At 37.9% G+C, this 72089-nt stretch overlaps 2 gene segments (V, D, J or C); both read right to left on the bottom strand.

Moving 5' to 3' along the window:
• LOC103265363 overlaps window positions 1-1867 on the bottom strand; it is a 10121-nt gene extending 8254 nt beyond the window's left edge. The window contains 2 exon segments of the V gene segment in view: window positions 1325-1679; window positions 1783-1867. Of these exon segments, the coding sequence occupies window positions 1325-1679; window positions 1783-1849 (422 nt within the window).
• Window positions 1868-42567: 40700 nt separating this feature from the next.
• LOC103265361 lies at window positions 42568-43015 on the bottom strand. The segment is given in 2 exon segments: window positions 42568-42884; window positions 42970-43015. Coding segments are annotated over 2 exon segments (363 nt in total).
• Window positions 43016-72089: the final 29074 nt, after the last annotated feature.

Below are 72089 nucleotides of genomic sequence, written 5' to 3'. Positions count from 1 at the left end.
TTTTTTAAATTGTGTCAGTCTTTTAACATCTAGACTTGTCTGATTACTTTGTATAACTTTTCAGCTTTGTCTCTTATCACATTGAGCTTCCTTAAAACCAATATTTGACTTCTTCATCTGACATATCTAGAGAGTTATTTTTATTTATGTTATTTTTATTATTTTTTTAAATTTATGAATTGGTTATGGTGTCTTCCTTGGGGACCTAGCTCTGAGAGAATACCTCTTGCTGTACCTGGAGTCTTTGCCTTGTACCCACTGTTGGTATCTCCCTTGGTCAGTTCCAGAGCTTGGGAGAAACAGGGGACTCTACAAAACAGGGGGCCTGGGTTGAGCAGGTCTCTAGTTAAATGGCAAGTTTCAAGGGGAAACTTTCTGCCCTGAGTTCTGGTACTTCACTCATTTATCTCTGTTGAACTCTGCCATGAAAACTCTTTTTCCACCTTATATTCTCTGAAATCTAAAGTGCCTGTTGCTGCTCCATTGAACTTTTATTTTCCTTTTGAATTTGAGCTAACTTACTTGGCCTATTCACAGTAATATATTCATTCAGTAGTAATGGCCATTTTCAATTCCCAGGTGATTCTGCACAAAAGTACAAGGAGTGTTAGGGAAATAGTGAGTAAAGAAGATCCCATCAACCTCAGTCATTTGGCTGCAGGAGCAATTGAGTGGGCCACACCTGAGCTCTAGTAAAGGACTTCAGCCCAGAGATTTAGACCAGAGGGATCACATCTTTGCTCTTCAAGGATCAGGAGAAGCAAATTGAAAAGCAAGAACAAGTAAAAAGTAAGAAAATGGGTTATAAGCTAAAAGGGACCCCAGATCTGTGGCAAGTTTGTTTTGCATACTTTGTGTCAGAAGAATGGTAAGATGGGAAACTGTAAGGTTTAAGATGACCCTAACCCTGCCTATACTCTCTCTTGACTTTCATCAGAGTCTCTAGTGACTGTTATAATCAGGCAACTCCACTGAGTTCCGTGACATAGGACTGAATAGAAACTCCCCCCAGGTACCCCTTGTCTTTCTCAGGGCTTTGAACCAGTTGATCATGCTTGAGGACTTTGCATCAATGTACATGACACTGTGCATGTTTCCTGCCTGTGAGAATATGTCCTAATAGTATCATGTTATTTATATATTTAGAGATGTCATCAACAGGCAGACTTCTAAAATTAGGTTTCTTGGGTAACTGACAGATAGGGAGGAAGTTCCACACCCTGAAAATAAACCAACTCTTAACCTCCATCTGCTCAGTACTCTTGAGTTAACTCTAATCAGTGGGTCCTGATCACCCCCTGCAGCAGACTTCTGTCCTGCATACCTGCAGGGAGGTTTTTGTCTGGGCTGACACAAATTTTTCCTCACTGTGTAACTTGCACAGTAATACCGGGCCGTGTCCTCAGTTCTTAGACTGTCCATTTGCAGATACAGCATATTCTTGTTGTTGTCTCTGGAGATGGTGAATCTCCCCTTCACGGAGTCTGCATAATATTTCTGACTTCCATCATACCATATAACTGCCACCCACTCCAATCCATTTTCTGGGACCTGGCGGATCCAGTGCATTCCGTATTGACTGAAAGTGAATCCAGAGGCTGAACAGGAAAGTCTCATTGACCCACCCGGCTGGACCAAGCCTCCCCCAGACTCCACCAGCTGCACCTCACACTGGACACCTGCAAACACAAAGATAACCTTGTCAGACATGACACACATATTCTCTGTTTCTCTTACTCACATCCTCTCACATAATTAATATCTTTAGTCTCTGTGAGCCACCTTTTAAGACAGCAACAAGGAAAACCCAGATGAGGCCAAACTCCATGGTGAGCTGTCTGTGTTCCATCCTGACCTCTGAATGTAAGCACCTGAGAATATCAGGGCTGGGGTTCCTCTCCCAAAGTTTCAGGGTCAGGGCTGGGCTGATTTTCATTAGCAGAGGAAGGACTCTATTTGCATGTTTCCTGCTATATAGCTAGCTCTGAACTGGGAGGACTCAGGAAAGGACAGGACCCATAGTAGGTGGGAGTGTCCTGGAGTAGTTTGGCAATATTGATAGCATTTGGGAAACATGGTTGCTTATTACTATAAATATATGCTTTGTGATGATAATCAAAATCACTAATATTACTATTTTGTTTCTACTTTTTTTGTGTATTTTTAAATTTTCAAATTCAATGGGTACATTTGCAGGTTAGTTACATGAAAAAATGGCATAATTCTGGGTTTGGACTACTAGTGAAGACATCACTGAAATAGTTAACATGGAAACCAATAGGCACATTTTCATCCCTTTGCTCCCTATTTCTCTTTCCCATTTTGAAGTTCCCAATGTGTATTATTTTCATCTTTATGGCTGTGTAGTCATTGTTTTGTTGCAATTTATGGGTGAAAATATATGTCATTCAATTCTCTTTTTCTGAGGTAATTCACTTAGGATATTGGCCTTCAGATGTATCTATGTTGTCACTAAATTTAAGATTACATATTTTTAACAACTACATAGAATTCATTGGCATATATGCACCACCTTTTCATTATTTAATCCACTGTTGATAGGAACTTGGGTTAATTCCATCACTATGCTATTGCTTATTGTGCTGTGAAACCCATACAAATGCAAGTATCATTTTGATTGAATCATTCCCTTTTCCTTTGATAAATACTCAGTAATGAGATGACTGACTTGAAAGTTGGCTCTATTTTTAGTTATTTGAGAAATCTGCAAACAACTTCATGCAAGACTTCATCTCTTGTATATTTTCGCTGCCAGTGTTTAAGAGCTCCATTTTCTTCACAGCTTTGCAAACATCTGTGTTTTAAAAAATTTTTTAAAAGATAGCCATTCTAATTTGTGTGATATAGTACCTCATTGTGAATTTAATCTCCATTTAACTGATGGTTAGTAATAGTGATGATTAGTGATATTGATTAATGATTAGTGATATTTTCACATGCGTTTGGCATACTTGTATGTCTTCATTTGAGAAGTATCATTCATTTATTTTGTCTAATTTTTAATGTACTTTTTTCTGTTGAATTTTTTTATAGATTCTGTTATTAGTTGCTTTTTTTTAGAGCAATAATTTGCAATATTTTTTTTTGTTTGGAAGGTTGTCTATTTACTTTGAGAGCAGTATGACAGATTTATGCATAAACTCTCTAATAGGAGATCAGCAATGGTGGATATTCTCTTCTCTGAAGTTAGTGACAGTACCCACCTTGGGAAATGTATATAACTTATGTGAGCCTTCCTCTTTGTGTGCACAAGGAACTCAGGTCCTGTTCTGACTGGCACCACACACCAATGATACGAAGCAGGACAATGAATCCAAGCCCTGTATTCTTAGACTTCTGTTGACTAATTTAGATTTGTCTTTCCATGCAAGGCTTGTCCTCCATTGATGGCATGAGCAAACTCTTCAATGTAGGGTATTTCAACCTGGGCATTACATTTTGTAAGTCAATTTAATAATAAACAATATACTTCCATGAATATAGATAATAGGTGAGTCACCAAATATTTGGTAAGTTAGATGAACAGAGCAAAACTGAATCCCTTTGTTAGTACCTGAACAAGTTGAGATGACTCCGTTTGAAAGAGAAGAAGAAGCAGACCAAATATTCAGAACCAGGTGAGTTTGTTCCTAACCAGGTAGTCTCTGAACCTTTTGTTCAGCAGTCTGCTGATCCACATCCTTTTTGGAGTTGTGGGATTCCACTTAAAATGATGATGTGAGTGAAGTGTGATATATCCCCAGCAATCCACATCACAATTTCAGACCCTTGCAATATAAGTCAATCTAAGGACATTTTGTAAGCCCATGTGAATCCCTCTGGCCTATAAACGCTGACTATAAACAGTGTCCCTTACCACATGCCTTATCATCCCATCTGTAAAGCTCTTATGTAATAAACACGGGAAAAGCCTAAAATAATTCTATTACTCTCAGACGTTATTAAGGAAGTCTATAGGGAGACCCAGTCAAGAGTATTGACAAAAACAAGAAAATCATAATCTCCATTTATACATTGTCTTATCATCTTCTTTAAGTCTCTTTAGTCTTAACAATGTTTGTTCTTTATTTTAATAAGGATCAAAGTTTTCACACTTCTTTCCTGAATCATTTTTTACATTAACTAATTTTTATTTAATGTGAGACATATATTATTTATCTGAAAGATAATTTAAATCAAATATCTTCCATGTAGGTTAGAAATTTCATCAAAAACTATTTGAAATTTGTTTAATATAATTTTCATGAGGAAAATGTGTTTTTTTAACAATGAAATACAACTGATAACCAATCAGAATGGGTAAAATAGACAACACTGATGATGTCAAATAAGAGTGACGATGTGGAGGAAAAAGTACTATCATGCATTGCTGATGAGAAGGAAATATTCATAAAATGGAAGTTATTTTGACAACTTTTGGTAGAGCTAAAATGGAATCAAGTAGTTTTATAAAATATATATATATATTTTTAAATTTACAAAACTGATTAAAAAACTCAGGTTCACACTGCTATCTTCAAGAGTATTCTCATCCCTACTTCATTCATTCAATTTCTTTCCCACTCTCTGAATGAAAATATAAAACAATATTTCAGAGTAAATGTTGTATATCAAATTTCCCATATAATTGCAGTATTTTCACATTGCTATTGTTCCTTTGCTCCAATAGACTAACTATATGTTCTAAGGAAGCCTTTATCCTCATAATCCGTGTCAATGCCTCATGCACAGAACATAGCTTGCTTTCTCCTTCATGGTTTCTGAAACTCACAGGATGTGGAATTTCACCCTGTGCATCTAACACAATAATACATGTTCCTGTCCTCAGTTTTCAGACTTTTCAACTCCATGTAAACTGTGTTAATAGATTGTTCACCAGTTGTGGAGACTCCGCCTTGGAAATTTGTGTATAGCTTGTGGCACCATCTTCAATGTCAACACATCCCATCCACTCAAGTCCTTGTCCAGAAACCTATTGCCCCAAGTGCATATAGTAACTGGTGAATGTGTATCCAGAAATTTTGCAGGAGACCTCCTCTGAGGCCCCAGACTTTCTCTCCTTATCACCATACTGCACCAACTAGACTTGGAAGTGGGCACCCGTGGAGGATAGACAGAAGTGGATAAAATCCTCCTTGATTGGTCTTGGTTTCCTCCTCAACCCTAGGACTGGGAATCCTCTTACCTGTAGCTATTGCCACCAAGAAGAAGATCCTTCAGGTCCAGTACATGTGAGGAGCTGTGCTTTCAGTGATTTCTGTAGAAGAAGCATGTGTTGTTGCATGATGTTCTCAGGTCACAGATGTATCCATATTTAATTCAGAAGATCTTGGGTCACTTGCACATACATCAGGCAGACAATTTATAGCCCAATCCTGACCTAGTTTGAGAAAGAGAAGCTAGATTTCACATGAAGCATGTAACAGTCTTATGTTGACATCTAATTCCTAATCCTGCTTGAAGATATATGGCCCTTGTCATATCGCAGAACTCTGTGTGGACATAACTCCATTGAAAAACAACTTCCCTAGGGACATGGTTTTTACTGAAACCTACTTGATTAGCATGGGGGCCACCTGGATCATCTGAGACTTGAACAGGTATTGTCACCCAATCTTGGTCCCATCAAGCACCAGCATGGCACTCAGAGAGAGTGACCACTGATTGGCCCTTGTATATGTACTGGAAGTACTGTAGACACCTCTGAGATCCCCTGAGCACTCCTGAGAGTTTCTTCAGCTCATCTCTGTGTGTTTGGCTCTACCAGATTCTTCTTTAGAAAGAATCTTGATTTAAGACTAGCACGATGAGGTAGGATTGGGTGCAGTTTCTGATCCAATTAACAAAAGTAATTGTATGTGGTTTTTGGTAAACTGATGGCTCTAAATATCTTGTCAAAAATTTATGTCTTGAATACGTTTGTGTTTTATTGTCAAATGAAAGTAATGGATTTTCCCACGGTACTTATAAACTTCCAGTTCAAATCTGTAGATTTTCATTTTTACATGTTTACTTCTTTTCCACTTAGTCTACACACTTGCCACATTCTGTGATTACCACAGTGCCCTGTCACACACCCAACCCAGGAAGGGTTACATAGCTCTGGAGTGTGAATGTCTTAGTGGGGGTCAGTTTCTCTCCCACAATTCTGCACTCATTAAGTTGCTAAAATCACCCTTATTCTTCACGTCCTCATTATGACCATATCTACACTCCTAGAAACTTGTCTTTCAATGGAGTTCTTACTGCTTTCTTAAGTAATATAACTTTTCCCAGCAGAACAAAATATGTAAAATCACACCAGAAGCTTGTTGACTCCCTACTTAAGATTGCTACATTGAAAAAGAAAGAGCCAAGCCCTGAGAGGAAACTCCTCCCCAGCCTCAGGTGCACATGCTTCAAGACTGGATGCTGTCTGCGTGTGTCTTGAGCACCCCCTGCAGCTCATTTCCTTCCCTGCAGGGAGGTTCTTTCTGGCTTCAGGGAGCTTGTTCCTCTCATGGTCTGTAGCCCAATATTAAGGGACTGCCAGTCAGAATTCTCCGATAGTGACAGGCTACATTTTGCACACCATCCCCTGAAGTGGGAAATTGGCATTATGAAGCCTATTTAACTCTGCAGGATGATTCAAAAAAGAATTCTTTCAAAACTCCAGAGATGGCCTTTCCTTGGGCTTCAGATGCTCTGAAACTTGGGGATTTCAATGGAGACTCTTTTCTCTGTAGGCACATCCAGTTGAATATTGCACTTGAGAATACCTACAGATGCAGATACCTGTGGTGTAAAACCCATTTCATATCTATCATTCCAACTACACACATACATACAGGTTGATTTTTGCAGCAATGTGATCCAAATTTGCCAGTTTTCCAAGTATTAAATTCATGGGAAGCATCTCCCTCACCTACCTACGCCTATTTGTTTGACTCTCTTTTTGTAGTATTTCTAAATAAAACAAGTTGCAAGTGCAGCCTTGGGAAGTACATGCTAAGTACATCTCCAGACTACTGCACTGGGTTTTAAACTATTCGATAGTTTTACTTATTTCAATTGCAGTGGAAAACTGGTTGTTCAGTTCAAAGTCAAGTAAAAATTTCTTTTTCCACATAGTATAAGGTCTGGAGAAATTCTTCCCCTGTAGATTATCTGGAGATGGTGACTGTGCTTTTCTTAATGATTAGGCCACACAAATTCAGAGAGAGAGAATATGTCTGCAGTACAACTTTTAGAACCTAGACGTTACTGAAGGGGATATCCACGGAAAATAGGATGTCAAGATCTCAAAGCTCTCCCCTTAATTCTTGTTCATACATGTCCTCCGAACATTCACAGTAATTGCCACGTGTGTACAAAGCTCTAGATTGTTCCTCCACCAGTTTCTGCTCCAGATAAACATCACTCAGCTAAGATTATGGAAATGCCTGTCAGTAAACGTGTGTGCCACATCATGGGAGAGAACATATGTAACTCTTAGCAAGAAAACTGAAAATGAGCAGTTTGAGGAAAGAATAAGAACACAATAGATAGAGGAAATCTCCCCATCCAATAAGCAGGTACCCTAAAATAATACCCAGGAGTACTACCCTCTATGCCCTGAATCAGTGGAGCCTAGGATTGGCCTGAGTTTTTGTACTAAGTAGTGGTGAAAAGCAGAGCACATTCCATTCCTACACAATGTGTAATCCAGGATGTGCCCACCTCCCTCTGAGCTTTATTTAATGAGGTGTAAATTTGTGACTGTAGCAGTAAAGTTAACTAACACCACTGAAAATGATATATTAATTACTTGACATAAAATAAATATTATGAACCGGTTCAATGAGCTGATAAAAAATGAGTCAAATACAATGAAAAATGAAGAAGGCTAATAATAAACTAACGGGACTCCACATAGTAAACCAAGACATGCATGTCAGGTGTGTTCCCATCTCATTTATGGGGAAATGAGAGGGGCAGGCTTATCGTTGTTAGAGGGAAGTATTTATTTTTATTTGAAGTACCAGTGACCTGCTTTCTTGAGACATTGTGAGTCTTGAGTTTGTGTCTGAGGTATTATAAGAATGTACTTGTTCATATCTACAATTCTTCTTAATGCGTGACCCTGAGAATGTGGCCTGACCTTTCTATGTTTCTGTATGAAAAGAGGTAGTTGGGGGATTGTGGTGAGAATTTTATTCGTAAATTCTCTAAATGGAAGTCAACATTGGTGAAGATTCTCTTTTACAACATTACTGACATTACCCTCCCTGGACACCTGAAAGGAGTTCTGTTCAGTACTCATGCTGTGTGTACAAAAACCACAAACCCTGCCTTGGAGGTTCCCACTTGGGATAAAGAGGAAATCACTGATGCTCAAACATCATCACATGTTGATCATTTAATGGTCATCTGTGTTTGAATAGTCCTTTCCACTATTAAATCACATGAACAAACCATTGCATGTGGGAAATTACAACTTGGGCATTCAATATTCATTCAGTTAACTAAATACTAAGTGCTTTACTCCTGAATGTGGTACAAGTGTGTCATCCAGTTGGGTGATGCAGAGAAATTGAAAAAACTGGACCCTCTTATTAGAGTAGGTAGGCTTACCTTCTGTGGACATCAAAGGTAAAAGACAAACTCAGTATCCAGAACCAGGTGAGATCACACTCACCATTTACCATCATCGTTACCATGTCATTTATTGAACTTTTTTGAGCAGATACAGAAGGAAAATTTTTGCTTTTAGGGGAATAGTGACCTTGGAGCATGACTAATATGGACCCTCACTCATAGGTAAGGAAATATAATAGGCTGGCAAACATTTTATTTAATTTTTTTGCTAGGGTATGTTCACCCCAAGCAAAGAAATAATTATTCTGGTCAAACAAAAGATCTTGTGACACTTCTGGGTATTATTAGAAGCAAACGTGGCGGGACATTGGATTACGGTAAAATTTTAGTGGAAAAACCTAAATCAAAGTGTCATAGAGACAAAAAGAGCTGGTGTGCATATTTAGTGATGATATCTTCAAATTAAACAAACCAGGAGAAGTCAATCATGATGGCCAGAAAAATAATTAAACGAAGCAGTGAATTTCATGTTCAGATTTAAGTGAAGTTCTGACAGCTCAGTTTCACCTCTGTAAAGAAGTCATGACCACTTGTAAACCAAAAATTGAATTGTACACCATATCTTTAAAATAAAATAAAATAAAATTTTATAAGAGTTAGAGCAGAAACCAAGTACAGAATATGAACCTAGAGAAACTGGAGGAAAGATGTTTGAGGGGAATTGAATGTGCTAAGGTCTTTGTAAACAGTAGAAACATAAAGTATTCAGAGAAAGAGTTATGCTCAGAAAAATATTGGTTCACTTTAATATGGTGATGATGATATGTAGAATTTTACTGCTCTGATTTTGCTTTTGGTGTCTTGGTGCTTTTGGAAGCTCAGTCTTGAACATGGAGAGTAGGGATGAAAATCAATTATCACTAGGAATTATTCAGAGAGGATGTATGTAATGATATGGTCATTGTAATATTAAGGTTATGAAAATTTAATTATTGAAAACTTCCATGTCAGTATTTCTCCATTTTGTAGGATAAAAATGGACGATACCATTGAAACTTTTTTTATCCCTATCAGGCTTGATATCCATGTGAGCATGTGATAAAGCTCTGTTCATGAAGATAGAGAGATAATCTGTTGGGGCATTTCTGGCCCATCTAAGCAAATTTCAGAAGACTCATCTTCTCCTACAAGTTCATTTTCATATCTGTGTGACCCTTAGGAGAAAAGTCACCATATTCACAAACTTGATGGATGTCAACTGGGAATGAAGCTGACATGTTGGGTTTATATGTTTAAAATTAGATCAGGGAGCAACCTGGGTAAATAAGTGGACTTTTGTATTATCCAGACCTGGAAACTCTTATATACAGTCTTATAATTTTGTTAAGTAGTGCTTCTCCCTCTTAATTTATCAATTGAATGTCACTTTTTAAAAAACTGGCCCAAAGCTGAATATCAAGATTATCCGCCAGCCTCGGTGGCTCAGCCTGTAATACCACTTCTTTAGGAGGCTGAGGTGAGTGGATTGCCTGAACCTGCAGGTTTGAGACCCTCCTGGGCAAGTGAGACCTCATCTCTACAATAAATCAAAAAAGTAGCCAGGCGTGGTAGCGCGCTCCTGTAGTTCCAGCTATTCGGAAGGCTGAGGTGGAAGGATCCCCGGAGTCCAGCAGGTCGAGGCTGTGGTGGCCTTCAGTTTGGGTGACAGAGTGAGACTCCAACTCAAAAAAAAAAAAAAAAAGATTACCCTTCAAAATCTTCATATTAAAATAAAATATTCTACTCATATTTTTATACATTTTAAATAGGGCTGCTATTTGTTTTTATTCTTTTTTATTTAATTTTAAAGATGTGTGGTACAATTCAGGGTTAGGTATACAAACGTTGATTATCCAGGTACCCTTGTTGAAGTGATGTGCCCCGCCCCCAGCAGTTTCCCTCAACTGCTAATCCCACCTCCAATCCCTGCAGTTTCCACTATTGCCTATCCTTTAAGATAATTGTTCAACATACGCTTATGGGGAGAGAACATATGGTACTCTGTTCTATGTTTCTGTGATAAATCACTGAGAATAATGGACAATAAATCCTTTCAAGTTGCTGCAAAGTTCACATGTCCGTCCTTCTTTATCACTGCATAATATGCCGTTTTGTATATGTACCACATTTTTTTTTGAGTTGGAGTCTCACTCTGTCACCCAGACTGGAGTGCAGTGGCCGCTCCCGGCCACCGCAGCCTCGTCTGCTGGCTCCGGCGATTCTTCCGCCTCAGCCTTCCGAGTAGCTGGAATTACAGGTGCGCGCTACCACGACTGGCTAATTTTTTGATTTATTGTAGAGATGAGGTCTTGCCAAGTTTCCCAGGCGGGTCTCGAACTCGTGGGCTCAGGCAATCCACTCACCTCAGCCTCCCAAAGGCGCAGGATTACAGGCTGAGCCACCGAGCCCGGCTTATGTACCACATTTTTTAGTCCATTTTGTCATGCTTCAACGGGCAATATGATTGATTCTTTCAGAAATAATCACACTGTCTTCTAAGGAGGTTGCACTAGTTTGCATTCCCACCAGCATTGTAGAAGTATTCCTTCAATCCACATCCTCACCAGCACCTGTTGTTTGTTTTATTATTGATGACCATTCTTACTGAGGTGGTATATCAATGTGATTTTGATTTGCTTTTCTCTGATGATAAGTGAGCCTGAGCATATTTCCCCATGTCTTTTGGCTGCCCTTTTATCTTCTTTTGAGAAGTGTCTATTCATGTCTTTTGCCCACTTTTTGATTGGGCTGTTTGCTTTTATTCTTTTGATACATTTGAGTTCCATGTAGATCCTAGTTTTAGACTTTTGGCAAAAAATTTTTCCTATTCTGTGGGCTGCTCTCTGCTCTCTCTCTCTCTCTCTCTCTCTCTCTCTCTTTTTTGAGTTGGAGTCTCACTCGGTCACCCAGACTAGAGTGCAGTGGCCGCTCCCACCCCCCCAGACTCACCTGCAGGGCTCCGCGATCCTTCTGCCTCAGGTTTCAGAGTAGCCGGAATTACAGGCATGCTACCATGCCCAGCTGTTTTTTTGATTTATTGTAGAGATGAGGTTTCGCTGCCCAGGCGGGTCTCGAATGCGCGGGCTCAGGCAATCCACTCACCTCAGCCTCCCAAAGGTGTGGGATTACACACTGAACCACCGAGCTCGGCTTCTCTGCTCTCTTGATGGTTTCCTTTGCTTTGCAGAAGTTCAGCAGATTGATGAGGTCCCACTTGTCTATCTTTTTTCTTATGGTATGGGCACTTAGGTTTCTGATAAGGAATTGGTTGCTAGTTCCAATCTCCAAAAGGGCGTCTCATGTGTTTTCTAAGATTCTTATAGTTTGAGATTTTATCTTTAGGTTTTTGATCCACATAGAGTCAATTTTTGTATATGATGATACTTAGACGTCCTGTTTCAATCTACTGTATGTGATCAGTCAGTTTTCCCAGCACCATTTACTGAGTAGATTCTCCTCTCCCCATTGGTTGTTTCTAGAGGCTTTGAAAAGATGAACTGGTTGAGAAAATTGACAATTTGCTTTTGGAAACTCTATCCTATTCCATTGGTCTATATGCCTGTTCTTATACCAATATCAGGCTGTTTTGACTACTATAGCCTTAAGTAAAGTTTAAAGTCTGGAGGTGTGATACCTCCCGTTTGCTTCTTTTGCTAAGGATTTTTTTTTTTTTTTATTTTTTTGGCTATTCGTGATCATTTATGTTTCCATATGAATTTCTGTATTGTCATTTCCAGGTCTGACAAGAATGATGTTGGCTATTTAATGGACATTCCATTGAATCTGTAGATTGTCTTTGGTAGGATGAACATTTTAACAAAGTGAATTTGTCCCATGTATGAGCATGGAATATTTTTCCATTTGTTTGTGTCTTCTTGGATTTCTTCGAGCTGTGTTTTGTAGTTCTCACTGTAAAAATCTTTCACTTCTCTCGTTAGGAAGATGCCGAGGTATTTCTTTTTGTGTGTGATTATTGTGACTGGGATTTTGCTTTTAATAAGGGTCTCCGCCTGCTTTCTGTTGGTGTATAGGAATGCAACAATTTGTTGCATTTGTTTTGTATCCTGACACTTTGCCAACGTTTTTTATCAGTGAAAGCAGGCTTTTGACAGGTACCTTTGGTTTTTCATGGTATAGAATTATATCATCAGCAAAGAGGGATAACTTGACTTCCTCTTTTTCTATTTGGATACCACGGATTTCCTTCTCTTGTCTAATTGTCCTAGATAAGACTTCCAACACAATGCTGAACAAGAGGGAAGAGAGTGGGCAGCTTTATCTTATTCAGGTTTCAGGAAAAATGTTTCCAGTTTCTGTGCATTTAACAACATGTTAGCTGCGAGTTTGTCATAGATTGCACTTACTATTTTGAGGTATGATACCTCTATAACTAGGTATTTGAGGGTTTTTATCAAGAAAGGATACTGGATTTTATCAAAAGGTTTTTCTGAATCTGATGAGATTCTTGTTTTTACATGGTTTTACATGGTTCTTGTTTTTACAACTTTTGATGTGTTTAATTACATTTACGGACTTGCAAATGTTGAAACAGCTCTGCATCCTGAAGATGTAGCCTACTTGATCATGGTGGATGATTTTTACGATCTGTTTTTGGATCCAATTTGCTAAAGTCTTGTTGAGGATTTTTGCATCTATATTTATAAGGGATATTGGCCTGTAGTCCTCTATTTTTTTTTAAATTTTACCCGGTTTGGATATCAGTGTGATATTAGCTTCATAAAACGATTTGGGGAGAATTCCATCTTTTTATCTTTTTCAGTATCCAAGAATAGTTTACATAAAATTGGTATCAACCCCTCCTTGTATGTTTTCTAGAATTCTGCTGGAAAACCATCTGTTCAAGGGCTTTTTTTGGTAAGCAGTATTCATATTACAGAGTCAGTTTGCTGGGTGGTTATTTGTCTATTTGTTGTCTCAATGTCTTCTTGTTTCAGCCTGGGGAAGAGGTATGATATCAGAAAGTACTCCATTTAATTTTGGTTATCTTGCGTGCTTCCACACAAGTATACATGGTAATTTCTGACAATGTTTATTATTATTATTATTATTTTAGTATTAGTTGTGATTTGATCTTTTTGTATTTCTGATTGTGTTTATTTGGGCTTTCTCTCTCTTTTTATTGGTCATTCTGACGAGGGGTTCATCAGTCTTATTAATTCTTTCAAAGAACCAGCTTTTTTTTGTTATATGTTTTCTATGATATTTTTGTCTTCCATGTTCAGTATATGGGCTCTTATTTGGGGATTTGGATTCTTATGCTAAAGCTGGTGTTTTGGTGGTCTTCTCTTTTCAGCTCTCTTAGATGATTTTATAGGCTCTGAACTTGTGATCTTTCCTTTTTCTTGATGTGTGCTCCTAGAGTTATAAATGTCCCTCTGATAACTGTTTTCAGGGCATCCCAGAGGATTTGGTAAGATGTTTATACATTTTTCTTTGTCTCCAGGAATATTTTAATTTCTGCTTTGATTTCAGTGTTGACCCAGTAGTTGTTCAGCATCATGTTGTTTACTGTCTATGTCTTTGTAAGCTTTGGGTAAATATTGTTGGTATTGATATTTATTTTTATTCCATAGTGGTCTGAGAATGTGCATGGTAAGATTTCACAATTATGGAATTTATTTATGCTTGATTTATTGCGAAAGATATGATCTATTTGGTGTACATTTCACATGGTGATGAGTACAATGTATACCGTGTAGTTGTTGGGTGAAATAAACTGTAGGTATCTATTAAGTTTATGTGGTCAATTGTCAAGTTTAAATTCTGGATCTCCTTGTTGAATTTTGCTTTGATGATCTATCTAGGGCTGTTAGTGGGGGTATTAAGTCCCCCACTATAATAGTGTTAGAGTCAGTGCCTTTTCACAGTTTACCTTGTAGTTGCTTTCTAAATCCTGCTGCTCCTCTTTGAGTGCATATATATTCAGAATGGATACTCCTTTTTGAAGGACTGAATATTTTATCATTATATAGTGTCCTTTTGCATATTTTTATATTTTTCATAGCTTGAAGGTTGTTTTGACTCAAACTAAGATTGAAAATCCTGCTTTATTTTGTGGTCCATTTGCCGATAAACTCCTTTTCCATCCCTTAACTTTGAATCTGTGTGCATCTCTTATAGCAAGATGAGTCTCCTGAATGCAGCATACAATTTGTTGAGCTGTATTCTCTGTTGATTCTGGGCTCTGCTGTTCTCTAGGGAAGTGTGTAGTCATTCTTTTTTTTTATTTCTTGTTTGCTTAATACCTTTTTAAGTGTCACCTGCAGAAATAGTCTGGAAGCTGCATCATCTCTTAAGAATTGGATGTTTTGGAAGGATTTTAATTATCCATCACTGTTGAAGCTGTACTTACCTGGATAGAAAATTATTGATTGAAACTGTTTGTCTTTGAGGACTTTGAATATAAGACTCCAGACCCATCTTTGTTGTAGTGTTTGTGATGATTGGTCTGCTGCTATTCTGTTTGGTTTTCCCTGGTAGGTAGTCTGGTCTTTCTCGCTTGCTGGCTTTAGGAATTTTTTCTTTTGTGCCTACATTTTGTAGGTGAATTACTGTATATCTAGGGGTAGATCTTCTCATTTGAAGTCTTGTTGAGTACTTTGTATCTCTTGTGCTTCACTGGTTACATCTCTTGTGAAATATGGAAAGTTTTCTTGGATTACCTCCTGGAATATTTACTCCATGTTGTTCTCCATTTTTCTTACTTCTGGGATACAAATCAGGCATAAGTTCAGCCTCTTGATATAACACACATCACTTGTAGACTTTGTTCTTTTTTTCTCAGTCTCCATTCCTTGTTTTTGGCAAATCAGTTAATTCCATGTTTTAGTCTTCAAGTTCTAAAATTCTTTCTTTCTTTTTTAACTTTTGATTATTTTATTTTAATATTGTGTATGTATAATTTGTATATGGATATATACAAATATTCATATAAGCAGTTACCCTTGTTGATCAGGTGTGCCCTTACTTCTCAGGCAGATTCCCACTACTATGAGCCCAAACACCCCCCAAGCCCCCACAGTTTTCTGTTACTGTCAATACTTTTCTTATAGTATTATTATAGTTGTTCAAGGTCCACTTATGTGTGAGAATATATGATATTCACTTCTTTGTTTTTGTGAAAGATCACTCAGTATTATAGACTCTACGCCTAACCAGTATGCTGTGAAGTTTGTGATTTTGTTCTTCTTTCTGGCAGCATAATATTCCATTGTGTATATGTACAACATTTTATTATTCAGTCCTAATTTGATGAGCAACATGGATGCTTCCATGTTCTTGTCATTGTGAACAATACTGCGATAAACATACCTGCACAGTTATCTTTTTTATAGAGTGACTTGAGTTCCTCCAGGTATAATCCCAGTAAGGGAATGGAGGGTTACATGAAAGGTCGAGTTATAAACATTTTAGGAAATGCACACTGTTTCATACAGAGATTGTACTAGTTTATAGTCCCACCAACAGTATAGAAGTATAGAATGGACACCTTAACAATGTTGATTCTTCCAATCCAAAAACATGGAATATTTTTCCACTTGTTTGTGTCATCTTTGAGTTCTTTGAGCAGTGTTTTGCTGTTTTCATTGTAAAGTTCTTTCACATTTCTGGTTAGGAATATGCCTACGTATTTCATTTTTTTGTGTGACTAATATGAATGGAATCATGATTTTTATTTGAGTTTCTGTGTGGTTATTATTGGTGTATCAAAATGCAATTGTTTTTTGCATTTTGTTCGTTTTCTACTTTGAGACTTTGCCAAACTACATTATCAGTACAATGAGGTTTGTGACAGATTCTCTTAGGTTTTCAAGGTATAGAGTCATGTTGCCTGCAAAGAGGTATAACTTGATTTCCTCTTTTCTTATTTGGATTTCCTGATCACCTTGTCTTCTCTGATTGCACTAGCTAGAACTTCCAAAACTATGTTTAACAAGGGGAGTGAGAGTGAGCATCCTTGTCTTCTTCCAGTTTTCAGGGGAAATGTTTCCTATTTCTGTCTGTTTAGCCGTGTGTTGGCTGGAGGATCTTGGCGATGGCTTTTACTATTTAGTGTTATGTTCCATCTATACCTAGATGTTGGAGAGTTTTTATCAAGAAGGAGTGCAGGATTTTATCAAAAGCTTTTTCTGCACATAATGACAAAATCATTTGATTATTGTTTTTACATTTGTTGATGAATTTAATTGTGTTTATGGTCTTACAAATGTTGAACCAGTCTTGAATCCTGAGGATGAAGCCTACTTGGTCATGGTGGATGATTTCTGAGATATGTTGTTTAATCCGGTTTGCTAGCATCTTGTTGAAAATTTTAACATCTATGTTCATAAAGAATGTTGGCCTGTAGTTCTCTTTCATTGTTGGATCTTTACATGACCTGGGTATCAATGTGATGTTAGCTTCATAAAATAATTTGGAGAGAGTTCCATCTTTCTCAATCTCCTGGAGTATTTTCAATAGGATTGGTATCAGTTCCTCCTTGTATGTTTTGTAAAATTCTGCTGGAAAGCCATCTGGGCCAGGGCTTTTTTTTTTGGTAGTTAGATTTCTTATGACATAGTCAATTTTCTGATTGTTATTGGTCTATTTAGGGTCTTGATTTCTTATTGTTTCAACCTGGGGAGGTTGTGTGATGTCTAAAAGTCCTCCATTTTCATTGGTTTTCAAGTCTGATTCTATAAACGTGTACACAGTAGTCTCTGGTAATCTTTTATATTTCTTTAGGATCAGTTTTGACTTCATGTTTTGTGTTTCAGATTGAGTTGATTTGAGCTTTTGTTCCCTTTTTCTTGGTCAATCTAGCTAGGGGACCATCAGTCTTGTTTATCCTTTCAAAGTATCAGCTTTTTGTTTCATCCTTTTTTAAAAAAAAAATGATCATTTTGTCTTTTATGTCCCAGATTTGGGATTTTATTTTGGTGACCTGGATTCTTCTGCTGGAGTTAGGTTTTTAGTGATCTTGCTTTGCCAGCTTTCTTACGTGACTTGTTAGGCATTTAACATGTGATCTTTCCATTTTCTTCATGTGTGTTTCTAGAAATATAAATTCCTCTCTTACTACTGCTTTCATGGCATCCTGAAAGTTTTGATAAGATGTTTTTTCATTTCCATTTGTCCAGATATCTTTTTGTCTCTGTTTTGATTTCCATGCTGACCTAGGAATTGCTTGGCAACATGTTATTTAGTGTCCATATCTTTGTGAGTTATGGGAGAACTTTGTTCTTGATATTTATTTTTATTCCACTGTGTTCTGAGAAAATGCATGGCAGAATTTCAATTTTATGAAATTTGTTTATGCTTGATTTATAACCAAGGATGTGATTAAGTTTAGAGAATGTTCCATGTGATGATGAGTAGAATGTATATTCTGTGGACTTTGAGTGGAGTATTCTGTAGGTATCAATTAAGTACATTTGGTCAAGTGTCACATTGAGTTTCTGGATTTCCTTGATGATTTTTTGTCTTGATTACTTGTCTAGGGTTGTGAATGAGGTATTAAAGACCCGAGCTATGATAGTGTAGAGTTAGTATCTGTTTTATGTATGACTGCAATCTGCTTTATGAAAGTTGGTGCTTCTATGTTGAATGAATATATATTTAGGATGGATATTTCTTATTGATGCATTGAACATTTTATCATTATGTAGTGAAATTCTGTATCATTCTAGTTTTTCATAGCTTACACTGTATTTTGTCTGCTATTAGGATCACAACTCCTACTTTCTTTTGTGTTCTTTTCTCCCAAAATCTTATTTCACATCCTGTTACTATAACAGTGAGAGTGCCCATTCAGGAGACATGACTCACTTGGAGACAATATTTTGTTGCCTCATGATATTTTATCCATTTTGCTATTGTATGTCTTTTCAGTGGTGCATCTACCCCATTCACATTCCGGCTATTTATTGAAATGTGAGAGTTTTTACATGTCATCAGATTCTTATAGAATTGTTTTATTCCTGTTTGTTTGTTGTCTTTCTTTTGATTTTTGGGTTGATTCTTGTGTGTTTTCAATCTTTTTTCTTCACTCTTGTAAAGAACATTGTCATTTCCCCCCCTTTCTTCTGTGTTTAATACTTTCTTAATTGCTACTTGTAGAACTGGTTTAGAGGCAGTGTAAGATTTTAGGGATTGTTTGGGAAAGATTTTAATTCTGCCTCACTAATGAAGCATATCGTAGCTGGGTTGGGTATTCTTGTTTGAAATTGTTTATCTTTGAGATCTTTGAAGGTTGGGCTCCAAGCTCTCCTAGCCTGAAGTGTTTCTATAGATAAATCTGCTACTTTCATAATTGGTCTTCCCTGGTAGGTAGTCTAACCTTTTTCTCTTGCTGCTTTTAGGATTTTTTCTTTATACCTTCTATTTGCACGCAAATTACTATGATCTTCTCATTTGTTGTCTCACAGGAGATCTATGAATCTTTTGTGCTTGAATAGTCGCATAGCTGGTGAGATTAGGGAAGTTTTCTTGAATAATTTCCTGGAATGTTTTTTCCAGGGTGGTCTCTGTCTCTCTTTCTACCTCAGGAAGTTCAATTACTCTTAGGTTCAGGCTCTTGAAAAAATCACTCATGTCTTGAAGCTTTTGTTCTGCCTTTTAAGCTTCCTTTGTATGTTTTTGACTGGGTTAATTTTACATTTTGATCCTCAAGATCTGAGATTCTTTCTTCTTTTTCGTCAATTCTTCTTCTGTCCATGCTTATCAGTTTGCTACTTATTTCAATCACCATATTCCTTACTGCTGTAATCTCAGTTATTAACTCCTTCATTCTTTCCTCTTGTCTATCCTCAATTCTATTTATTCTTTATTAATATCTTGATATCTGGGTTTATAGTTTGAGATCAATTATTCTGGTGTTCTCTTTGGTGTTTGTGTTCTGAAGTCTGTTTTCTCAGTGTCTGACCTCACAAGGTTCTGTGAGAGGCCCATATTCTTCTTTTAGTTTTTCTTCATTCCTGTATATTTCCCTGCCCAACCCACTTTTTTCTCCTCTTATTAAATTCTCTTGTCCAGGCACAGTGGGACTGATTTTAATTCTGTTTGATCAATCTCCAATTGTTCCTTCTGTAAATACTGTTGCTTGTTCAATTTTGAAGCTGTGTTGTACATTGGGGGTTGTACATCTACAGTTTTGAGATTTAATCGAAAGGGGAACTGTGATTCAAAGTGTATCTGCAGATCCAAGTATCCAGTGACAGGTATATGGGCACCCTGAAATGCACTTCCGACTGCATTACAATCTGTCCATGCAGTTGGGGTATAGGTTTGGTCCCTGGAAGCAAAATGAGGAAATAAAAAGAAAGAAATTGGAAAAAGAAAGGAGTGGGTTAAAGAGAAAGGTGTAGAGAGTGAAGGGTAAGAGGAAAAACAGACAGATGTAACAACTAACAAATGAAAAGGAACACAAGACAAAAAAAGAGTAAAAAAAAAAAAACCCTTAAACATATGATCATCCAAACACACAGAGCAACCAAAATCTCCCTATTGTTATACTTTTTCCGTACACAAACAGGAAGTCTAGCAAAAAAAATCAGTATAATAACAAAATCAACACATGTACAAGACCATTATGAAAAACAGAAAGAAAAAAAGAAATTAAAATTAAAAAAATGATCAAAACAAACAGCCAGAAAAATAAAGGAATCAAACTCACTCTGAGGTCATTCTTGTAAATCCAGCAACCTTTCAGCTTTGATCTCTAGGCCCTCCCCTTTACTCTCAGTGCAGGCAGATAAGTTTGCTCACAGCTTGGGTCAGATGCCCGATACCTAAAGTGGATGGAGGATGAATCAGTTCTGGACTCACCAGGCTTGCTGTCTGTCAAATCTGTCACTCAGATCTGACCTATTTGTGTCTGATCCAGCTTGTAGTAAGGGTTTCTGTCTCTCCCAGTTTGATGAGATTGTCTTAGGTCCCAAGGTGGAGACTTGGCAGAGCTGGGTGGAGCTGGGTGGGACAATGCAGGTCTCTCTGTTCCTGGGACAGAGAAAATGGCATCGATTGGTGTTTCTTCACCAAGGATGGGGATCCTTTTTGGCGATCCCCAATCTCTCTCTGTTGATCAAATCCAGGGCTCCAGCTGATTTTTTATAACAGTTGATGGTGGGGGCCAGGTGCCAGGTGATAAGAATCAGCTGGATTCGACTGATTCTTCTCAAAAGAGTCACATGAACATTAGAAGTTCTTGCTTGTGTGTTTCTCCAATCAGTGTGATGGGGTTTGTAGTCAACTTCATGGTGTCCCAGGAGCATGAACTTGAGTTTCCCCTCAAGTGGCTATTCACTCATCCACCAGCACACATCTACTCACACAGAGAGTCTGTATGGACACTTTCTTTTACGATGGCTCTCAAAGTCCGACGTATCCTGTTGCCATCTTGTTTAGAATCCCCCCATTCCAGTTTCATTGGGAAGAATGAATGGTTCCACGTTTTTGCTATTGTGAATACTGCTGCAATAAACATGTATTTGCAGGTATTCTTTTTGTAGAGCTATTTGAATTCCTCCAGGTATATTCCCAGTAGACTTTTTACTGGGTTATAAGGAATGTTAATTTCTTGTTCTCCTGGAAGCTTCCACACTATTTTCTATAGAGGTTGAACAAGTTTGCTTTCCAAACATCAGTGTAGAAGTGTTTCTTTTTCTCCAACATCCGTTTTTTTAAATTTTTTTATTAATTATGGTCATTCTTACTGGATTATGAGGTATATAATTGTGACTTTGATTTACATTTCTCTGATAATTAATGAGGCTGAGAACTTTTTCTTGTGATTAGTCCACCTGTATATCATATTTTGAGAAATGTCTATTCATGTCCCTTGCCTATTTTTATGGGTCTGTTTGTTTGTTTGTTTGTTTCCTTTCAGCACATTTGTCTTCCTTGTATATCTTGGATGTTTGGTCTTTGTCATATAAATAGGCGGCAATTTTTTCCTCATTCTATTTGTTGTCTCTCCACTCTCCTTTGCATTGCAGAAGCTCTTCAGTTCAATGAGGTCTCATTTGTCTGTCTTATCTCTTATAGCATGGATATTTTGGGTTTTAATCAGGAATTGGTCAAAAGGGTGTCTCCTGCATCTTTGAAGATTCTTGTAGTTTGAGGTTTAACATTTAGGTCTTTGATTTTTTAGAGATGATTTTTGTATATGGGGATACATAGGGGTCATGTTTCTTTTTAATTTTTTAAAAATTTTTAAATGTGGGGTACAATTCAGGGTTAGGTATCTAAATCTGTTTCAGTCTTATGCATGTGGTCAGTTTTACCTGAACCATTTACTGAGTATGTTTCTTCTCCACAGTGATTGTAGGTGGAGGCTTTGTTGAAGATGAGTTGGTTGAGAAATTGAGGTTTTGCTTCAGAAATCTCAATCCTATTCCATTGGGCCATATGCCTATTCTTGTACCAATTCCAAGGTGTTTGGATTATTGTAACCTTATAATAAATTTCAAATTCTGGAAACGTGATGCTTTCCACTTTGTTTCTTTTATTACATAATATTTGGCTATTCATGGCCATTTATGCTTTTATGTTAATTTCTGTATTGTCATTTCCAGGACTGAGAAGAATGATGTTGGCAATTTAGTGGGTATTGTGTTGAATCTGTAAGTCATCTTTGGCAGGATGGACATCTTAGCAATGTTGATTCTTCCTATTCATGAGCATGGAGTATTTTTTACATTTGTTTTGTCTTCTTGGATTTCTTTGAGAAGAGTTTTGCAGTTTTTATTGTAAAGGTCTTTCACTTCCCTGGTTAGAATGATGTCAAGGTATTTTTTTGTAGCTATTGTGAATATGACTGTGCTTTTTATTTTGTTCTCTGTCTGTTTGTTGTTTGTGTATGTTCATTTACCTGTCTTTTGCACATTTATTTTGCACCCTGAGACTCTACCAATGTCCTTTAACAATACAAGGAGGTTTTGGCAGATTATCTTGGATTGTTGAGGTATAGGATCATATCATCAACAGAAAAGTATAACTCAACTTCTTATTTTACTATTTGGATACTCTTAACTTCCTTCTCTTGTGTAATTGTTCTACTTAGAACTTTCAGCATAATTTAGAACAGGAAGAGTGAGAGTGGGTAGACTTAACTTGTTCCAGTTTTTAGTAAAAATGCGTCCATTTTCTGTTCATTTACCAGTATGGTGTCTCTGGGTTTATCATAGATGGCGATTGTTATTTTGAGGTATGTTCTTTCTGTGTCCAGGTGTTTGAGGATTTCTGTTACAAGAAGTGATGCTGGATTTAATCAAAAGCTTTTTCTGCATCTAATGATGCAATTATACGCTTCTTATTTTTCCATCTATTGATGTATTTAATTACATTTATGGCCTTGGTGTGTGTCGAATCTGCTCTGCTTCCCAGAGATGAAGCCTACTTGGTTATGGTGGATGATATTTGAAAAGTGTTGGGAAGAACTTAATATGGTGGCCAACAGGTCGCACTGTAAATATCTCCATAGAGACAAGTGACAACAAAGACTTTCCACATGAGAAGGCACGTGCTAATGAGAGTGTGAAAATCCATCTGAGGGGATAATCAGTTGCCTCCACCCGGGTACCTCCTCTGAGGGCTTTTGCAAGCTCCCTCCACGCTTAAATTAGAGTTCAGTTCCCAAGAACACCACAGAAACGTCTGCTGCCAGGACAAGCCTGAGAAAAGCCTGTTGAATTCAGCTGATTTCCAGCACATGGCATAGGGTGCACACCATCACCTGGCATACCTGACCCACTGGAGCACAGGCCTGACTCGGGCAACCTCTTGAGAGTACATACCTGGGGAAGGGAATTCCCTGTATATCCCCACCAGAGATCTCCCTGACCATAGCAGAGTGGGAGGGGAGGACTGCATCCCCACCAACCAGACTGTCAATCCTTCTTCTCTGCTGCACTCCCTGAGCAGAGAGATTTTATTAGAGGAACAACTACAGAGTGTGCCACACTACAAGCAAGAAGGGATTGGAGCCCTATATTCAAAGTCCTCAATGATAAACAATCTAAACCAAAATTTCCTATTCAGCCAAGTTCAGCTTCATCAGCGATGGAGAATTAAAATCCTTCCCAGACATCCAATCCCTAAGAGATTATGCAGCTTCCAGATCAGCTCTCCAGGAGACACTTAAAAATGTATTAAGCACAGAAGAAAGAAAAAAAAGAATCACAACAGAGCACAGAATCAACAGAGAATACAATGCAGCAATAAACTTGAAAACATACACATACACTAACCCACAAGTCAAAAGAAAACAAGCAAGCAAAGAAAAAGCTTTATAAAAACCTCATGACAGAGCTAAGCAATCACATTCCAATAATCAGTCTGAATGTGAATGAACTAAATGCACCACTGGAAAGACACAGAATGGCACACTGGATAGGAAACCATGACCCCATTATTTGCTGCATCCAGGAGACTCATCTCACTACAAAGGACACACACAGATTCAAAGTTAAAGGATAGAAAATGAGTTTCCAGGCAAATGTATCACAAAAGAAGGCAAGAGTTGCAATTGTAATATCAGATAAAACAACCTTTAAGGTATCAAAAATGTCAAAAGATGCAATAAGACACTAAATGATGATAGAAGGTTCAATCTATCAAAAGGAAATATCCATCTTAAACATATATGCACCTAACAAAGGAGCACCAGCATTTATAAAGCAACTACCAAATAAACTAAAAAAATATATTGACTGTAACACTATTATAGCAGGGGACTTGTATACCCCACTGAGAGTCACAGATAGATCATCGAGGCAAAAAAGTCAACAAGGAGATCCAGAACCTAAACTTGACACTAGACCAAATGGACTAAGTAGATATCTACAGATTATTCCACCCAATAACCACAGAATATACATTCTACTCATCACCACATGGGACATACTTCAAAATTAATTACATCCTTGGCCAAAGTCAAGCATAAACAAGTTCCATACGGTTTAAATCTTGCCATGAACATTCTCAGACCACAGTGGAATAAAAATAAATATCAAAAGCGACAACACTTCCCCAAAGCCCACAAAGGTATGGACATGTAACAGCATGATGCTGAACAACAAATGGGTCAAAACTGAAATCAGAAAAGAAATTGAAAGATTCCAGGAAACAAATGGAAATGAAGAAAATCTTCCCAAAACCTCTGGGATACCATGAAATCAATTCTCAGAGGGGAAATTATATATCTACAAGCACACATCAAGAAAATAGAAAGATCACAAGTGGAGAGCCTAACAAATAATGTAATAGACCTGGAATGAGAAGACCAGCAAAAACCCAACTTTTGCAGAAGAATCCAAATCACAAAAATAAGAGCCCAAATATGGGACATAGAAGACAAAAATATTACAGAAAACATCATCAAAACAAAAAGTTGGTTCTTTGAAAGAATTAACAAGATTGATGGGCCTCTAGCCAGAATGACCAAGAAAAAGAGAGAAAAACCCCAAATAAACACAATTACAAATACAAAAGATCAAATCACAATGGACCCCAATAAAATATAAAAGATTACCAGAGATTACCATGTACACCTATATGGAAACAAACTTGATAACTTAGATGAAATCGAGGACTTTCTGACATCAAACTACCTCCCAAGGTGAAAAAAAAGAAGACACTGAGACACTAAATACACAAATAACAACCCAGGAAATTCACTCTGTCATATGAAAGCTACCTAGCAAAAAAAGTCATGGACCAGATGGCTTTGCAGTAGAATTCTACAAAACGTACAAGGAGGAGTTGATTCCAATCCTAGTGAAAGTATTCCAGGTAATTGAGAAAGATGGAAGTCTCCCCAAATTATTTTACAAAGCTTACATCACACTGATACTCAAGCATGTTATACATCCAACAAAGAAAGAGAACTACAGGCCCAATATCCCTTATGAACATAGATTCAAAAATACACAGCAAGATTCTAGCAAATCGAACACAAAAATACATCTCAAAAATCATCCACCGCCAGGCTCGGTGGCTCAGCCTGTAATCCCACACCTTTGGGAGACTGAGGTGAGTGACTCGCCTGGGACCTCGAGTTCAAGACCCTTCTGGGCAGCAAGACCTCATCTCTACAATAAATCAAAACATCAGCCAGGTGTGGTAGCGCATGTCTATAATTCCGGCTGCTTGGAAGGCTGAGGTGAAATGATCGCCGGAGTCCAGCAGGTCGAGGCTGAGGTGGCCGGGAGTGGCCACCGCATTCCAGAGTGAGACTCCAACTCAAAAAAAAAAAATCATCCACCATGACCAAGTAGGCTTCATCCCCAGGATGCAGGGCTGGTTCAACATTCACAAGACCACAAATGTCATTGAATACATCATCAGATGTAAAATCACATGATTATCTCATTAGATGAACAAAAATCTTGTGATAAAATCCATCATCCTTCTTGATAAAAACCCTCAAACACCTAGGTATAGAAGGAACATGCCTCAAAATAGTAAGTGCCATCTATGACAAACCCACAGCTAACATATTGTTAAATGGACAGAAACTAGAAACATTTCCCCTGAAAACTGTAACAAAACAAGGCCGCCCACTCTCACCCCTCTTGTTCAATATTGTGTTGGAAGTCCTAGCTCGAGTAATTAGACAAGGACATCAGGGTATCCAAATAGGAAAAGAGGAAGTCAAGTTATCCCTCTTTGCTGATGATATGATCCTGTACATTGAAAATCGAAGAGAAACTGTCAAAAACCTGCTTGCACTGATAAAGGACTTTGGCAAAGTCTCAAGTTACAAAATAAATGTGCAAAAGACAGTTGCATTCTTATACATCAATAAAATGCAGGCAGAGACCCAAATAAAAAGCACAATCCTATTCACAGTAGCCACCAAAAAAATGAAATATAGTGGCTTCTTCCTAACCAGAGAAGTGAAAGACCTTTACAATGAGAATTACAAAACACTGCTCAAAGAAATCCAAGAAGACACAAACAAATGGAAAAATATCCCATGCTCATGGATAGTAAGAATCAACATTGTTAGTATGTCCATCCTACCAAAGGCAATCTACAAATTCAATGCAATGCCCATTAAGTTACCAACATCATTCTTCTAAGATCTGGAAATGACAATACAGGAATTTATATGGAAACATAAACGACCATGGATAGACAAAAAAGTCCTTATCAAAAGAAACAAATCAGAAGGTAACACACTTCCAGACTTCAAACTTTACTATAAGTCTACAGTAATCAAAACAGCCTGTTGTTGGGACAAGAACAGGCACATAGACCAATGGAACAGGATAGAGATTCTGGAAACAGCCTCAAATCCTCAACCAACTCATTTTTGAAAAAGCCTCCAACAACAACCCCCGGGGAGAGGAGAACCTATTCAATAAATGGTGCTGGATAAACTGGCTGACCACATGCATAAGATTGAAACAGAACCCCTGCCTGTCACAATACAGCAAAATTAACTTTAAATGGATCAAAGACCTAAATGTAAAACCTCAAACTATAAGAGTCTTAGAAAGTGTGGGAGACACCCTTATGGAATTTGGAACTGGAAACAATTCGTAAGGATCAATATTTTAAGGAATCAGATAGACAATTGGGACCTCATCCATAACGAACTTCTGCAAAGCAAAAGAAACAATTAATGGAACAGGAAGGCAGCCCACAGAATGGAAAGAAATATCTGACAAAGGCCTAACATCTAGGATTTATAAGGAACTCAAAATTGCCAAAAGGAAAAACAAACAAACACACAAACAGCCCCTTTAAAAAGTGGGCAAAAGACATGAATAGACACTTCTCAAAAGGAGATATACTGGCAGCCAACAGACACATGAAAAAATGCTCAGCCTCAATCATCATCATGGGAATGCAAATCAAAACCACATTGAGATACCACCTAACCCCTATAAGAATGACCATCATTAATAAAACAAACAACAACAGATGCTGGCAAGGATGTGGATAAAAAGAAACACTTCACACTGCTGCTGAGAATACAGACTAGTACAAGCTCTTTGGAAGATAGTGTGGCGATTTCTGAAAGAACTAGAAATTGCCCTTCCACATGACCCAGCAATCACCCTATGGGAAATATATCTGGAGGAACTCAAATCATTCTACAAAAAAGATGTTTGCACACGTATGTTTGTTGCAGCTCTATTAACAATAGCAACAACAAGCAACCAATCGTGTTGCTCATCGAAGCTCGACTGGACTAAAAAATGTGGTACATATACACAATGAAATGTTATGCATACATAAAGAAGGATAAATACGGACTTTGCAGCAACATGGAAGAATTTGGAGTCTATCATATTCAGTGATTTATCACCGAAATGAAGAACTGAGTTCCATATGTTTGCACTCTTAAGGTGGCCTTGAACAATTATAATACTATAAAAAAGCAATTGGCAGTAGTGGAAAACTGTCAGGGGAAGGGCGGTTGGGACCGGAAGTTGAGGGAAACTGTTAGGCGTGTAAATGGGCATACCTCATCAACAAGGGTAACTTCATGATCAATGTTTGTATATCAAACCCTGTATTGTACCCCACATCTTTATAATAAATAAATAAAATTTTTAAAAAGTGATATTGGATCCCATTTGCTAGAATTTTCTTGAGAGTGTTTGCATCTATGTTCATTAAGGATATTGACTTGTAGTTTTCTCTCTTGTTGACTCTTTGGGCGGTTTGGGTAACAGTGTGATATTAACTTCATAAAATAATTTGAGGAAAATTCTCTTTTTCAATTGCCTGGAATACTTTCAATAGAGTTGGTATCAGCATGTCTTTGTATGTTTTGTAGAAATCCACCTAAAAGCCATCTGGTGCAGACATTTTTTATAGGTAGTTTTCTTATGACAGAACCAATTTCCTGGATTGTTATTGGTCCATTTAGTGTCTTCTTGTTTCAACCTTGAGAGGTTGTTTGATGTTAGAAAGTCTTCCTTTTTATTTAGGTTATCAAGGTATTTAAGTACAAGTATGTATAGTAAGTTACGATAATATTTGTATTTCTTCAGGGTCAATTGTGATTTGATCTTTTGCATTTCTGATTGTTTTTATTTAAACTTTTTAATCTCTCTTTCTCAATCAGTCTGGTTAGGTATTCCATCAATCTTGCTTATTCATTCAAAGAACCATCTTTTATGTTGATTTTTATCTATAATATTGTTATCTTCTATACCCTGTGTTGGGGCTTTTATTTGGTGATGTGGATTCTGCTGAATTTAAGGTTTTGGTTGTCTTGTTTTTCCATCTCCTTTAGGTGATTTGTTATGCTTTTAGCTTGTGAAATTCCTATTTTCTTGTTGGGTGTTCATAGAGATAAAAAATTCCTTTCTTAGAACTGCTGTGATGGCATCCCCAGAGGATTCAATACGATGTTCCTTCAATTTTAATTTGTTTCCAGAAATTTTTTTATATCTATTTTAATTTCTGTGTTGACCTATTAGTTGTTCAACATCATGCTTTTTAGTATCCATGTCTTTGTGGGTTTGGGGGGAATTTTCTTGGTGTTGATATTTATTATTATTCCACTGTGGTCTGAGAAGGTGTATAACGGTATTTCAATCTTATGAAATTTGTTTGTACTTGATTTATGGCTGAGGATGTGATCAATCATGTAATACATGTGAAACAGCTAACTATTTTAAGATAGTCATGCATCATGCCCAAAAATTCAAAAACATGTAAGGGTTGCCTCCTCATCACATATTCCCAAGGTCCTCTTTATGGTCATAAACCTGGATTATTTAAAGAAACATCAGAGACAAGCGACTTTCAAACCTTGTTGAAAGTGCCTTATTCTTTAACTTTTAAAACAAATGCAGGAGAGACTCCAACATATCAATCCTTTTGTGTTTAAAAACTAAATGAAAAAAAAGTGTCTCTTTTTTTTAGAAAACTATTCTAGGCTAGAGAGACTTATAACAAGTGTTTCCTCAGTCCTGGTTTGGGCTGGTAGTGGTTGGGCACATGCACTTGCAGAAGTAACATGTTGTAAGGTTGTTGTGGCCTTTGTGCAAGCCAGTGGTTTTGCAGTCTTTTGGGATAGTTCTGGTTATAAGGGTTATGTATTTGGAAACTTTCTCTAATGGCTTTTTTTTTGTTTCATCTGTCAAGATTTTAACACACATGAATGTATTTTTATTGACAACATGCACAATGTTTTCCTAAGACTACTGGAGAGGAAGGAGACTCTGTTACACTTTGCACAACATAGGATCAATTTGACATCCACACGCTGTTTTGAACAAAGAATCTCTAAAGACTGTCATAATCAACAAATCCTACTGAGGTCCCTGCCCTGAGTTGTTTGGAAGAAACTCTAAGACCCCTCCCCCCATAGGGTTTCCTCTGTTCCTGTCGACTATGGTGGAGTACTTTCCAACTCTCTGGATGACAATTTGCATTTTGAACCTGTGAGAATATGCCCACATATACACTGATTTCTTTTATATTCAGAGATCACTTCAAAAGGCATTGTGTTCTAAATTTAGAGAGGTTACATGAGAAACTGTCAGAAAGGAAGGAAATCCCAAACCCTAGAGGAAACCAACCCTTAACCTCCAACTGCTTCTGCTTTTTGGGTTGTCTTTTATATGTGGTTAATGCCAGCCCCCTGCAGTTGATATCAGACATGTGTCCCTGCAGGGAAGTTAGAGTAAGAGATCACATTGACATTTCTTCACTGTGTGTCTTGCATAGAAATACATGGTTGCACAGTAATACATGACGTGTCCTCGACTCTTAAGCTGTTCATTTGCAGATATGGTACGTTCTCTGGGGAAGGTGAATTGAACCTTCACAAAGTCTGCATAGTCTGGACTGTCCCCATTTCAACTAATATTTTAGATATATTCCAGCCCTTTTTGAGCTGGGGCCTGGTGAATCCATTCCATGTAGAAGTCACTGCAGAGGATACACAGGAGAATCTCAGGGACTCCCTAGGCTGGGCCAAGCCTCCCCCAGTCCCTACCAGCTGCACTTCATACTGAACACCTGCAGACACACAGATGTCCTGTTCAAAAACTGACCACAATTTCTACCACCTTCATATACTGACACACTCAATATCTCCAGTTATCTATGAATCATTTTTTAAACTAGCAACAATGAATAGTCCAATGAGCTCATACTCCACGTTTGGTTGTTTGCGTTTGGTTCTAAACTTCAAATGGGAACACTTGAGAATCCAAGGGTTGGGGTCTCTTACTCAGTGCTACAGAATAAGAGCTGGGCTGGTTACATCAGTAGAAGGAAGGCCCTATTTACATGTCTCCTGCTACATAGCACACTCTGGGTTGGGATGCCTAAGAGAGGAATGGGCCCAGATCAGACAGAACGGTGCTTGGGATATTTGGTGGCAAGAATAGTGTTTGGGAAAATGTGCCTTCTTGCTATGTGTTTTCTTGATAAAATGATTCATACCCATTATTTTAATTTTATATTTACACACAAGACATGTCAGACATTTTTTCAAAGTTACCTACATATTTCAGGTGTAACATTAAAACAGAACATGGAGGAATTGTGTGATGTGTCCAGAAGCACATTCTGAAAATAGTCCAGACCAAAAATGATTTGTATTCTTTAAGGGTACAGAAAAAAAAAGTTTTATCCAATATACTGAAGTGTTTATATGAAATATGAGTTTCTATATGCCATCCCTTGGTAAGGCTTAGACTAATTTGAGGCTCCAATATCTGCACTAGCCTGTATTGAACAGAATACAAGAATTTAAGAAAATTTTGTTGGTAAGTTAGAGTGACAGTGCAGCATTTTTCTTCCTTTGGCAACTCAACAGAAGTTACAAGAATTCTAACAAAATAGACTTCAAACTATTATCAAACTAAATATTTATTTATGAAATAATCAGTACATTAAGCCTAACCTCATTTTTAAATAGGTCAATACAAGTTATTTCAAAAAAGAATTATTATTCTGACATATAAAAGGGATTTATTTCTGTGTCAACCTGAAAATTAGAGACTGCAGAGAAAAACAAACAAACAAACAAACAAACAGGGATTTATAAAATGTAATCATTTATTTCACATTGATATTTGATACTCTTTTCTGTGAAGTTTCCATACAAGCATTGCTTGAAATTTCCTCTGGGCATTTTTATCTTTAATAATTATGTATAAAGCATTTCAAATTTTAAAACCATTAACAATGAAAAATAAAATCTTCAAAAATATCATAATTTGCTCCTTTCCTTTTATGCAGTAGGGAAACTTTTTTTTTTTTTGAGTTGGAGTATCACTCTGTTGCCCAGACTGGAGTGCAGTGTCCGATCCTGGCCACTGCAGCCTTGACCTGCTGGGCTCCAGCGATTCTTCCGTCTCAGCCTTCCAAGTAGCCGGAAACAGAGGCTTACACTACCACGTCCGACTTATTTTTTTTATTTATTGTAGAGATGACGTCTCGCTGCCCAGGCGGGTCTCGAACCCACAGGTTCAGGCAATCCACTCACCTCAGCCTCCCAAAGGTGCGGGATTACAGGCTGAGCCACCGAGCCTGGCTGAAACTTTTTAAGTATTTTATATTTTTAAGGCAATTATCTTTGGATTTTTGGTAAGAAAGAATACACACAGTAAATTATGTCTTATTTTATTCTATATTTCATCTCAAATGTGTATGTTTTTTAATTAAAATTTGATGTTTTAAATGGATATGTATTGGATTTATAAATGTTATATGATTAAATAAATGATTACAGATTTAAAAATAAATACACTATTTTCTATTAATGGGTAACAGGAATACCTCCAAATTTGGATATGAAAATTCATAACAAATATTAAAATTTATATGAAACATAGATATATAAATATCCTTATGACACATCTATCAAAACTTTAATGTGTTATATATACCTAGATATACACAACAATTATATGCTATAGGTAAAAAATTATTAATGATTTTAATATGTGTGAGCATGGGTTAACATTAGTCATTCTTTCCTGGAGCATCTAATTCCATTAGTGAAGTCCTTAGGTTAAAGCAATGATGTATTTGAAATTACAAGCAGGCTATCCTTCCAAAATATTTACCTATTTAATTTTCCAGAAGTATATAAGTATGCTGTTTTCCTAATATGCTGGCACTGGTTATTATTTTTAAATAAAATATTGCTGTAGTTGAAAAAAACCGGAATCATGTAGAGGTATTTGCAGGTGTCTCTGACATTTCATATGTGTTTATATGTATTTTTAACTGCACTGCTCTACCTTCATATGCATTTTATTTATTTGTAATAAACTAAGGCATAACTGTCATGAAATAACCTTCACATATTTATAATTAACACTTTCTCAATATTCATACATGTGTAGTCCTCTGTAACAGGTACAAACATACAGTTAACAAAAGAAATAAATTTTAATTTCCTTGTTCTTAATGCACAGTGCAGTGACTATAGTTCACAATAGTAAACTCATATTTCAAAATGCTAGTAGAGAGATTTTGAAATGTTCTCAGCTCAGATAAATGATAAATGCTTGAGGTGGTATAAATTTTAAGAACCCTGACTTGATGATTTCACATTATACATATGTAATTATCACATATACCGATAAATATGTACAAAGTGTGAGGCAATTGGGACGAGATGATGGAAACATTGGTGATAGGGATTAAACTGCAGGTCAGTAGACTTGTAGGAGAACCGAGCAGAGTAGTGACTGGGAGGAATTCTCCTGAGTTTAAAACAAAAACGAGGCCCTGTTTGTTCAAAGGAGTCATATTTGTTTGGTTTTGTCTGTGGAACAATATAAACCTCAGTGCACTGTTGAAAATATTGGAACTACACTTGGAAGTAATAGAACACAACATCTGGGGATAGTCAGGAAGAAGACAAAGAGAGCTCAGCCCAAACTACTATCATCCCAGGTGACTGTGTCATTCCCATGGCTATATCCCCTTGTGGTCTTGGAGCCTGGCTTCTCTCAGTCATCATCGTGTCTGGAGATTTACCTGTAATGTTGTGTACATTAATAGATTTCCATTTTAATTACTGAACTGTATTCAATTTTCCTCGTTTATATATCCTTTGAACTTTTTAAAGTCTTTGGGGCTGTTTCTAATTTCTAGCATGTATCACATTTTGTAAGTATTTGCATAGAGGTGTGTATGAATATAATATGATGACTCTGTAAGAAAAAGTCAGGAGAATATTTCTAGGTCTTCTGTAATGGGCATGTTTAACCTCATGAGAAACTGTTCATTGTTTTTCAGTGTAGCTGTTTCATTTTTCATTTCTATTAGAAAAGTTGCAGGCTCTACGACCTGGCATCCTCACCGACATTGGTATTGTCAATATTTCTTTTTTATTTGAGCCATTCTAAAAAATTGTTTTGCGGTGTTTTTGGTGTCTTGATATAAATTTTTCTAATGATAAATTGATAAATTTATCAGCATTCTTCTTATAGTACCTGTTTATCATCTTTTATGAAATGTCTGTTCAAATTTTTGCCTGTTTTACAAATAGTTTGTTTCCTTTACTGTTTTCTTTTGAGGATTATTACATATTCTTAATACATGTTTTTGGTGGTTGTATGATTTGCAAATATATGATTAACTCTGAAGCTTGCTATTCATTTTGCTGACAGTCACTTTAGCAGAAAAACTGTTTTAAAGTTTAATTAAGTTTTGTTTTTAATTTCATCAGAGTTTTTTGATAATATTATTTAATTTTTATGATTAATATATGACTGTTCACAATGTAATATTTTACAATGTACATAAAAGCCTTTATTTTTCTTGTGTCCCATAGTACTGACATGCTAACTTCTTGAATCCTGTTGATATAGTGTTGTTTGTTTATTTTAATATAGTTATTCATTGCCATGAGAATGTTTTCCTAAAATCATAGAAAATCCTGTTTTCCTTTCCAGCATGAATTAGATATTTTATAAGATATATGACTTTGGATATTTGTATTTTTAATTGTTTTTGATAAATAAATAGCTCATCTGATCTACAGACATTTGTTTCTGTTATTAAGCTGAAAGGCTTTTCTCTCCAAGTGTTGGGCTTTCTATATAACTTGGGCATGTATACCTCCCTGTGTCCTTAATTATCGGGAATGAAACTTCATCTGCTACAGCTACGTTATGAAATCCTTCAGAATTCGTTAGTGTACTGCTATTAAGAGATACCCATAATGGGAATCCTTTCAGTCTGTTTTATCATTTCATAAAGTTATTTTATTAGTGCACCTTTCAGTTATATTGCTTCTTATTCATTACAACAATGCTTAGTGTACATTTGTGCAATTCTTCATTCTTCCATACCCAAGTATGATTCTGTAAGATTAGTGTCAAGTTTAATAAATGCATACATTTTACTTACTTGTAACCTTATTCTCGGGGTGATTCAGCCCCGAGTGGCAATATATCAGGTATGCATTCCTATAAGTAATAGGAACCTTTTATCTTGATCATTTATTAAACACGATAAAGTATATACATGCATGGACCATTCACCTGTATCTTACCATTTATTATTTAATAATAAAAAAGAAAGTATGGGTCTGATTCAGCGAAATGGAAAGGGGAATCACAGAGTTTGACAGTTACAATTTTCTGTTCTACAGAGGTAGGGGAGGATCACAACTGAGAAAAAGCCTAGGTTCTTGTGCAGGAGCCAGCTTGGGCTGTGTCTCTGTATTCCATGCACAGTAATATGTGGCTGTGTCTACAGTGCCCATATTGTTCATGATTAGGAACACCTGGTTGTTGGAGTTATCCTTGGAGATGGTGAAGCTGTTCTTCAGAGATAAACTGTAATACGTGGCATTATTCCACCAGATGGTTACAAGCCACTCCTCTGCCTTCCATGGAGGCTGATAGATTCAGTCCACACCCATTCCAGACATGCTAGGTTAGAATGTGGAGAAGATGCAGAGAAACCTAAGACACCTCTACCTTTTCTCCCCTTCCTGTCTTTTTCACTGAGGGATAAACTTCCATTAAGTATTAACTTCTTCCTCAATTTAATTTATCTCTTCATTCATTTTCTCTGAAAAGGATGGATGTATTCCTTAAAAAGCACACACAAACTTAGGGCAGTCTTGAAGGTGACCTCTCAGAAGACCAATAGTATCAACTATCTTAGCAAAATTAAACATGAGCCTGGTTCTAGTGTAGAATATAGAATATAGAATAACTGAATAATCAGTAATCAACTATATGTGTCAACTTGGCAAGATTATATCTCAATTATTCAAATGATACTAACCTATGTGTTGCTGTGAAGGTACTTATTTGATGTTATTAAAGCTGTCTATAATCTTTCTCTCAATTAGGATGATTGTCCTAGATAATCTGAATGAGTCTTATTCAATACCTGAAAGACATAAAATAATTAAACTCTATGGTCGGCAGCAGTCTCAGATTCTCCCAGGAAGTCCAGTTCATCCTTTCTTATGGCCAACACTATTGACCTTGACATGCTTAGTCAGACTCCACATCGCTGGCTAACAAAGCCCACAGCACAATGGAGGATTCATCCTGAGCTCTCCCTAAAGTCAATTGTGAAGGAGGTCAAGCTGCAACAGTGAGACGTATAAGATTAGTTCTACTTCAGTATCCCACACTGAGGAAAATACTGTTTTTCTCTTGATGATTAATGTTGACTTGCTTTTCCAAAATGAATCTTTGGATGAAAGACAACAGGAAGAGCCTGGTAACAGTGAATGAGAAATCCTATCAACTTTCCCAGTATATGTAGGGACAACACCCTGAGTAATCCCTGGGCCTCAGACAAAGGCCCTCAGCACTGGGATTTAGACAACAGAAACACATCCGTTCAGGGTAAAAATTGAGAAAGGGGAGTTGTGAGAATAAGGGCTAGCAATAAGTAAATGAAATGGATTAGCAAGAAAGTGAGAAACTGGATCTGTCCTGAGTCATGTGCACAGTTCTACAAGAGGAGGATAAATGAGACATTGACTTTGTTGTCAAGGACACTGGCCCTTGTTCAGCCTCCCTATTAGCTTTAATCTGACTCTAAAAGTCTATTCTAGTCAGCAAATCTCACTTAACCCTTCACTGAATATCTTAGAATACTTTCCCCAGATCACCAGAACTTCCTCAGGATTCTGATTCTCATGACTACAGAACGGTGTGTTCAGGGATAAAGTCACACTCTGAGGTTTGTGCAGATTAAAATGTGTCCTGCAATTTTAAATTAAAAATCTGACAAGAACACTGTGTATCTCGAGACGTCAAATGTCACTACAGAATTTCATATCCACACAGATTCCCAAGGGAATGGATGGAGAAGCTGCTCAAGACTTGGCAGAAAACCAGGCCTCAACAACATTCTGCAACTGCTCCTGGGGAGAACTGAGTGCCTGGTGATCCTGAGACCCCTGGTGGTTGTACTGCTCCCACCGAAACATCTGCATCTTGGCTCAAATTGAAGTGTGTCCACAGTACAGCAATATACAGCTATGTCCTTGGGTCTCAGAATGTTCATTTGCAGACACAATGTGTTCTGGGAACCATCCCTTGAGAGACGGAATCTGCCTTTCACAAATGTAGCATATTCTGTTGTGTAACTCTTGCCTTGGTTTGTAATAAGACCAACCTACCCCAGCCTCTTTTCTGAAGCCTGGCATACTCAGTCCAAATAGTAGTCAATGAAAGTGAATCCAGAGACTACATAGCAATGTCGCAGAGAAGCTCCAGTCTGGAACAAGTCTCCCTGAACTTTACTTGCTGCAACTAATACTGGACACCTGAAAACACAGAGACCTCCTGGTCAGAAACTGCCACACATATCCATTGTTTCTCTCACTGACATTGTCTCACACTCTACATTTTTCTAGTCTCTGTGTATTACCTTTGAAAAAAGTAACACAGAAAACTCATCTGAGCCCAAACTCCATATTGCTTCATCTGTGTTTAGTCCTGCTCCCTGAATGGGAACAAGTGGGCATCCCAGGACTGAGGCTTCTCACCTTGAGCAGCAGGAACATAACGTGGCTGGTGTTTATCAGCAGAGGGAGGGACCTATTTGAATTTCTACTGCTGTATAGCAAGCTGTGGGGTGGAATTCCTCAGACATGGAAGAGCCCAGAGCAGGTAGGAGTGTTCTGAGGAAGTTTGCTGACAAGAAGGGCATTAGAAAGATGTGGTCTCTCATTTTTTTGTGTGTTTTCATAAATACATGGCACATAATTTTTAATTTTTATTTTAAATCTTTATTGAAGGAAAATTAATCTACAATGACTCAAGTAGTTAATGTAAGTCTTGTAGCAATTATTTTATTTTTACTTATGCAAGAAAATATTTCATGTAATATCAGCAATAATTCCATACTATAGATATAAAATTGCAAGCAGAAGCACATATTTTCAGGGTTCACTCGCAATATGCAAGACCCAGAGACCTGGGTCTTTGCTCCTCATTTGTGGATATGACTGCTCCCTGAAACAAGCTCAGTACAAGTGGGACATGCATAGTAAGGTTTTCAGAACCCCATTCTTGTTAATAAGAACATGGTGTGACTTTTGCACACTCTTCTGTTTGTGTAAACAATGTAAGGAGAATGTGGTGCCATAGTTGTATTTTTCAGGTATCAAGGAGTTCTCATGTTGTTGTCTATTCTTCGTCAGTTATTTCAACTTAAATTATGTATTTATTTGTTTGTAATAGCTTTAATGAAGCATTATTGGCATATAATAAACATCACATAATTATTTATGTGCACAGTTTGATAATTACCAACACTAGTGCTCACCTGGGGACCAATCTTAACAATCATTATAGTGAACAAACTAATCACCATTAAAGTTTCCTCCTGTTTGTTTGTAATTTCTCCCTCCCAGCCATGTTCTACTCCCACCAAGTCTTGAGTCAGTCTCTGATCATTTTTTATTTTAAAATAATTCCCATTTTCTAGAATTTTTTGTGTTAATTCTTACATAGCATACATACATGTAAATCAACATGTTTGTATATTATTGCATATTATGCATAATTATTGCATATTAATAATGTATTAATTAATACAAAGGATAGCATTCAAATCAATAAATCTATCACTATTTGTTTACTAAAAGCTACGCAATATTTGCATTGTTTATATTTCTAAGTTTTACAAACAAAGGTCCTACTATACTTGGAGATGCATACATACAAAAACATTTTATTACTTTTTTCAAAACATTTACTTGAAGAAAATGAAAATTAGCTAAATTTCTTATATACATCAGATAATTGATATTATAGGACAAACATAAGTCCTAAAATCTGGAGAGAGACAAACACTTAGAGGAGAAACAAAAGCACAATGACTGTATCTGTAACACAGGCTGCCAAATTTCATGTGAGCTAGTAAATAATTAAATTAGAAACATCCCTTGAATTTCTTAAAGTCGAATGTGATATGGATATAGAGTTGAAATTCTCAGGGAATATGTAATTGAGGTATTTCCATTGCCATTGAAGACTTTTTCTCCACTACTGGAGATACATTGCAAAAGCTCCACTATTTACCTCCTTAGATGGTTCTTTCTTAAAAAGGGGAACAGCAACTATTGCTGAAAAACATCCAAATTCTCCTCCCTTTTCACCACTAAATCACCAAAGAAATAATCTGCAGGGGTAAAACCACAAAAACCACTTTGTTACAGGCATGAAAGGAATCCAAGATACTGGAAGGGATGGAAGGAAAGCACCAAAGCTGTGTCTAGACCCACCTGCCTTCTTGTCCATCAGGAATAGTAACCTTATCCTGCAGGAAAGGGGAGATCAGAAGAAATACATTATACTTCACTTTTTCTGTTTCTTTGCAAAAAGTAAATGGAAAGGTTTCATTTATATGGAAGGTGAGAATAGTACTTTTCATGTCAGTTTCTTGAGGGTTGGCTGCTAATAAGATCACTCAGGTTATGCCCTGGGATATCACGAGGTGATGTTGACTCTTGGTGGAGCTGGGTTGCATTAGCTGCTAAAAAGTGTTGCTTTCCACTGCTACTTTTTGTCCACTGAAGGCTTTGGTCTATGAAGAGCTGACATCTTACTCTTTGAGATGCAGCGAAACGCCGGATCACACAGGATCGATAACTTGATCTTGTCTCATCTTATTCTACTGGTGAAAACTTATCACACAGAGACACAAAAATATGCAGTGAAGAGGGAAGGGCTGGGGAATGTCACCCACAGAAAGATGTTCAACTTAAAGGATATGCCATGAAAGAAGGAAATCGGGTGCTTTTTTCCTAAAATAAAACAGGCAGACATAAGGAAAATCTCCATCATATTGCATGTTTATACATGACACAGTATTTATGAATGCATTTTTACTAAACTTATAATGTATAAAACTCTTACTGTTTTATTACTTAAATTTAGCAATATTTCCCCTCAGCTGTTTCTGTAAAGGTTATTCTCAGGGTTCTCTCTCATCCTTTCTGAGTTCCTGGACAGTTCCTGGAACAAAAGCCTACATGAAGATGTGAGCTCTTCACATAACAGTCCCTTTAGGGTGACCCGTTATCTTGTTTACTCTCAGCCTTCAGTTATTTGTTAATCATTTTGAATTTAATGTTCTTATCGCCACACACAGCATTTGTCAGGGGCTACAAAGATGAGAATATATATACATTCTGTTTATCTCTGCAAGCACTTGTCTTGTTCTGAAGGCTGAGTAATTTGTTAATGTGTCATAATGGACAATCACTAGAAGGATGTTTGCACACATCTTGTCATCTTCTAGAATGCACCCACCAAGGGGCTGGCAGCAACAATCAAGGAAAAGGAATTGCTCAGATGGTGGATGACAGGCCCCCCATAGCCATGACTCCTGTGGGATTCTCCTTCTCCAAGACCACTCAGACTCATGTCTCTGGATAATGTGGAGTGAGCAGAAAAGACCAATATAGACCCCCAAGAGGGAGACCTTAAGGTGTCAACCCACTTGTTTAGGGAATTCTATCATTCCTGACCAGATCCAATACATGTGCTGTCTTTTCTGCTCAAAGGGCCTCATTCAGAACACACTCCCAATTGCTTACAGTGCATCTGATCTAAATATAGTGTGCCATGCATGACATCACTCATGGACAAGTTCCCATTCCTCCTCTTCTTTTTATTCCTTGTTTTATTATAATGATATTGGGTAAAAGTCAGTATTAGGGACATAAGTAAGCTAGGTCGAGGTGACATTTGGGTCTAAAACTAGTATTTAGTTTCCCCGATTTAGGATCAGGTACCCTTTATTGTTAAGTTCTTCCTCCTCTTTCCCATTCCCTGTCAGTGTCGCACAACTGCCAATCCCTTCTTTGTATTATTGTGATTAGTGTTCAGGTCTCACTTATGAGTGAGAATATGTGGTATCCTGTCCCTGGTTTCTGTGATTGATCTCTAAGAATGATTGTCTCTAATTCCATACAATTTGCTATGCAGTCCTTGATTTTGTCCTTCTAAAGCTTCATAGTATTCCATCCTGTGTATGTATACCATTTTCTCTGTCTATTCTACTTTTGATGGGCAGTAAGTTTGGTTCCATATTTTTGCCTTTGTGAATAGTGTAGAATGAAAGTATTTGTGCAAGTTTTTTTTTTTTTTAGTAAAATGAATTTTGTGCTCCTCCTGGTATAGTTCCAGGAAGAGGAATGCTGAATCATATGGAAGGTCAATTTCTAGTTCTCTTAGTTCTGCCACACTATTTTCCATAGAGGTTGGGTTGGGTTGCACTCTCAGCAAGAGTGTAAAAGCAGCCCCTATTCTCCAAACCCACATCAACATCTATTGTTTGTTTATTATTCATTTATTTATTTTTTTTTACTAATGATGGCCATCATAACTGGGGTAAATGGTATCTCAGTGTGTTTTTGATTTTCCTTTATCTGATGATTAGTGAGGCTCAGCGTTTTTGCTTTTATGTGTTGGCTGCTCATATGTCTTTATTTGAGGGTGTCTTATGATGTCTCCAGGCTATTTTTTATCAGGATAAATTTGTTTTTGTTGTTGTTGCATTCTTTCATCTTGTTTGATTTCCTTGTAAATCCTGTATGGTCAGCTTTTGTCAGATATTCACTTAGCAAATACTGTTATCCCCATTCTTAGGGTTGTCTTGCTGCTTCCTTGATGGTTTCTTTTGCTATGGAAAACATCCACTTTTCTTAAGGATACTCATCATGGAATTCACCAGAAGTTGCTAGTCTTCTAGAGATCTTGCATACCTCAAAAAGGTTAAGGACAATAATGTCTCTGAAGGGTAATACAACATTAGCATTCAAATGAATTCTTCATATGTATGCAATATATGAGTCCTGGATGAAAAGTACAAGAAAAACTAGTCTCATTCACTTTCTCTCCTATTGGCAATTCTCTCTGTAACACATTTGAAAAATATGTGGTATTTTCAGATATTTTAGTACTGTTGTGTCAAGGAAACATCAGGAAAGAAATTTAATGATATGTTGAGGAAGATCCACTCACTATAACATACATATGATGCACATGCACAATGTTGAAATTGAGGAATATTGTGCATGTGGGAAAAGGGAGTGCAAGAATGTTCTATACATTCTTCTCAATTCTACTGTGACCCTAAATCTACTCTAACATTTTATGTCGAAGTAAGGGTGGAATTTTGGGGAAGATATTTGGGCTAATTTTTAAGAATTATAGTTTGACATATTATGTGAACAAAGAACCTTGGAAACTTATTTATCAGTCAGATTTGAAAACTCATGTCCCCTTAGATACGTACACAGGAATTATTTCTCCAGTTTGTGTATGTTACATATAATGTGATTGTTTAATGGATTATTTCTTATATAATTAGAGTCTATATATGTTTCGTTGTTTTTTTTATCCACAGTTGCCTAACAACATTTTCTAAGAAACTTTCAACATAATGAGTCTCATCATCCTCCTCAGTCCAGCACAGCTGCCTTCCATCTCAGGGTTTTTGACACTCTTAGGATGTAGGTTTTTACACTGTCTCTCTGACACAATAATACATGGCCGAGTCTTCAGGTGTCAAACTGCTGAGCTCCATGTAAGCTGTGATTGTTGATGCATCTCTGGTCATGGTGACTCTGCCCTGGAACTTCTGGGCATAGTTTGTTCCACCACTATTAGGGTTGATGTCTCCCATCCACTCAAGCCCTTCTCCATTGGACTTTTGCACCCATTGCATATAATAATTGGTGAAGGTGTATCCAGAAGCCTTGCAGGAGATCTTCACTGAGGCCCCAGGCTTTTTCATCTCAGCCCCAGACTGCACCAGTTGCACCTGGGATTGGACATCTGTGGACAGGAGACAAAGATAGTTGAAATCTTCCTGAACTGGCCCTGGTTCCTTCCTCAGTCCTGGGATGTGGAAGCCCCTTACCTGTAGCTGCTGTCACCAAGAAGAGAATTCTCCAACTCCAATCCATGATGAGGAGGTGTGCTCTCAGGGGCTTCCCTAGGGAAGGGAATTGGTTGGGGGATGCTGTTCTCAGGGCACAGATATATCTATATTTACCTTGATAGTACTCAGATTATTTGCATATTCATGAGATAGGGCAATTTATAGCTCAAACATGATTCAGCATGAGCTAGAGAAGATAGATAATGCAGGGATCATATAACCGTGGTGCTGAAACCCAAGTTCTAATTCTTGTTTAATAATGTTTGTCCAATGTTATGCCCAAAAGTTCTTGAATCCAGAACTTATCTACTAATTAGAAAATGTCCACAGAAAAATTGCTGAGAGCCATCACACGTTCTAGTGGCACACAGGCACACAAGTGTTTCTGGGTTTTTTTCTCTGCAAATCTACCTCCTGGGAAAATGTTTATCATGATACTTGCACATATTTAATTAATTAATCCATTAATGTTCTCATTCTAACTGTTAATATATTTGAAAGCACTAGAAATTTATTTCTTTGAATGTGTTTCTCATTGTCTTGTTTTGTTTAATTCATGCCCCAGTTAAAGTACGAAGCTTGAAATCACATCAGCCGTCTTTGCTAAATTCCTATTTTACCTTTTTCTGATATTTTGTTTTGAAACCAAAAGTCTCAAGGCCTGAGAAACACCTCCCCTCTCTGCCTCATGTGCACCTGCTTCAGGGCTAGCAACTGTGCTTGGTGGGTCCTGAGCACCCCCTGTAGTCCAGCATCTGCTCTGCAGAGAAATTTCTGTCTGGACTCATAGAGAATCTTCACCTCTCTATCCCAGTAAGAACACCTGTGCATGTGTTCAAAAGGCTTCTTATGTGACACCCTATGCTTTTTTGTTTGGTTTGGGTTTGACTTAATTAATATATTTATTTACATTTTAAATATGTGGGGCACAAGTCAGGTTAAGATGAACAAATGATCACTATGCAGGTATCCTGTTGATGAAGTGTGCCCTCCCTCTCTTGTCAGTTTCCCTCAGCTGCCAATCCCAACTCCCCTCCCTTGCCAGGTTCCCACTACTACCAATCCCTTTCTTATAGTATTATGATAGTTGATCATGGTTCATTTATGAGAGAGAACATATGGCAAACTGTACTTTGTTTCTGAGATAGATCAGAGTATGATAGACTTTAAATCCTTCCAAGTCCATATGTTTGCTTTCCTTTATGGCAGCAAAATATTCCCTTGGTTTGTATATGTACCACCATTTTATTCAGTCTACTCACAATAATAGAAATATGGAACCTACATCGATGTGCAGCATGGTTGGTTCTATGTTTTTGCCATTGTGTGTAGACCGCAGCAAACATGCATGTGCAGTATCTTTTTGATAGAATGACTTCAGTTCCTCTGGGTATATTCCTATTAAGGGATCGCTGGGACATATGGAAGGTCAATTTCTAGGTGTTCCAGAAATCATCACACTATCTTCCAAAGAGATTGCACTAGTTTGCATTCCCACCAGCAGTATAGAAGCGTTCCTTTTTCTACACATCCTGACCAGCAACTGCTGTTGTTTGTTTTACTAATGATGGCCATTCTAACTGACATCTATGTTTTGAAAAACATCTCTTTAAATTGCGAATTCCCCTCGCTAAAATCAGTTAATTCTCTAATGTGTGGCCCCAAGTAAGATATTTTTTGAAACTAGTCAGGAGACCCTACCCAGATCTTGCCTGATACACTGGTACAATAACACACACGTTGAGTCTAGAACTACTCAGAAAATTTGAGGGGCTCTCTATATCTTTTTTAGAGTCATATGGTGAGAGTTCACATCACTCAGTACTTTCAATACAGACTCCAATGGCTAAAAACCCACATACAAGCCCAGCTCGGTGGCCCAGCCTGTAATCCCGTGCCTTTAGGAGGCTGAGGTGAATGGATTGCCTGGGCCCATGGGTTCGAGACCCGCCTGGGCAGTGAGACCTCATCTCTACAATAAATCAAAAAATCAGCCGGGCGTGGTAGCGCATGTCAGTAACTCCAGCTTCTTAGAAGGCTGAGACAGAAGGATCACTGGAGCCCAGCAGGTCGAGGCTGCAGTGGCCAGGAGCGGCCACTGCACTCCAGTCTGGGTGACAGTGAGATGCTACCTCAAAAAAAAAAAAAAACAAACCACATACAAAAATTATTCAACTGCATACCCACCACATTCTGAAACAGGCAAATCCCCCAGTCACTTTGAATAATTTTAAAGTAATAGACCCCTAATTTTCTTTTCTCATAGTATCTAGAACATTGGAGGTACCCACCACACAGACACTAGACCTGGGTATGCGCTTCTATAAAAAATGAGCCAAAAGAAAGCAGAATACAAGAGGAGTCTTGGGAAGTGCATGCATGTTGGACTCACCTTTTCTCACTTGAGAACCCTGCAGGTGCCTCCTGAAAAATTAATCAGAGTTCAAGGAGGAGGTGACCTACAGTTCTAGGTCTGGAACCTGTTGGATTTAGAGTCTTCAAAGTACTCTACTGTGCTGGAGCTTTTCTTTTCTATTGTTTCTGGATTTCCCTAATTTCTTCTCCTCAGATAATGTCTATGCATTTCCTATGTTCATTTTTAATCCAGATTAATAGTATTGATAAGGTAAACAGTGGGGCAGAGGATCATGATGTGTAGTTATAATTTAAAGCCAGTGGTGTTTTGGCCTTCTTCCTCTGTGCTGTGACTTCTACAAAGGGTATCCAGATGATTTTCAACTTTTTTTGCTTTCGTCCTTGGGTGCACTCTCCCAAAACTATTTTCTTGAATCTTACCTTTATTGCCTAGATTTATTTATTTGCATGGTAAAGGGAATATGGGAGTGATGTCTGCAATGGGAAATAATTATTTTCCCCCACATAGATAAATATTATACAAATGTCCTTCCATTGGATAATGCATCTGGAGGAGTCTTTGAGTATATGTCAGTAATTAGTCCTGAACGTTTCAGAGCCAATATCATATCTATTTACAATGTCAATATGAGAATGTGTAGTTCCTCAAGGGAAAGTCACTAGAGTGCAGGGTGTGGGGACTCCAGAAGCTCTTCCCCTCAGACTAGTCTACACTTGCCACCAGACATTCATGGTAATTACCCTGCAAGTGTCACTAACTGTTTGAGACTCCATAAATTTCTAATCCAGATAAGAAGGTCTCCCCTGTGATTATGTGTAATCCTATTTCTAGTTTTTGGAGGAGGTGGTTTTTCCAATAATAATACTTCTTTGATGAATTTTTGAATATATTGTTTTCTTGATAGTCAGAAATAAACTAATGTAAATATGGTGTGATGCCTTTGAAAACTAATGGAGTAAAGTACAAAACAAAAGGACCCTGATTTCACTGTTGTCCTATTACTTGAAGCAGGCATTTCATCTCACTATGTATAAGTAACACTGAAAAAAGTTCCATCATCCTTCCCTGGCTATCCTGGCAACTCAGCATGGGCAACACCTGAGTTCCTGACCAAGGCCTTCAGTCCTGGGATTTAGACAACAGAAATACATCCTTTATTATCAGAATAAAAATAGAAAAGAGGGAGGTATGAGAGTAAGGCCTAGAAATACATAAAATGGATTATTGCAAAGGGCAATTGGATGATTTCTGAGTCATGTGTCCATTTCTACAGGAGGAGGATGAATGTGACACTATGATTCTAAGGACACTGGCCCTGGTCCAACATCCCTGTGACACTTAATCTAGTCTAGTCAGGAAATATTCCAGATCCCTGCCCTGAATTTCATAGAATACTCTCCTTAGCTCACAAGGGCTTCCTCAGGATTCTGATCCTCATGAACAGAAGAGGATGTGTTCAGGACTAAAGTCACACTCTGACTTCAGCGCAAGTGAGACTGTGTCCTGCAATTAAAAATCAAGAATCTGACAAGAACATCGTATATCTTGAGATGTTAAATTTTACTACAGAATTTCACATCTAGGCAGATTCCCAAAGAAATTGGTGGAGAGGCAGTTCTAGACTTGACAGGAAATCAGTCTTCAGCAACAATCTCCACCTGCTTCTGAGAAGGACTGAGTACCTGGTGACTCTGAGCCCCCTGGTGGTTGTGCAACCCCTATGGGACATTTGTGTCTGTGCTCAAACTGAGTTCCCCGCATGGTGTCATTCTACAGCAATATAGAGTGTATCCTTGGATCTCAGACTGTTCATATGCAGACACAGCGTTTTCTGAGAACCATCCCTTGAGAGGTTGAATCTGCCTTTCCCAAATATAGCATATTTTGTCATGTAACCATTAGCTTTGTTTGTAATAAGACCAATCAACTCCAGTCTTTTTTTTTTTTTTTGGAACCTGGCATATTCATTGTATATAGTAGTCACTGAACGTGAATCCAGAGACTGTACAGGAGTGTAACAGAGAGCCTCCAATCTGGTCTAAACCTCTCCAGTTCCCACCAACTGCACCTCACACAGGACTCCTGCAAACACAGGGACATTCTGGTCAAAAACTACCACAAATGTCCACTCTTTCTCTCACTCACATTTTCTCACACTCTTAATATCTCTAGTCTCTTTGAATTACCATTGAAAACAGCAACAGCTGGGCTTGGTGGCCTAGCCTGTAGTCCCATGCTTTGGGAGGCCGAGATGAGTGGATTGCCTGAGTCCACAGTGAGTGGATTGCCTGAGCCCCCACCTCCAAGACCCTCCAGGGCAACTTGGCGAGACCTCATCTCTACAATAAATCAAAAATTAGCAGGGCGTGGTAGCGCGTGCCTGTAATTCCAGATACTTGGAAGGCTGAGGAGGAAGGATAGCCGGAGCCCAGCAAGTCGAGGCTGCGGTGGCTGGGAGCAGCCACTGCACTGCAGTCTGGATGACAGAGTGAGACTCCAACTCAAAAGAAAGAAAGAAAGAAAGAAAGAAAGAAAGAAAGAAAGAAAGAAAGAAAGAAAGAAAGAAAGAAAGAAAGAAAGAAAGAAAGAAAACTCAGTTGAGTCCAAACTCCATATTGCTTTATCTATGTTCAGTCCTGCCCCCGGAATGGGAACACCTGAGAATTATGGTACTGAGGCAACTCTCCCAGAGCTGCAGGATTTGGACTGGGCTGTTTTTCATCATCAGCAGGGTCCTCTTTGCATGTTTCCAAGAGTATGGCAAGCTCTGATGTGGGATTCCTCAAAGAAGGATGGGTCCAGAGCAGATGGGAGTGTCATGGGGGAGTTTCGCGAAAAGGATGGCATTTGGAAAAGGTAGACTCTCATTATTTTATAATGCTTTCATAAATATATAGCACTTAATTTTTAGTTTTTATTTTCAGGTATTTCTTATGTTGTTTTGTCTCCATCAGTTATTTCAACTTAAATTATTTATTTGTATATATCCAATAGCTTTAATGAGGCATTTCTAGCGCATTATAAACATCACATAATTATTTAAGTACACAGTTTCATACGTGCCAACACTGGTGTTCACCTGGGTATAAATCATAAAAATCAGTATAAGGAACAAGTAATCACTCTTAAAGTTGTCTCTTACTTTTTTTGTAAATTTTCCCTCCCAGCCATACCCTACTCCCACTGTCTGAGTCAGCCTCCGATCTTTTTTATTTTAATTTAGTTTTAATTTGTTTATAGAATTTAAACCATGATACTTATAATATGTGTTTTATTTGTGTGAATTCTCACACATTATTATTGTGAGTAAATCGACAAAGTTGTAACATAGCAATAGTCTATTAACACAATGCATAGCACTAAAATCAATGAATATTTCACTCTCTGTTTAATAAAAACTACATGATATTTATAGTATTTATAGTTTGTGAGTTCTACAAATAAATGTTCTACTGTGCTTGGAGACATAGACATACAAAAACATTTTGTTAGTTTTTTTTTTCAAAACATCTGTCTTGAAGAAAATAAAAATTAGCAATTTTCTTGATTACATCAGATAATTGATGTTATAGGACTAACAAAATCATAAAATCTGGAGAGAGGCAAAGACTTGGAGGAGAAACAGGAGCAGTTTATTACTATATCTGGGACAGAGGCTGCCATATCTCAAGTGAGATAGAAAATGATGAAATTAGACACACCCACGTATTTCTGAAATTAGAATTTGTTATGGAGTTAGTGTTGAAATTCTCAGAGCACTCCACAAGGGTCGTGGGAAGTGTTGAAGGAGAGACTGATAGGCGACGCATGAAGATCATATACACGGACACCTGCTTCTTGAACAGATGACAATTTAATGCTAGTTAATACAGAGCTTTTATACCATTTTTGAAGGGGCAAGACAATGAAAACTCTTTCACATTCATATTTTTTAAAAGTTACCAGCTAGTGGTCTTAGTAGCGAACAAACCAAGATTCCCATAGATCTTAGTAGCAAACAAACCAAGATTCCCATAGGCCTCCAGACAACGTCTTATTCATAAAGGCAACAATGACACTCTCAGTCCAATGTCCCAAATTACAAATGTTTCAAGAAAGTTTCTTTAAGTGTATATTTCTTTATGTGTCAGGAATATTCTCATCTTATGTTCTTCAGAGTCCTGTGATCGCCTCCCTTGTCCAGATGTCCTCATTACTTTTCTCTTATCTTGCAGTGCTTGTTTCTAAAGAGAACTCAAAAGAAACTTTTAGTAATGTTTCCCAGGCCCCTCAAGGTTGCTTTCTGTTTTAGCTGATCTTGTCATAAAAGTGTCTAATTATTATATTATGAGTTTAGTGAAAACCTACTCTATAAATGTTAACTTAGAGTTTTACCTATAGTATTAAGTAAAAACCTTAACATAATCTTTGTCCTAAGTCAGTAAAGCAGTGTTATAAATCATCTACATAACTCCTAGATAAGTGTTAGAACTTATAATGAATTTATAATGAACTTACTATAAACTTGTGTTTCTAAAAAACCTTATGTCTAAACACTAAACTACATAATTCTAAATTAAATGAGTGAATATACTTATATCATTTTCTACTTAAGCAATATCTAGTAACTTATAACCAAGTAAAAGAAAGCATTCTTGATGTGCTTTAGAGTTTAACCTTTGCATATGTTAGAAAAGACTAAGTGGCATAGTGGGAAAATGGAAAAATAAACCATGACATTTCCAGGTTAGCTGTGATTCTTCGCATAAACATGCCATCTTCTTCTTCCACGACTGCACAGAATTTCTTCAGCTGTACCAACAGCAAAGATGGAAGACAGAAGGGCCTCAGCTGCCCGGATTCGCTTTGCAGTTGGGGGTCCTCAGCGCACCTGGACTTTGTCATCAGGTGGGCCTCCAAGTCTGGCTCCCAACACTTTTCCCCCAAGTAAAAGCTCCACTATTTACTTCCTGAGATGATTCTTTCTGAGAAAAGGGAACAGCAACTATTCATGAAAAAAATCCAAGCCCTCCTCCCTTGTCACCGCTAAATCACCTTGAGTTTAATCAGCAGGGTAAAACCACCAAAGCCACTGTGTTACAGGCATGAAAGGAATCCAATACACTTGAAAGGAAGGGGGAAAATCACTAATGCTGTGTCCAGATCCACCTCCCCTCTCTTCCCTCTGGAATATTAGTCATATTCTGCAAGAAAGGGCAGAGCAGAAGAAATACAGTATATTCCACTCTTTATGTTACTTTGCAAAAAAAAAATAGATTTCATTTGTATGGCAGGTGGGATTACTACTATTTTTTTCTTTTTTAATTTTTATTTCAGCATAACTATACTTACAGAAATGCACCCATATTTGTTAATAGAATGCAATTTAAGTTTAACTTATCCTACACAATGTGGGCCAAAAACTTGGTACATGTTTTAAGATTTTTAAAAGGAATTTGCAATCTGTTCAGTTTCTTGAGAGCGGCTTCCTAATAAAATTACTCTGGCGATGCCCAGTAGTGTCACTAAGGAGGTGATAGTGACTGTTTTGATAGTGCTGGACTGCAATAACTGCAAGCCTGTTGCCTTCCATTGGCTACTTTTTGTCCACTGAAGACTTTGGGGTGTGAAGAACTTATATCTTAATGTTTGAGATGGAGAGAAACACCAGAACACATGTGACTGATAGCTTCATCTTGTATCTTATCGCACTAGTGAAAACTTACCACACAGAGGCACAGGGATGTGCAAGGAAAAGGGAAGGGCTGGGGAATGTCACCCACAAAAACGTGTTCAAGTTAAGGGGCTTCCCATGAATGATGAAACTCTGGTGTTTTCTCAGAAATAACACAGGCAGCTATAAGAAAAATCTCTGATATATTGTCTTTATACATCATACAATATTCATAAATTTATGTGAACTAAAATGATACTGTATAAAACTCTCATAATTTTATTTTTGTAACTTGGTAATATTTCCACTCAATTTTAGGAAAATTATTTGGGTTCTTTGTGATCTTTTGCTAGTTCCTGACATAGTTCCTGGGAAAAAATCTTCCATGATTAAGTAACCCTGTGCTCGTACAGTCCCTTGAGGGTAACCCATTTTCTTGCTCACTGTCATCCTTCAGTTATTTGTTAATCATTTATAATTTAATGTTTATACTGCCACATATAGGATTTGTCAGGGGTTGTACAAGACAAGAATATATGTAAGTACTGTTTATACCTGCAGAGACCCGTCTTGTTCTGGAAACTCAGTTATTTTTCATATGTCACAAGGGACAATCACTGGAAGGATGTTTGCACACATCTTTTCATCTTCCAGAGTGCATCCACCAAGGGGCTGGCGATGATAATCAAGCAGATGGAATTGTTCAGATGGTGAATGACAGGCCCCCCATAACCTGCACTCCAAGAGACTCTCCCCTTCGAAGGCCACTCAGGCCTGTGTCTCTCTGGATAATGTGCAGTGAGCATAAAATGCCAGTGTAGGCCACTCAGAGGGAGAACTTAATGTGCCACTTGATTAGGGGACGTTACTCTTCCTGACTAGATCTAATGTGTGTGCTGTCTTTGCTGCCCAAAGAGCCTCATCATGGAAACCTTTTGAATCGCTTACAGCACATCTGATCCAATTACAGTGTGTCCATGACATCGCTCATGGCCAAGGTCCCACTCCTCTTCTTTTTGTGTTTCATTTTATTATAATGATGTGGGGTAAAATTCGGGATTAGGTACATTAGTGAGCTAACATTTTGTGCTCACTGCACATTAGTGACATTTGGGCCCACAACTAGTCCTCCCTTTTCCCTGGTTTAGGATCAGGTACACTTTATATTGTTAGGTGCCTCCCATTTTCCTCTCCTCTAGCAGTGTACCACACCTGCCGATCTCTTCCTTGTGCTGCTGTTAGTAATGTACAGATCCCGCTTATGTGTGAAAACATGTGGTATTCCGTTCTTTGCTTCTGTGATAGATCACTAAGAATGATTGTTTCTAATGCCATCCAGTTTTCTGTGATGTCCATGATTTGTGTCCTTCTATAGTTACATAGTATTCCATGCTGTATATGTACTACATTTTCTCTGTCTAGTGTATTTTGGATAGGTAGTAGTAGTGGCTCCATATTTTTACTTTTGTGAATAGTTTAGAATGAACATGGATGTGCAAGTATCTTTTCTGAAGAACGATTTGTACTTATCCAGGTATATTTCTTGGAAGGATAATGCTGAGTCATATGGAAGGACAATTTCTAGCTCTCTTAATATTGCCATACTATTTCCCAGAGAGGTTGGGCTAGCTTACCCTCTCACCTAGTGTGTAGAAGTGTTTCCTTTTCTCCGCACCGGTGCCAGCACCTATTATTTTTTATTTATTAAATATGGCCATCATAACTGGGGTCAAATGGTACCTCAGTGTGATTTTGTTTTACACTTATCTCATGATTAGTGTGGCTGAGCATTTTTTAAAATCTGTTGGTTGCTCATATTTATTTTCTTAAGATGGGTCTATTCATGTCCTCTGCCTTTTTCTTCATTAGGTTTGTTTGTTGCTTTTTGTTTTCCTTCCTGCTCATTTGATTACCTTTTTTTTTTTTTTTTGCTTTTTGATTTCCTTTCGGCTCATTTGATTACCACAACTACTAGGGTTGATTACTCCCATCCACTCCAGTCCTTGTCCAGTGGACTGTCGCACCCAGTCAATATTATTGCTGGTGAAGGGGTATCTAAAATCTTTGCAGGAGATGTTCACTGAGGTTCCTGAATTCTTCACCTCAGTCGCACAATGCATCAGCTTCACCTTGGAGTATACAACTGTGGACAGAAATAAGGGATAATTTAAATCTCCCTGAACTGGCCCTGGTCCCTTCCTCAACCCTAAGATGTGGAAGCAACTTACTTGTAGCTGCTGCCACCAAGAACAGGATTCTCCAACTCCAGTCAATGGTGAGGAGTTGTGCTCTCAGGCGCTTCTCTAGGGGAGGAACGTGGTTGATAGATGCTGCTCTCAAGGCATAGACATATATGTATTTACCTTGGTGGAACTCAGATTATTTGCATATTCATTAGACAGAACAATTTATAGCTCAAACATGATCCAGCATGAAATAGAGAAAATAGATGACACATGGACCATGTAACTGTGGTGAAGAATCCCAAGTCCTAATTCTTGTTTAATAATTTGTGTCCAAATGTTATGCTCAGAACTTCTTGAGTCCAGAACTTATCTACTAATAAACAAAGGCTCACAGGACAATTACTGGGAGCAAACCCATGTTCCAGGGGCATTACAGACACACAAGTTTTCTGGGCTTTTTTCTCTGCAAATATACTTCCTGGGAAAATGTCTTTTCTGATAGTTGTTTAATCAATTAAACAATTCATGCTCTCACTCTAAGTGTTAATATATTAGAAAGCACTAGAAATTTATCTTTTTAAATATGTTTAGCTTTGCCTTGTTCGGTAAAATAAATGCTACAGTAAAGAATGAGACTTAAAGTCACATCAGCAGTCCTTGCTAAATTCTTATTTTATTTTTTTCTGATATTTTGTTTTGAAACAAAATGATCCAGGCCCTGAATAAACCCTCCCCTCATAGCTTCATGTGCAACTGTTTTAGGGCTGGAAACTGTGCTGGGTGGGTTCTGAGCACCCCCTGCTGCCCATCTCTTGCTCTACAGAGAGATTTCTGTTTGGCGAGTTTTTGTCTGGCTGAAGAGAGCATCTTCCCCTCACTAACACAGTAATAAATGGTGAGCTCGAGTTCAAAATGTTTCTGCAGTGACAAACTATGCTTTTTAAAACAACTCTGGAAATATTGAATTCCCCTTATTAAACCCATACAATTCTCTAAATTGTGTCCCCAAGTAAGATATTTTTTGAAATCAGTCAGGTGACCCTACCCAGGTGCTGCCAGATGCTCTGGTACAGTTATATAGACATTGGATCTAGAACCATTCAGAAAATTTGAGGGAATTGTTTTATCTGTTTTAGAATCATGTAGTGAAAGGTGAAATCAGACAGTACTTTCAAGACATATCCCAATGACCCAAAGCCTACATACAAAATTGATGGAAATGCATACCCACATACATATCCAAACAGGCAAATCACTCAATCACTGTGAATAATTTTAAAGTAATAGGTCCCTAATTTTACTTCTTCATATTATCTAGAACATGGGAAGTTCACACTACACATACATTAGGCCTAGGTATGTCACTTACTTCTAAAAAATGAACCTAGCTGGCCTCAGTGGCTCAGCCTGTAATCCCGCACCTTTGGGAGGCTAGGTGAGTGGATTGCCTGAGCCCGCGGGTTCGAGACCCACCTGGGCAGGCGAAACCTCATCTCTACCATAAATCAAAAAATCACCGGACGTGGTAGCACGTGCCTGTAGTTCCAGCTACTCGGAAGGCTGAGGCGGAAGGATTGCCAGAGCCCAGCAGGTCGAGCGGCCACTGCACTCTAGTCTCGGTGACAGTGAGACTTCAACTCAAAAAAAATGAACCTAAAGAAAACAGGATAAAAGAGAAGTCTTGGGAACTGCATGCATGTTGGGCTTAATTGTTCTCACCTGGGAATCCTGCAGATGCTTCCTGAGAAATTAATCAGAGGCCAAAGAGGGAGAAACCTACCTGTTCTAGGTCTGGAAGTTGTTGGTGTTAGACCCTTCACAGTCTTTTACTATCCTAGAGCTTTGCTTTTGTGTTGTCTATGTGTTTCCCTAAGTTCTTCTCCTCAGATAGAGTCTACACATTGCCACAATTTCATCATAAATCCAAATTAATTGCACTAATGAGAAGTTAAGGAGTGAAGCAGAGGTTCATGATGTGTTGTCACAATTTAATCGCAGTGCTGTATTGGCTGTCTTCCTCTGAGCAGTGACCTCTACATAAAGTAGATGTACAGAAGGTTTTCACGTTTTATTACTATCTTCCTTCACTGCAGCATCCCAAAACTATTTTCTTCAATCTTACCTTATTGCCTCAATTTATTTATTTGCATCATAAAAGTTATATGGGAGAAGATGTTTGCAATGGGAATCATTTCTTTACGCCCACACAGCCTAATATTATGAAAAAGTCCTTCCACTGGATAGTCCATCTGGAGAAACCTCTGGATGTATGTCAGTAACTAGTCCGAGATGTTTCAGGGTCAGTAGGGTATCTATTTGCACTGTCACCATGAGAACATGTAGGGTCCTGGAAGAACATTCACTGGACTGCAGGGTGTATGGACACTGGAAACTCCCCCCCCTTCTAGTTTATACCTGTCTGCCAGACATTCAAGTTAATTACACTGCAAGTGTCAAGAACTGCTTAACCCTCCAGAAGTTTCTAATCCAGACAAGCAGTTCTTTCCTGTGATTCTGGTTGTTCCTGGCTTTCTAATTCTTCAAGGAGGTAGTTTTCATATAATAATACTTCTGGATGAAGTTTAAAATGCATTTCTTTCTAAATACTTAGACACTTATTAATGTCTTTGAAGATGATGAATCAAAATGCAAAAGTTCCCTGAAGTCATCTTTGTACTATTACTTTAAGCAGGGATTTTTATCTCACTATTTATAAGTGACACTGGGCTAACATAACTGAATGTGGAGAGACATTAAAAAATGACCAAAAAAGAACACCTGTGAAAAAGTCTCAACAATTTCTATTTTCTACCAAGGAACCTGAAATTCAGAAAGTACAACAAGTGAAAGCTAGTTCTGAAATGTTGTCGTGTTCTGAATGATGTCTCTAACCATGAACTGTATCAAGTAGCTGCCCTGGGACCTCACACCCAGAACAGGAAAGCTGATTTATTAAACTCAAGACACAGGAATTAAAAAGCTAGTCCCAGGTGAAGTGCATGGAAGAGGTAAGGAAGTGGAGGTGTTCTTACCTTCTCAGGTTGTACTAGAATTTTAGAAAAATTATCCTGTGAGGGTCAGTGGTCTACCTGTGAGGACATTACCTCTGAAATGTCTTCAGTCAGCTTTGACTAGGTGAAGAGGATAAGGAGAGTGCTTTATATCCTTCTGTTTGAGTAATAAACTTGCAGAGCATTGAAATCACTTCTTGATATGAATAGAATTGTATCTCCACAAAATTCATACGTTGCATCCCTACTCTTATAATTAATAAAATTGTAGAAATGTTCTTAGGTGGAGAGGTAATTAAAATTAAGTGAGATAGTAGGTGTGAGGAAGTTATGAAACTATTGTTAGTTTTTTTTATTTAAAATAGGCCTTATGTTTGAGAGCATGTTCATTGCCATAGCAAAATTGAGTAGAAGGCAGAGACATTTTCAATATATCTCTTGCCCCCACATATGCACTGACTCCCCCATTGTCAACATCCCCCATGAGGGTGGTACGTTTATTACAGATGATGACCCTACATTTAACGTCAATATCACTTAGAGTCTGTAGTTCACATTAGCGTGCACTCTTGGTGCTGTGCATTCTATGTGTTTGGAAGGTTTTATAATTAAATGCATCTACCTCTATGTTATCAAACAGAGTAGTTTCACTGTCCTTAATTTCCTCTGTGTTCTGCTTACATATTTCTGTCTTTCCTTCAACTGCTGGCCACCATGGAGCATTTTTTACTGTCTCCATTTTTTTTGCCTTTTCCAGAATATATACTTGTAATCCTATAGTATGCAGCTATTTCCTACTGGCTTATTTCACTTAATAATATGTATTTGAGTTTCCTCCATGACTTCACTGTTTTTATAGTTCATTTTTTAGTGTTTAATAATATTATATGGTATGGAAGTACTACATTTTATTTATCTGTTCACCTGTTGAAGGGCACATGCTTTATTCCAATTACAAAAAAAGCTGCTATAAACACGCCTTAACATGTTCATAAATATGCATGAACATGTTTAAACTACTTTAGGGAAAAAACAATTCTATTGTGATTGTTGAATCATACAGTAAGAATATGGTTAGAGTTGTAAGAACATGCCAAATTATTTTCCAATCTGGTTGTACCATTTTGCATTTTTGCCAAAAATTAATGAGAGTTTCTTTAAATATTGTTATGTTATTATCTTCAAGAGCCAGATCTCTCTCTCTCTCTCTCTCCACATATAAGAATACAGTTTGAGTGCTAGAAAATTGCCCTCACAACAAACAGCTAACAACATTATGTAGGATATTGATCTTGTGCTTTCCAGCTTCCAGAATTTTAAGAAAATTAATTTCAGATGTTTAAGCCACTCAGTCTAGGACATTTTATTATGGAAGCCTAAATTGCCACTGCCTGAGATAGTTCAAGGAACTGAGAAATGACCTGCTTCTGAAACAAATACCTGCAATGTGTGCATTGCTTTGGAATGGGATGATGGGTAGATGCTAAAATATTTTTGAGGCAAATGCAAAAACACTAAGAATTCCCTAAAGAAACTGGGCATCTGAATGTTGAGTCTGATGAGGGCTCAGAAAGTAAGAATCAGAGCAAGAGAGTGGGATATCTGATGTAAAGAACAGACTAATACCCATGATCAGAATGTTGGTAGGAAGATGGCCACTAAAGGCACTTCTGATGAGGTCTCAAGGAAATGAGGACCTCAGCATTGATAACTGGAAGGAATAAATTCTCTTGTCACAAATTGTCAAATATTTTGAGGAATTGCATTTGTTTTCTATTTTATTGTGAAAGGTAGACCATCACAGTCATGAAATTTGATATTTAGCTGAGGTGACTTCCAAAGTAAGGGTGCAAGGAATATTTTGCTTACTCCTGACTGGCTATGGCAATTTGTCATAGAAGATAGGTGAATTGAAGAGAGATTTACACAAAATAGCATATAAAAAGGTAGACTTTTTCTCATTTTACAATTTTTATAGTGGTAAAATACATATAACATAAAACATGCCAAGGTATCCTTTTTATTATTTATTTTAATTTTAAAATTGTGGGATATAATTCAGGGTTAGGTGTACAAATACACATTGTGCAGGTACTGTTGTTGATGAGGAGTGCTCCCCCTTCTCCAGGGAGATATTGACTACTGTCAATCCCGCCTCCATGCCCCCCTCCAAAGTTTTCCACTACTGTCAATCCTTTTTTTATGGTATTACAGTTGCACACATGTGTTTATTGCAGCATTGTTCACAATAGCAAGAACATAGAACCAACCGTACTGCCCATCAAAAGAGGACTGGATAAAAAGATGTTGTACATATACACAATGTAAAATTATGCAGCCATAAAGAAACAAAATCATGAACTTCAGAGGAACTGGGATGGAATTACAGTTTATAATACTGAGTGATCTTTCACAGAAACAAAGATCTGGATATCGCATGTTCTCACTCATAAGGTATCCCTTTTAAGAGTACAATTCGCCGGGCTCGGTAGCTCAGCCTGTAATCCTGTGCCTTTGGGAGGCTGAGGTGAGTGGATTGCCTGAGCCCGTGGGTTCGAGACCCGCCTGGGCAGCGAGACCTCATCTCTACAATAAATCAAAAAATTAGCTGGGCGTGGTAGCACGCGCCTGTAATTCCGGATATTTGGAAGGCTGAGGCGGAAGGATCGCCAGAGCCCAGCAGGTCGAGGTTGCGGTGGCCGGGAGCGGCCACTGCACTCTAGTCTGGGTGACAGAGTGAGACTCCAACTCAAAAAAAAAAAAAAAGAGTACAATTCAATGACAGTTGAATTCAAAATGCTTTACAGGCATCACCATTATATTTCCACTCAGGTCCCATTTTTATATTTCCTACAATAAACCATATAGACAGGAACACCACAGGCATTTTCCCCAATGTTTTCCAACTACAGACAAAATCTGAAGTGGTGTCACTACTAGCTGATGTTTTAGTATCTCTAGTAAAGTTGTCCTCTTCATTAATCAATCACATGTCTATTGACTCTATGTAATAACAGTTTAAAGTTTACTCAATTCCAAATCACACCCTTCTTTCCTCCTATTATAGCTACATGTCCTCTTTGTCTTGCCTTGCAACCTAATAACTTGCTATGACTTGTAGTATATATTTTGCCATGCACTGTTTTCTTAGATTCCTTATTGTATAAGATGAGGATATTAGTATCCTAACCCTTCCATTCACTATTATTTCTTTCATCTCTGAACTTTAGTTAATTCTACCTAACTTTTACATTGTTGTGAATGCTAAAATAGCTAACAGATAATCTGTAGAAAAAAATGAAAATTTTTGTGTTGAAAAGGACACAAGAAAATTGCTGATAAATATTTGATAAGGATTTAATGGATGTGATTCATGGATTTAACCAATGGTCTCAACAGAAGCTGGTGTAAATGGTTCTTAATCCATGAGGAATTGATTTCAATTTGTATTTTCACCATGATGGTGGAAGACATACATTTCAGCCCCTTCTCTTGGCATTAGTTGACAAAACTTCACCAACAAACATCAAACATGGCGAATAAGAGACAGAACTGGTGAGGACGAGGGACTATGCAAGCTTATTTAGTCTTGTGCTCAGTTACTGCAGCTGTACCTGTGACTGGTCACTGGGGACAGAAAGTACCATAGTGGTTCAGGTACTCAGAAGAAGAATCCTTATTTCTTCATGTCTGAATCATGAGACACCCTCTTCTGGGAGCTGACTCCAGAAAGTACATGATCCACAAGTATTTCATATTCTTGAAGGTAAGGTTCTTGAATCCAAGAAGATCATTTAGAGGTTGGCTTTTTCTGGGTGTCTCCCTTGTAGACGCATGTGAATATTGAGTTTTCATGCAACTGTGAAAGAGAATGAGGTGAGGTCCCTGTCTATGGTGTTCTATATGAGAGGAAGATGATGACTATGTTCTCACAAATCTCAGTCCTCTATCATTCACTCTCCAGCATTCTCAGGGTTCTCTTATTTTATACCTTAAATATGTCTTATGAAACAATAAGAGATCACTGAGAAGTTAGAGAAAATTGTCCCACATCATTACTTCCAGGTATGTGTATGCATTAAATATCCCCAATTCCAGGTACCTTCAAATATTTAGATATCAACATTGATTTACTGGCCTTTTCCACTAGTTAATAAGTGAACTATTTAATGACATATATCTGGGTTTTTTCCTGAATTTTGTGTGACTCCAACATCTTTATATGATTCAGTTAACAGGGGTAAATATTTATTCAGTTTGATATGATTGCAAACCATATATATTCAAGAATAATTAGGGAACAAAATGCATCTGTGCTGTGAAGCTTATAGAAGCATAGACCTCTATGGCTAGATGGTCAGCTTTCCTAACATCATTTAAATTCCAGCATCTTTTAATACTTCTCATTCCTGTATATTCCTTAGTGTCTACAAGAACATCCTGGACATTTATACTCCTTTCTTGAGGGAAAACGTTGAGAAATATAAATCCTCAATCCTTCTACTGGATATCTATGGTGTTGTACAAACATACATTTGGAAGAAGCTCCTCAGCTCACTTATATGTTGGAACAGCAGCTTCATCTTTGTGTACACAGACAATCTCTTAAAGTCAATTCCTTGTGATATATGCCTTTATCAATGAATTGTGAATCTATAACACAGTGTTTTTGTCAAGCTATAAAAGGGGAAATATATGATTGTTAGCAATAAAAGTGCACATGTAACAAGTTTTAGCAGGGAAAAGTACACAATGGACAGAAAGAAGCTCCCAGCTTCAGGAAGAAAGTCAACTAAATCACTCCTTGAGCACAGCCCTCCAGGGCCATGTATCAGAGAACTATGAGATTTTTCCTGAAAACTTACTAGCAAGCAATGGTGGAGAATGAAACATACCACCTCCCCTCACTTTGTGATCTAGGATGTGAATGCCGGAGACAGCTTCAGCCGGGTTCAGGGTACCCCAAAGGTGGAGAAGGTGTTGGCGATTGGGGGGAAGAAGAGAGAAAGAAAGAGACTGGACTCCAGTCTAGTGCAGAAGCGAATGAGTGTTATTGGGAATTACAATGGGTCTTTTACACACGAAGTCAGATGTGGGAGGGGCGTCCCCCACCCACCAGAGACCTTAATCCATGAAAACTTAATCAATGATTGCCTTCAAAGTCTTTTCATATGATAATCTTAAAATCCCATAACAAAGGATAAACTAATCTGTGACTGACATATTCTATAAACCTTTTTCATCCTAAACTAATTGATTTATGCCAAGTTGAACAATTCTATAGAAACTTAAGTATTTACTTTACAAACGAAAGTGGCCCATCCTAGAATGTTTGGAATGCAGCCCAGTCCAAAGTTCACAGTGGGCTATGTGCAAGTAACCCAGCTGCATTCTTTCAATGAAATGGCTGTCTTCTAAAACTATATTCTCCAATTTACACCTTCAGTAAATCCTAAGATCATGACCCAGAAACTTGTGACCAATACTAAGGCTCTTAGATGTGACATGAGTTTGAATTATAAGTTGTGTGAAAGCCAAAACTGCAGTTTGTGGAAGAATGGGAGTAATGAGCTTCTAAAGTTGGCTTGTGTTCTTCCCAGTCTAGGAGTTTTTTATGTTTTGAGCTCACAGGAGCTTAATCTGGTTAGTGCTGAGTAGAAAGGGGGAGGAAATGGGGTCCAATAGCTCCTGAACGCATCCTAGCGGTCTCGGGGTCAACGACCCTTCCTGATCCCTAATGCTCAGTGGGTCTCCATGACTGGCTCCCAACGTCTCCCCCTTTTTTATTTATTTTATTTTTTTAATGAAACCATGAAACTCCATATCGAGGTGACTCTTCTTTAGCACTCTGAAGATGATTGGGAGTAAACACAGCAACAAAAGAATCACTGCTCTGCAAATTCCCACATTAATGAGTATAGATATTAATGTTTTTTGGTTAGCAAATGATGCCTGAATTTCTTGATGTAATTTAGTAAGGTCTATACTCAGGTCTGAATGGTTCCAAATTCCAAGGTTCTTTGTCACAAGTTGGACAGATTTAAACTCAGAGTGACATTAGAGAGCCAATTTCTTTTTTAAGGTCACAAGTTCCTGCCCTACTGCTAAAACTCGTTCCTCCAAAGCACGAACCTTACTTTCCAACTTCTGGTCTATGATTTCCTGAATAGCTATGGCAATAGAAACGTTTTTAGACAGCTGATCAGCAAACGCAGTTGTATGAACTTCCCTAGATACTGCAACATCTCAAAAGTAGCTATTAAAACTGTAACTCCTAAAATTAAAAGTAGCCAAAAATATTTTCTGTTATTCTAAAAGAGCATTAACCTCATACAATATCTGTAAATCATATGCATCATACTGAAGAGATGCCAATTATACAAGAATCATCAAATAAGATGGCTGCTCAAGAATAACAAAACCTTCATAAAAGGCATTAGTTAAACAATTAATTAAAAATACACACAGTACAAGACGCCTTATAAACTTTGCTATGCCGCTCAATTTTAACAACTTGGTATTTATTTCATACTAAAAATACATAAGAGAACTGGAAGCATCCCTAATGTGGTACTGCTGTGTTTGTCCAACAGGCCTAGACAGGCTGACTGGTTGAAGGGCTGCGAGGGCTCTCCACAAATGAGGTTGCATGGCTTGTCTGGTACCAATTCATTGGAGTGCCTTCTAGTTGCAGCAAGCATAGATTCATTAAAACCTCACTCACTAACATATAGTCTTTCACCAGATACAGTATAGTCCACCTTAGAGTTATAAGCACAGTCACTCCATTTCAGGAAGCCAGTATCTCGTTGGATGAGTGACCAGTCCTTTTCCATATCATTGAAGGGCCAAGCAGGTACACTGAGAGGTGGTGTCCATTAAACACAATTGAACAGTTGGGATCACAGCTGTGATTGAGCAAAGACATACTAGGATACAGGCCAACACCCACTTCCTGCATCTCTGCAGTACAGATGGTGAAAGAGTAGCAGATCACATTGGCCTGGGTTTGGCATTGGATACAGTCACATTTAAAGCAGTGTTGGTCCCTCAGCTGCTTCCAGCACTCCTCACTGGTCATCAGCATATCCCGGTAGCAGATGGTGAGCTCTTCTCCCACCTCGATGTCTTGGACTACACGCAGTAAGTTTATCTTATGTTTTTGGTCCTGCATTCTTTTCTCCTCCCAGTTGTTAAAGACTTTAAAGGCTGTGTCCAATAGTTATAGTTGAGGGGTTTGTGAGACCTTTTCTAATTTTTGGAGTTTGCACCAGTGCTGACTGAGAGATAAAATACATCCAAAAGAACTTGTCCTTCCAGTCTAGTCTGCTTATTAACACCTATTTTGTAGTTAGCTAACAAGATTCACTTAAATTATTCCTTTACTTCCATCTGGGAAAGTTGAACTTGAGAGAAATTTATCATAAGAAGACAACAAAGAAAATTTTTTAACATCCTTTTGTCCGAGTTACCCCCTTGAGAAGGGGGGCTGAGAAGTCTGGAAGTTGGGGTTAAGTGCCGTGGCCTTTGGCACCCACCCCTTATCCAAAGGTAAAAGCATAAGACTGGAGACTGGGGTCAGGTGCCTTGGCCTTTGGCACCTGCCCCTTCTCTGAAGGTAAAAGAGAAAGACTGAAAGTCAGAGCTAGGCACCACGGCCATAGACGTCTGCCCTTCCTTCCCAGATAAAGGCGAAGGGACTCAGAACAGATTACAATAAATAATCATAGTAGGGAAGGCAGGAATTGGAGTTGTAGGAGGAATAGGAGAGGACAAAGGAAGTGAAAACTCTTATTTTGCTTACATTTTTCTCCAGTCTTATTCCTTTGATTCAACAGGATTCATGCCACCCATCTCAGTCTTTGGGTTAGCCAATACCCAGCCAGTCTTTCCTCTCTACAACCTGAACAGGTACTTTTATGCCCTGTCTTTTCCTTCCAAGCTCCTTTAAGGGATCACATCATATTTGCAGTATTTGCGCTGACAACTTGTCATCTGGACTATATAGAAGCATCCCCATTTGAGCAAGAATATCGCATCCCTAAAGTGTAATGGGGGTGGAAGGAATGATGTAGGAACAAAAGGTTCCTGAAGTTTCGTTATCTGTCCAATTTAAGATTTGAGAACTTTTGGCTACAAAGGGTGCTCGACCAATACCAATGAGTCCTGATGGGGCTACTTGTGTTGGCCAAGAAGACAGCCAGTCTTTCCCAGCAATACAAGAAACATCAGCCCCTGTATCTAGCAGACCTTTAATTTTAACTCCCTGAATATATAAATCTTTTAGAGGTCTGGAGTTAGTAATTTCCTTGGGTAAGACTAGTTGGCTGTCAACTGACTCATATATTCCTTTTCCTAACAACATATTGCTAGAAATATGAAGCTGATTTGGATCCCTCTGCAGGTTAACAGCCCTCTGGATCCTTACCTGATCTTCAAATTCAATCTTCCATGGTAAATAGGCTCCTTCTGACAAACAGCTTTTAGCAAGTTGTCACCAATCTTGTGGTGTCATCCACCGAGTGGCAAATTGTTCCATAATAGTAATAGTATAAGGAGCTGTAGGACCATACCGAGTACAAGCCTCTTTAAGTTCCTTAATTAATTTATATGGTAGCGGCTCCCAGTGAGGTGCCTCATATACTGTGCCTTCTTCCATATAAATTACTGGAAAGCAAGAAGACAAGGTAAAATCTCCCTCTTTCTCAGCCTTTTTTCTGGCTCCCTCCATACATACATTAGCCGGAGACACATACCCAGGTGTGAATTTTGGTGTTTTCACCTTATTTCTAGTAAAGGGTATGGGAGCAGGTATGTTGGCAACATTGCCAGGATTTTTTCGCTTATGATACCCAATCACTTGCTCCTCCAACTCCATTTCCTCCTCAGGGAAAAATTCATCATCTAAAGGAGACACCGAGGCTACGGCCATCAGGGGAGTGTCTTTATTTTTGGCTGGAATTTTAGAGAAATTGTGCTTGGATTTAAAGCATCTTGGATAATATTTCATAACACTAAGGCATATAAAATGCAAAGGGCAAGCCAATCAGTTCCTCTATCAGACAATATGTTCAAAATGCTAGTAGACATGTTCCTTTCTTTAGATTCACTCTGGCCCATGATTCTATCATGGCTGTTAAACTGCTCACCCTTCCTTGCTCTGCCTGTCTCTACAGAGGGGTCTGCAGCACCCTGAGTGAGGTCCTATCCATCCTGAAAAAGAAAAAGAAAGCTTGCCTTGAGGTCCCACATTCAGGCGTCACTTGCTGGAGACCAGCTCCAGCTGGGTTCAGGGTACCCCAAAGGTGGAGACAGCATCGGCAATTGGGGGGAAGAAGAGAGAAAGAGAGAGAGAGAAAGAAAGAGACTGGACTCCAGTCTAGTGCAGAAGTGATGTGAGTGTTATTGGTAATTAAAACGGGTCTTTTATACACAAAGTCAGATGTGAGAGGAGTGTCCCCCACCCACCAGAAACCTTAATCCATGAAAACTTAATCAACGATTGTCTTTAAACCCTTTTCATATGATAATCTTAAAATCCCATTATAAAGGATAAACTAATCTGTGACTGACATATTCTATAAACCATTTTCATTCTAAGCTGACTGATTTATGCCAAGTTAAACAATTCTATAGAAGCTTAAGTATTTACTTTACAAATGAAAGTGGCCCATCCCAGAATGTTTGGAATGTGGCCCAGTCCAAAGTTCACAGTGGATTACCTGCAAGTAACCCAACCACATTCTTTCAACAAAATGGTTGTCTTCTAAAACTATATTCTCCAATTTACGCCATCAATAAATCTTAAGATCATGACCCAGAAGCCTGTGACCAATACTAAGGCTCTTAGATGTGACACGAGTTTGAATTACAAGTTGTGTGAAAGCCAAAACTGCAGTTTGTGGAAGAATGGGAGCAATGAGCTTCTAAAGTTAGCTTGTGTTCATCCTGGTCTCAGAGTTTTTATGTTTTGAGCTCCCAGGAGCTTAATCTGGTTAGTGCTGAGGAGAAAAAGGGAGGAAATGGGGTCAAATAGCTCCCGAATGCATGCAAGTGGTCTCGGGGTCAATGCCCTTCCTGATCCCTAATGCTCAGTGGGCCTCCATGACTGGCTCCCTACATGTGAACACATCCATTCTTGCTTCATTGCAATATAGTGCCAATTTGAGTTATCTGTAGTAATTTTACTGGCAATTATAGAATAGGGAGCCAGGTGGCTGTTCACACTTGGTCATCTTCTTACCCCATACTGCTGGGCTTAAAAGTCCTTTGTGACCTCTCATCTCAGACCACTACTAGGAATACATGCTTGGTCATGTCCTTAAAAGTGTGATTAGATCCCTGGTAATGTAAGTTTCTCTTTATAAAATGAGAGAATGTTTATCTGTTTTTTGTTACATTTAATACAATTTAGAATTTTAAGCAACAATACTTGAATATTTAGCTGAGGTTATTCTAATAAAAATGCTGAATATGTGGACTAGTTTTTTTCTCAATTATCATACAAAATATGAGCATATTAACGTAAATAAAAGAAAAAAATGTTAATCAAAATAGAACAAGATGACTGGCAAACAAATGAGGTTCTAATATTCCTTAAAGTCTCATGAAAATCAACAAGATTAAGACGTGTCAGATGCACATCTACATACCAAAGACTCGACTAATATAATGGTGGAAGTCAATGAAGAAAAAAATTGAAGTATGATATATGTTATAGAATATCTTTACACCAAACATTATGCCTCAACCTAGTGTATATTCTAATATAAATTTCCAAAAAATAAATTCCAGATGAATGGAAACAAATAATCATAAAGCATCAGTTTTTGGTGGCTCTTTTTCAAAATTTGAAGTAATATTTTGATGAATGAGAAAAAAATAATAAAACTATGTCCCATATAGAGATTCTGGAAGAAGAACATCAATTCCTCAATGAACTCATCTTTGAAAAAGCCTCCAACAACAACCACTGGGGAGAGGAGAACCTATTCAGTAAATGGTGCTGGGAAAACTGCCTGACCACATGCAGAAGATTGAAAAAGCACCTCTACCTATCACCATATACAAAAATTACCTCTACATCATGCTGGAGTCCTCCTCCAGCAGGTTCAGTGTTTCCCAAAGGATGGATGGCATCTGTGAAAGAATGGACACAGACCCAGTGTTTGTGAGGGACTGTTCACCTTTATTGACTATCTCGCCATATATATATATATATTTGTTGCATAATCTTTTGGGTGATGCATACATAGAAATTTAACATCTTTCCAAAACATCCTCCTAGTTTCCCATGATATAAGGTCAAGTTAGGCACATACTGTTTGCACCCTTCCAGGTACTTTTTTCTTGGTTTCTTAAAATCAGATGCAGCTTTCCATGACATCATAAAGCACAGGTAAAAACAAAGGCTTATTGTACTTAAGGTTATTTATGAACTGTTTAACCTAATTATATATGAGCCCTGAAGGAACCTCAAATATTTGGCAGGTAATTTACTTTTAATATTTGGTCCAAAACCATTCTCCAGAACACTGACATTTTCCTGGGTCCTACCAATACTGTTTGCACAGCAATTTACAATTTTTAGGATGCCTGCAACAACCCCATATCTCTCTGACTCACCTCCAATCTGTGGGAACAAATAGTCCTAGTTTTCCTTTATGGAACACATTATATTTAAAGTTGTTATCTACTACTCCCTGGCAGGGGAAGTGGCCTCCTATTTTTTATTAGCTGCCTGATTTCCAGGACCACAGTAATGCCATTTGAAACAATGTTGTATCATTATATTTGGGGACCCTTTGAGGGGGATATATTTCAGTTCGTGAGAGTTGTGTGGTGGCAGCACAGGGACTTCTGTGATTTTTGGTAATGAGTAACATTATTATTCCCCAGTGTCCCTTTTTCCTGGAATTTTTTTCTGTGATTGGCTAGTAAGCTGTGGCTTCCCAGCCCCTTGGATTCTCACTGACAGCATGACTAAGCAAAGCAAGCACAGCCATTGCCTTCTCAGGCTTGCCATGCAGCCTGGGGTCATCAGTCTTCTTGACCATGTCAGAGGTCTCTACGGCTGGTCCTGACAATATCGACTAAAGACTGTAAAACTCTAAGACTATTAGAAAATGCAGGAGACAACCTTTTGGAAATTGGAACTGGGAACCAATTCCTATTCAACAATAATATATTAGATAGATAAGTGGGACCTTATCAAATTAATGAGCTTTTGCAAAGTAAAAGAAACCACGAAGAGAGTAGGGAAACAGCCCACAGAATGGAAAAAAAAATATTTGTCAACTGTATACTGACAAAGGCCTAACATGTAGGATCTACAAGGAACTCAAATGCTCTGAAAGGAAAAAAACAAACAGCCGTTTAAAAAAGTGTACAAGCCGGGCACAGTGGCTCAGCCTGTCATCCCATACCTTTGAGAGGCTGAGGTGAGTGGACTGCCTGAACCCATGGTTTCAAGACCTCATCTCTACAGTAAAACAAAAGTTCAGCCAGGTATGGCAGCGCATGCCTGTAATTCCGGCTACTGGGAAGGCTGAGGTGCAAGGATCACTGGAGCCCAGCAGGTGAGGCTGTGGTGGCCGGGAGCGGCCACTGCACTCCAGTCTGGGCGACCGAGTGAGACTCCAACTCAAATAAATAAATAAATAAATAAAAAATAAAAAAGTGGAAAAAAGACATGCATAGACACTTCTCTAAAGAAGATATGTGGGCAGCCAACAGACACATGAAAAAGTGCTCAGCCTCACGCATCATCAGAGAAATGCAAATCAAAACCACATTGAGATACCTCCTGACCCCTGTAAGAATGGCCATCAATAATAGAACAAACAACAACAGATGCTGTCAAGAACGTGGAGAAAAAGGAACGCTTCTACAATACTAGTGGGAATACAGACTGGTACAACCACTTTGGAAGAGACTGGCAATTTCTGAAAGAACTAGAAATCAACCTTCCATATGACCTATCAATTCCCCTATTTGGAATATACGTCGAGGAACTCAAATTATTCCATGACAAAAACACCTGCACACGTATGTTTGTTGCAGCTCTATTCACAATAGCAAAAGCATGGAACCGACCGTGTTGCCCATCGAATCCAGACTGGATAAAAAAGTATGTTGTATATACACAATGGAATATTATGCAGCCATAAAGAAGAACAAATATATGGGCTTTGAAGCAAATTGGATGGATTTGCAGTCTATCATACTCAATGATTTATCACAGAAACAAAAAACTTAATTCCATATGTTCTCACTCATAAGGTAATCTTGACCAATTATAATGCTATAAGAAAGCGAATGGCAGGACTGGAAACTGTCTGGGGGTGTAGGAATGGAAGTTGAGGGAAACTGCTAGGGGCGGGAGGGGTATACCTCATCACCAATAGTACCTGCATGATCAATGTTTCTATACCTAACCCTGAATTGTACCCCACATCTTTAAAATAAATAAAAATTTTTTAAAAAATGCTTAATAAAACTATGTCCTATTTTCTAACTTTGGCAGATATTTTCAGAGGGAGAAAATTCATAATTTTCCTTTTTAGGAGTACTGGAAAATTCCAGCTTGCCATAGGGGCCCTAAGACCTCTAAGAGAAAAGACATAAGTTGAACCCAGTACAAAGTTCAGATGCCACAATCACTGACAGGATTGTTTGGTGAGAGTTTTCTCCTCTATTAGTCCAGTGTGTGAAGTGTAAGTATAATAGTCATTTATTACAAATCATAAACACATGGAGGTACTACCTAACCCCAGGAAGAATGTGCATCCTTAAAAAAACTAATAACAACAGTTGTGGGTGAGGACACAGAGAAAAAACACTTCTACACTGTTGGTGACCATGAAAAGTAGTGCAACCTCTCTGGAAGACAGTGTGGTGATTTATGAAAGGACTGGAAATTGACACATCAAAGGACCCAGCAATTCCCCTATTAGAAATATGACTGGAAGAACTCAAATCTTTCAACAAAAAAGATACCTCCACACACGTTTGCTGTAACTTTATTTACAATAGCAAAAATTTGAATCAACTGTACTGCCTGTTGAAGCTGAATTTGATTTAAAAAAGTAGAACATATACTCAAGGAATATTATGCAGCCATAGTGAAGGAAGATATGTAGACTTCACAGTAACTTAGATGGATTAGAGTCGATCATACTCAGTGATCTCTCACAAAAATAAAAAATAGAGTACTATATGTTCTCACTCAAAAGTGGACCTTGAACAATTATCATAATACTATAAGAAAGTGATTGGCAGCAGTAGAAAATTGTTAGGGTAGGGAGGGTGTGTTTGGCAACTGAGCTTAACTGCTAGGGGAAGGAGAGCACACCTCATCTAAAAGAGTACCTGCATAATCAACGTTTATACATCTAAACCATAATCGTATCCCACATCTTTAAAATAAAATAAAATAATTTTTAAAAGAACTGCTTTAATGGCACCCCAGAGATTTTGGTAAGATGTTTCTTCGTTTTCATTTGTTTCAAGGAATATTTTAGTTTCTGCTTTGATTTCAGTGTTGACCCAGTAGTTGTTCAGCATCATGCTATTTGGTGTCCATGTCTTTGTGAGATTTTGGAAAATTTTTTGATGATAATATTTATTTGTATTCCACTGTGGACTGAGAAGATCCATGGAAATATTTCAAACTTTTGAGTTTTGCTTATGCTTGATTTATGACTGAGGATGTGATCGACCTTGGAGCATGTTCCTTGTGGTGATGAGTACAGTGCATAATCTACTCACCACCACATGAATGGTTGCTTGGTGGAATAATCTGTAGATATCTATTAAGTCCATTTGATCCAGGGTCAAGTTCAGGTTCTGGATCTCCTTGTTGCTTTTTCACCTTGATGATCTGTCTAAGGCTGTTAGTGGGGTATTGAAGTCCCCTGCTATAATAGAGTCTATATTTTTCTTGGTTTACTTATTATTTTCTTTATAAATACTGATGCTGGTGTCGGGTGCATATATGTTTAGGATGGATATTTCTTGTTGATAGTTTGAACCTTTTATCATTATATAGTGTCCTTTTGTATCTCTTTAACATTTTGATAGCTTAAAAGTTGTTCTGTCTGATAAAATATCGCGACTTCTGCCTTCTTTGTGTTCTACTTACCTGGAAACTTTGAGTCTTTGTGTGTGTCCTTGTGGTGAGGTAAATTTCCCCGATGCAGCAAATCATTGGGTCATGATTTCTTATCCAATTTGCCATTTTGTGTCTTTCCAATTGTGCATTTAGTCCATTCACATTCTGGTTGATTTTAGAAATCCTTTATTGCTGTCATTAGGTTCATATAAAATTTTCCATTGTTTTCTTTTGGCTTTGGCATTGATGGATGTGTGTGTCCTTAAGATTCTTGTTGCACTGTATTCGCTGTTAAGTCTGTGCTCTGCGATTCTCTTGGGAAGTGTGTGGTCATTCTTTTTTTCTTCCATATATGTTTAATACATTTTTAAGTGTCACCTGTAGAGCTGGTCTGAAAGTGGCATAATCCCTTTGGGATTGGCTGTGTGGGAAGGATTTTAATTCTCCATCACTGATGAAGTTGAACTTGGTTGGCTAGAAAATTCATGGTTAACATTGTTTATCTTTGAGGACTTTGAATATCAGACTCCAATCCCTCCTTGCTTGTTGTGTTTCTGCCAATAGGTCTGCTGCTATTCTGATTGGATTTCCCCGGTTGTTAATCTGACCTTTCTCTCATGCTGCCTTTAGAAGATTTTTGTGTCTGCCTTTTGTATTTGAATTACTACGTGTCTAGGGGTTGGTCTTCTCATTTGATGTCTTGTGGGGGTTCTCTGTATCTCTTGTGTTTGACTGGTCATATCACTGGTGAGATAGGGAG

Source organism: Carlito syrichta, unplaced genomic scaffold (genome assembly GCF_000164805.1).
Source record: "Carlito syrichta isolate Samal-C Ts95f unplaced genomic scaffold, Tarsius_syrichta-2.0.1 Scaffold306503, whole genome shotgun sequence".
Classification (NCBI taxonomy): Eukaryota; Metazoa; Chordata; class Mammalia; order Primates; family Tarsiidae; genus Carlito; species Carlito syrichta.
The sequence above is the reverse complement of the archived record's forward strand: the minus strand, read 5'-3'. Positions and strand labels throughout refer to the sequence as shown.